The sequence below is a fragment of the Triturus cristatus genome, chromosome 11 (genome assembly GCF_964204655.1).
Source record: "Triturus cristatus chromosome 11, aTriCri1.1, whole genome shotgun sequence".
Taxonomy (NCBI): domain Eukaryota; kingdom Metazoa; phylum Chordata; class Amphibia; order Caudata; family Salamandridae; genus Triturus; species Triturus cristatus.
In genome coordinates, this window is record NC_140594.1 from 638,698,686 (window position 1) to 638,770,774 (window position 72,089).

Here is a 72,089-nt window from a genome sequence, read left to right on the forward strand (position 1 = left end):
GTAAAAATGGCAATTTTGGTCACATTGAAGCTTTAAAAAGTAATTATTCAACATGAGGCACAATCCAAATGACATTTTGAATCAATTTTTCTACAGTCCAAAAAATCAATTTTCTGATGAAAAACGATGACCCGTGACCTGTCGAACTGTCTCCAGATGGTCAGAAATGGTAATTTTTGAATGTTTAATTTTTTGACTGTAAATGACTATTGCTTGTGAATTATCACTTTTGGAATTAAATTAAGTGAGTTTAGAGTCATTTTAATGCCTGAAATTGGTCGAAATAGAAGCTTCTGAGTAGGAGAAAAAGTCTGTAAAAATGGCAATTTTGGTCACATTGAGGCTTTAAAAAGTAGTTATTCAACATGAGGCACAATCCAAATGACATTTTGAATCAATTTTTCTACAGTCCAAAAAATCAATTTTCAGATGAAAAACGATGACCCGTGACCTGTCGAACTGTCTCCAGATGGTCAGAAATGGTAATTTTTGAATGTTTAATTTTTTGACTGTAAATGACTATTGCTTGTGAATTATCACTTTTGGAACTAAATTAAGTGAGTTTAGAGTCATTTTAATGCCTGAAATTGGTCGAAAAAGAAGCTTCTGAGTAGGAGAAAAAGTCTGTAAAAATGACAATTTTGGTCACATTGAGGCTTTAAAAAGTAGTTATTTAACATGAGGCACAATCCAAATGACATTTTGAATCAATTTTTCTACAGTCCAAAAAATCAATTTTCTGATGAAAAACGATGACCCATGACCTGTCGAACTGTCTCCAGATGGTCAGAAATGGTAATTTTTTAATGTTTAATTTTTTGACTGTAAATGACTATTGCTTGTGAATTCTCACTTTTGGAACTAAATTAGGTGAGTTTAGAGTCATTTTAATGCCTGAAATTGGTCGAAAAAGAAGCTTCTGAGTAGGAGAAAAAGTCTGTAAAAATGGCAATTTTGGTCACATTGAGGCTTTAAAAAGTAGTTGTTTAACATGAGGCACAATCCAAATGACATTTTGAATCAATTTTTCTACAGTCCAAAAAATCAATTTTTTGATGAAAAACGATGACCCGTGACCTGTCGAACTGTCTCCAGATGGACAGAAATGGTAATTTTTTAATGCTTAATTTTTTGACTGTAAATGACTATTGCTTGTGATTTTTCACTTTTGGAACTAAATTAAGTGAGTTTAGAGTCATATTAATGCCTGAAATTGGTCGAAATAGAAGCTTCTGAGCAGGAGAAAAAGTCTGTAAAAATGTCAATTTTGGTCACATTGAGGCTTTAAAAAGTAATTATTCAACATGAGGCACAATCCAAATGACATTTTGAATCAATTTTTCTACAGTCCAAAAAATCAATTTTCTGATGAAAAACGATGACCCGTGACCTGTCGAACTGTCTCCAGATGGTCAGAAATGGTAATTTTTTAATGTTTAATTTTTTGACTGTAAATGACTATTGCTTGTGAATTATCACTTTTGGAACTAAATTAAGTGAGTTTAGAGTCATTTTAATGCCTGAAATTGGTCGAAATAGAAGCTTCTGAGTAGGAGAAAAAGTCTGTAAAAATGGCAATTTTGGTCACATTGAGGCTTTAAAAAGTAATTATTCAACATGAGGCATAATCCAAATGACATTTTGAATCAATTTTTCTACAGTCCAAAAAATCAATTTTCTGATGAAAAACGATGACCCGTGACCTGTCGAACTGTCTCCAGATGTTCAGAAATGGTAATTTTTTAATGTTTAATTTTTTGACTGTAAATGACTATTGCTTGTGAATTCTCACTTTTGGAACTAAATTAAGTGAGTTTAGAGTCATTTTAATGCCTGAAATTGGTCGAAAAAGAAGCTTCTGAGTAGGAGAAAAAGTCTGTAAAAATGGCAATTTTGGTCACATTGAGGCTTTAAAAAGTAGTTATTTAACATGAGGCACAATCCAAATGACATTTTAAATCAATTTTTCTACAGTCCAAAAAATCAATTTTTTGATGAAAAACGATGACCCGTGACCTGTCGAACTGTCTCCAGATGGACAGAAATGGTAATTTTTTAATGCTTAATTTTTTGACTGTAAATGACTATTGCTTGTGAATTTTCACTTTTGGAACTAAATTAAGTGAGTTTAGAGTCATATTAATGCCTGAAATTGGTCGAAATAGAAGCTTCTGAGCAGGAGAAAAAGTCTGTAAAAATGTCAATTTTGGTCACATTGAGGCTTTAAAAAGTAATTATTCAACATGAGGCACAATCCAAATGACATTTTGAATCAATTTTTCTACAGTCCAAAAAATCAATTTTCTGATGAAAAACGATGACCCGTGACCTGTCGAACTGTCTCCAGATGGTCAGAAATGGTAATTTTTTAATGTTTAATTTTTTGACTGTAAATGACTATTGCTTGTGAATTATCACTTTTGGAACTAAATTAAGTGAGTTTAGAGTCATTTTAATGCCTGAAATTGGTCGAAATAGAAGCTTCTGAGTAGGAGAAAAAGTCTGTAAAAATGGCAATTTTGGTCACATTGAGGCTTTAAAAAGTAATTATTCAACATAAGGCACAATCCAAATGACATTTTGAATCAATTTTTCTACAGTCCAAAAAATCTATTTTCTGATGAAAAACGATGACCTGTGACCTGTCGAACTGTCTCCAGATGGTCAGAAATGGTAATTTTTTAATGTTTAAAATTTTTTGACTGTAAATGACTATTGCTTGTAAATTTTCACTTTTGGAACTAAATTAAGTGAGTTTAGAGTCATTTTAATGCCTGAAATTGGTCGAAATTGAAGCTTCTGAGCAGGAGAAAAAGTCTGTAAAAATGGCAATTTTGGTCACATTGAAGCTTTAAAAAGTAATTATTCAACATGAGGCACAATCCAAATGACATTTTGAATCAATTTTTCTACAGTCCAAAAAATCAATTTTCTGATGAAAAACGATGACCCGTGACCTGTCGAACTGTCTCCAGATGGTCAGAAATGGTAATTTTTTAATGTTTAACTTTTTTGACTTTAAATGACTATTGCTTGTGAATTTTCACTTTTGGAACTAAATTAAGTTAGTTTAGAGTCATTTTAATGCCTGAAATTAGTCGCAATTTTGGTCACATTGAAGCTTTAAAAAGTAATTATTCAACATGAGGCACAATCCAAATGACATTTTGAATCAATTTTTCTACAGTCCAAAAAATCAATTTTCTGATGAAAAACGATGACCCGTGACCTGTCGAACTGTCTCCAGATGGTCAGAAATGGTAATTTTTTAATGTTTAATTTTTTGACTGTAAATGACTATTGCTTGTGAATTATCACTTTTGGAATTAAATTAAGTGAGTTTAGAGTCATTTTAATGCCTGAAATTGGTCAAAATAGAAGCTTCTGAGCAGGAGAAAAAGTCTGTAAAAATGGCAATTTTGGTCACATTGAGGCTTTAAAAAGTAGTTATTTAACATGAGGCACAATCCAAATGACATTTTGAATCAATTTTTCTACAGTCCAAAAAATCAATTTTTTGATGAAAAACGATGACCCGTGACCTGTCGAACTGTCTCCAGATGGACAGAAATGGTAATTTTTTAATGTTTAAGTTTTTTGACTGTAAATGACTATTGCTTGTGAATTATCATTTTTGGAATTAAATTAAGTGAGTTTAGAGTCATTTTAATGCCTGAAATTGGTCGAAATAGAAGCTTCTGAGTAGGAGAAAAAGTCTGTAAAAATGGCAATTTTGGTCACATTGAGGCTTTAAAAAGTAGTTATTTAACATGAGGCACAATCCAAATGACATTTTGAATCAATTTTTCTACAGTCCAAAAAATCAATTTTTTGATGAAAAACGATGACCCGTGACCTGTCGAACTGTCTCCAGATGGACAGAAATGGTAATTTTTTAATGCTTAATTTTTTGACTGTAAATGACTATTGCTTGTGAATTTTCACTTTTGGAACTAAATTAAGTGAGTTTAGAGTCATATTAATGCCTGAAATTGGTCGAAATAGAAGCTTCTGAGCAGGAGAAAAAGTCTGTAAAAATGTCAATTTTGGTCACATTGAGGCTTTAAAAAGTAATTATTCAACATGAGGCACAATCCAAATGACATTTTGAATCAATTTTTCTACAGTCCAAAAAATCAATTTTCTGATGAAAAACGATGACCCGTGACCTGTCGAACTGTCTCCAGATGGTCAGAAATGGTAATTTTTTAATGTTTAATTTTTTGACTGTAAATGACTATTGCTTGTGAATTATCACTTTTGGAACTAAATTAAGTGAGTTTAGAGTCATTTTAATGCCTGAAATTGGTCGAAATAGAAGCTTCTGAGTAGGAGAAAAAGTCTGTAAAAATGGCAATTTTGGTCACATTGAGGCTTTAAAAAGTAATTATTCAACATGAGGCACAATCCAAATGACATTTTGAATCAATTTTTCTACAGTCCAAAAAATCTATTTTCTGATGAAAAACGATGACCTGTGACCTGTCGAACTGTCTCCAGATGGTCAGAAATGGTAATTTTTTAATGTTTAAAATTTTTTGACTGTAAATGACTATTGCTTGTAAATTTTCACTTTTGGAACTAAATTAAGTGAGTTTAGAGTCATTTTAATGCCTGAAATTGGTCGAAATTGAAGCTTCTGAGCAGGAGAAAAAGTCTGTAAAAATGGCAATTTTGGTCACATTGAAGCTTTAAAAAGTAATTATTCAACATGAGGCACAATCCAAATGACATTTTGAATCAATTTTTCTACAGTCCAAAAAATCAATTTTCTGATGAAAAACGATGACCCGTGACCTGTCGAACTGTCTCCAGATGGTCAGAAATGGTAATTTTTTAATGTTTAACTTTTTTGACTTTAAATGACTATTGCTTGTGAATTTTCACTTTTGGAACTAAATTAAGTTAGTTTAGAGTCATTTTAATGCCTGAAATTAGTCGCAATTTTGGTCACATTGAAGCTTTAAAAAGTAATTATTCAACATGAGGCACAATCCAAATGACATTTTGAATCAATTTTTCTACAGTCCAAAAAATCAATTTTCTGATGAAAAACGATGACCCGTGACCTGTCGAACTGTCTCCAGATGGTCAGAAATGGTAATTTTTTAATGTTTAATTTTTTGACTGTAAATAACTATTGCTTGTGAATTATCACTTTTGGAATTAAATTAAGTGAGTTTAGAGTCATTTTAATGCCTGAAATTGGTCAAAATAGAAGCTTCTGAGCAGGAGAAAAAGTCTGTAAAAATGGCAATTTTGGTCACATTGAGGCTTTAAAAAGTAGTTATTTAACATGAGGCACAATCCAAATGACATTTTGAATCAATTTTTCTACAGTCCAAAAAATCAATTTTTTGATGAAAAACGATGACCCGTGACCTGTCGAACTGTCTCCAGATGGACAGAAATGGTAATTTTTTAATGTTTAATTTTTTGACTGTAAATGACTATTGCTTGTGAATTATCATTTTTGGAATTAAATTAAGTGAGTTTAGAGTCATTTTAATGCCTGAAATTGGTCGAAATAGAAGCTTCTGAGTAGGAGAAAAAGTCTGTAAAAATGGCAATTTTGGTCACATTGAGGCTTTAAAAAGTAGTTATTCAACATGAGGCACAATCCAAATGACATTTTGAATCAATTTTTCTACAGTCCAAAAAATCAATTTTCTGATGAAAAACGATGACCCGTGACCTGTCGAGCTGTCTCCAGATGGTCAGAAATGGTAATTTTTTAATGTTTAATTTTTTGACTGTAAATGACTATTGATTGTGAATTATCACTTTTGGAACTAAATTAAGTGAGTTTAGAGTCATTTTAATGCCTGAAATTGGTCGAAAAAGAAGCTTCTGAGTAGGAGAAAAAGTCTGTAAAAATGACAATTTTGGTCACATTGAGGCTTTAAAAAGTAGTTATTTAACATGAGGCACAATCCAAATGACATTTTGAATCAATTTTTCTACAGTCCAAAAAATCAATATTCTGATGAAAAACGATGACCTGTGACCTGTCGAACTGTCTCCAGATGGTCAGAAATGGTAATTTTTTAATGTTTAATTTTTTGACTGTAAATGACTATTGCTTGTGAATTATCACTTTTGGAACTAAATTAAGTGAGTTTAGAGTCATTTTAATGCCTGAAATTGGTCGAAAAAGAAGCTTCTGAGTAGGAGAAAAAGCCTGTAAAAATGGCAATTTTGGTCACATTCTGGCTTTAAAAAGTAGTTATTCAACATGAGGCACAATCCAAATGACATTTTGAATCAATTTTTCCACAGTCCAAAAAATCAATTTTCTGATGAAAAACGATGACCCGTGACCTGTCGAACTGTCTCCAGATGGTCAGAAATGGTAATTTTTTAATGTTTAATTTTTTGACTGTAAATGACTATTGCTTGTGAATTCTCACTTTTGGAACTAAATTAAGTGAGTTTAGAGTCATTTTAATGCCTGAAATTGGTCGAAAAAGAAGCTTCTGAGTAGGAGAAAAAGTCTGTAAAAATGGCAATTTTGGTCACATTGAGGCTTTAAAAAGTAGTTATTTAACATGAGGCACAATCCAAATGACATTTTGAATCAATTTTTCTACAGTCCAAAAAATCAATTTTTTGATGAAAAACGATGACCCGTGACCTGTCGAACTGTCTCCAGATGGACAGAAATGGTAATTTTTTAATGCTTAATTTTTTGACTGTAAATGACTATTGCTTGTGAATTTTCACTTTTGGAACTAAATTAAGTGAGTTTAGAGTCATATTAATGCCTGAAATTGGTCGAAATAGAAGCTTCTGAGCAGGAGAAAAAGTCTGTAAAAATGTCAATTTTGGTCACATTGAGGCTTTAAAAAGTAATTATTCAACATGAGGCACAATCCAAATGACATTTTGAATCAATTTTTCTACAGTCCAAAAAATCAATTTTCTGATGAAAAACGATGACCCGTGACCTGTCGAACTGTCTCCAGATGGTCAGAAATGGTAATTTTTTAATGTTTAATTTTTTGACTGTAAATGACTATTGCTTGTGAATTATCACTTTTGGAACTAAATTAAGTGAGTTTAGAGTCATTTTAATGCCTGAAATTGGTCGAAATAGAAGCTTCTGAGCAGGAGAAAAAGTCTGTAAAAATGTCAATTTTGGTCACATTGAGGCTTTAAAAAGTAATTATTCAACATGAGGCACAATCCAAATGACATTTTGAATCAATTTTTCTACAGTCCAAAAAATCAATTTTCTGATGAAAAATGATGACCCGTGACCTGTCGAACTGTCTCCAGATGGTCAGAAATGGTAATTTTTTAATGTTTATCTTTTTTGACTGTAAATGACTATTGCTTGTGAATTATCACTTTTGGAATTAAATTAAGTGAGTTTAGAGTCATTTTAATGCCTGAAATTGGTCGAAATAGAAGCTTTTGAGTAGGAGAAAAAGTCTGTAAAAATTGCAATTTTGGTCACATTGAGGCTTTAAAAAGTAGTTATTCAACATGAGGCACAATCCAAATGACATTTTTAATCAATTTTTCTACAGTCCAAAAAATCAATTTTCTGATGAAAAACAATGACCCGTGACCTGTCGAACTGTCTCCAGATGGTCAGAAATCGTAATTTTTGAATGTTTAATTTTTTGACTGTAAATGACTATTGCTTGTGAATTATCACTTTTGGAACTAAATTAAGTGAGTTTAGAGTCATTTTAATGCCTGAAATTGGTCGAAAAAGAAGCTTCTGAGTAGGAGAAAAAGTCTGTAAAAATGGCAATTTTGGTCACATTGAGGCTTTAAAAAGTAGTTATTCAACATGAGGCACAATCCAAATGACATTTTGAATCAATTTTTCTACAGTCCAAAAAATCAATTTTCTGATGAAAAACGATGACCCGTGACCTGTCGAACTGTCTCCAGATGGTCAGAAATCGTAATTTTTTAATGTTTAATTTTTTGACTGTAAATGACTATTGCTTGTGAATTATCACTTTTGGAACTAAATTAAGTGAGTTTAGAGTCATTTTAATGCCTGAAATTGGTCGAAATAGAAGCTTCTGAGTAGGAGAAAAAGTCTGTAAAAATGGCAATTTTGGTCACATTGTGGCTTTAAAAAGTAGTTATTCAACATGAGGCACAATCCAAATGACATTTTGAATCAATTTTTCTACAGTCCAAAAAATCAATTTTCTGATGAAAAACGATGACCCGTGACCTGTCGAACTGTCTCCAGATGGTCAGAAATGGTAATTTTTTAATGTTTAACTTTTTTGACTTTAAATGACTATTGCTTGTGAATTTTCACTTTTGGAACTAAATTAAGTGAGTTTAGAGTCATTTTAATGCCTGAAATTAGTCGAATTAGAAGCTTCTGAGTAGGGGAAAAAGTCTGTAATAATGGCAATTTTGGTCACATTGAGGCTTTAAAAAGTAGTTATTCAACATGAGGCACAATCCAAATGACATTTCGAATCAATTTTTCTACAGTCCAAAAATTCAATTTTCTGATGAAAAACGATGACCCGTGACCTGTCGAACTGTCTCCAGATGGTCAGAAATGGTAATTTTTTAATGCTTAATTTTTTGACTGTAAATGACTATTGCTTGTGAATTTTCACTTTTGGAACTAAATTAAGTGAGTTTAGAGTCATATTAATGCCTGAAATTGGTCGAAATAGAAGCTTCTGAGCAGGAGAAAAAGTCTGTAAAAATGTCAATTTTGGTCACATTGAGGCTTTAAAAAGTAATTATTCAACATGAGGCACAATCCAAATGACATTTTGAATCAATTTTTCTACAGTCCAAAAAATCAATTTTCTGATGAAAAACGATGACCCGTGACCTGTCGAACTGTCTCCAGATGGTCAGAAATGGTAATTTTTTAATGTTTAATTTTTTGACTGTAAATGACTATTGCTTGTGAATTATCACTTTTGGAACTAAATTAAGTGAGTTTAGAGTCATTTTAATGCCTGAAATTGGTCGAAATAGAAGCTTCTGAGTAGGAGAAAAAGTCTGTAAAAATGGCAATTTTGGTCACATTGAGGCTTTAAAAAGTAATTATTCAACATGAGGCACAATCCAAATGACATTTTGAATCAATTTTTCTACAGTCCAAAAAATCTATTTTCTGATGAAAAACGATGACCTGTGACCTGTCGAACTGTCTCCAGATGGTCAGAAATGGTAATTTTTTAATGTTTAAAATTTTTTGACTGTAAATGACTATTGCTTGTAAATTTTCACTTTTGGAACTAAATTAAGTGAGTTTAGAGTCATTTTAATGCCTGAAATTGGTCGAAATTGAAGCTTCTGAGCAGGAGAAAAAGTCTGTTAAAATGGCAATTTTGGTCACATTGAAGCTTTAAAAAGTAATTATTCAACATGAGGCACAATCCAAATGACATTTTGAATCAATTTTTCTAGAGTCCAAAAAATCAATTTTCTGATGAAAAACGATGACCCGTGACCTGTCGAACTGTCTCCAGATGGTCAGAAATGGTAATTTTTTAATGTTTAACTTTTTTGACTTTAAATGACTATTGCTTGTGAATTTTCACTTTTGGAACTAAATTAAGTTAGTTTAGAGTCATTTTAATGCCTGAAATTAGTCGCAATTTTGGTCACATTGAAGCTTTAAAAAGTAATTATTCAACATGAGGCACAATCCAAATGACATTTTGAATCAATTTTTCTACAGTCCAAAAAATCAATTTTCTGATGAAAAACGATGACCCGTGACCTGTCGAACTGTCTCCAGATGGTCAGAAATGGTAATTTTTTAATGTTTAATTTTTTGACTGTAAATGACTATTGCTTGTGAATTATCACTTTTGGAATTAAATTAAGTGAGTTTAGAGTCATTTTAATGCCTGAAATTGGTCAAAATAGAAGATTCTGAGTAGGAGAAAAAGTCTGTAAAAATGGCAATTTTGGTCACATTGAGGCTTTAAAAAGTAGTTATTCAACATGAGGCACAATCCAAATGACATTTTGAATCAATTTTTCTACAGTCCAAAAAATCAATTTTCTGATGAAAAACGATGACCCGTGACCTGTCGAACTGTCTCCAGATGGTCAGAAATCGTAATTTTTAAATGTTTAATTTTTTTACTGTAAATGACTATTGATTGTGAATTATCACTTTTGGAACTAAATTAAGTGAGTTTAGAGTCATTTTAATGCCTGAAATTGGTCGAAATAGAAGCTTCTGAGTAGGAGAAAAAGTCTGTAAAAATGGCAATTTTGGTCACATTGTGGCTTTAAAAAGTAGTTATTCAACATGAGGCACAATCCAAATGACATTTTGAATCAATTTTTCTACAGTCCAAAAAAGTCAATTTTCTGATGAAAAACGATGACCCGTGACCTGTCGAGCTGTCTCCAGATGGTCAGAAATGGTAATTTTTGAATGTTTAATTTTTTGACTGTAAATGACTATTGCTTGTGAATTATCACTTTTGGAACTAAATTAAGTGAGTTTAGAGTCATTTTAATGCCTGAAATTGGTCGAAAAAGAAGCTTCTGAGTAGGAGAAAAAGTCTGTAAAAATGACAATTTTGGTCACATTGAGGCTTTAAAAAGTAGTTATTTAACATGAGGCACAATCCAAATGACATTTTGAAACAATTTTTCTACAGTCCAAAAAATCAATATTCTGATGAAAAACGATGACCCGTGACCTGTCGAACTGTCTCCAGATGGTCAGAAATGGTAATTTTTTAATGTTTAATTTTTTGACTGTAAATGACTATTGCTTGTGAATTATCACTTTTGGAACTAAATTAAGTGAGTTTAGAGTCATTTTAATGCCTGAAATTGGTCGAAAAAGAAGCTTCTGAGTAGGAGAAAAAGCCTGTAAAAATGGCAATTTTGGTCACATTCTGGCTTTAAAAAGTAGTTATTCAACATGAGGCACAATCCAAATGACATTTTGAATCAATTTTTCCACAGTCCAAAAAATCAATTTTCTGATGAAAAACGATGACCCGTGACCTGTCGAACTGTCTCCAGATGGTCAGAAATGGTAATTTTTTAATGTTAAATTTTTTGACTGTAAATGACTATTGCTTGTGAATTTTCACTTTTGGAACTAAATTAAGTGAGTTTAGAGTCATTTTAATGCCTGAAATTGGTCGAAATTGAAGCTTCTGAGCAGGAGAAAAAGTCTGTAAAAATGGCAATTTTGGTCACATTGAAGCTTTAAAAAGTAATTATTCAACATGAGGCACAATCCAAATGACATTTTGAATCAATTTTTCTACAGTCCAAAAAATCAATTTTCTGATGAAAAACGATGACCCGTGACCTGTCGAACTGTCTCCAGATGGTCAGAAATGGTAATTTTTTAATGTTTAACTTTTTTGACTTTAAATGACTATTGCTTGTGAATTTTCACTTTTGGAACTAAATTAAGTTAGTTTAGAGTCATTTTAATGCCTGAAATTAGTCGCAATTTTGGTCACATTGAAGCTTTAAAAAGTAATTATTCAACATGAGGCACAATCCAAATGACATTTTGAATCAATTTTTCTACAGTCCAAAAAATCAATTTTCTGATGAAAAACGATGACCCGTGACCTGTCGAACTGTCTCCAGATGGTCAGAAATGGTAATTTTTTAATGTTTAACTTTTTTGACTTTAAATGACTATTGCTTGTGAATTTTCACTTTTGGAACTAAATTAAGTGAGTTTAGAGTCATTTTAATGCCTGAAATTAGTCGAATTAGAAGCTTCTGAGTAGGGGAAAAAGTCTGTAATAATGGCAATTTTGGTCACATTGAGGCTTTAAAAAGTAGTTATTCAACATGAGGCACAATCCAAATGACATTTTGAATAAATTTTTCTACAATCCAAAAAATCAATTTTCTGATGAAAAACGATGACCCGTGACCTGTCGAACTGTCTCCAGATGGTCAGAAATGGTAATTTTTGAATGTTTAATTTTTTGACTGTAAATGACTATTGCTTGTGAATTATCACTTTTGGAACTAAATGAAGTGAGTTTAGAGTCATTTTAATGCCTGAAATTGGTCGAAAAAGAAGCTTCTGAGTAGGAGAAAAAGTCTGTAAAAATGACAATTTTGGTCACATTGAGGCTTTAAAAAGTAGTTATTTAACATGAGGCACAATCCAAATGACATTTTGAATCAATTTTTCTACAGTCCAAAAAATCAATTTTCTGATGAAAAACGATGACCCATGACCTGTCGAACTGTCTCCAGATGGTCAGAAATGGTAATTTTTTAATGTTTAATTTTTTGACTGTAATTGACTATTGCTTGTGAATTCTCACTTTTGGAACTAAATTAAGTGAGTTTAGAGTCATTTTAATGCCTGAAATTGGTCGAAAAAGAAGCTTCTGAGTAGGAGAAAAAGTCTGTAAAAATGGCAATTTTGGTCACATTGAGGCTTTAAAAAGTAGTTGTTTAACATGAGGCACAATCCAAATGACATTTTGAATCAATTTTTCTACAGTCCAAAAAATCAATTTTTTGATGAAAAACGATGACCCATGACCTGTCGAACTGTCTCCAGATGGACAGAAATGGTAATTTTTTAATGCTTAATTTTTTGACTGTAAATGACTATTGCTTGTGATTTTTCACTTTTGGAACTAAATTAAGTGAGTTTAGAGTCATATTAATGCCTGAAATTGGTCGAAATAGAAGCTTCTGAGCAGGAGAAAAAGTCTGTAAAAATGTCAATTTTGGTCACATTGAGGCTTTAAAAAGTAATTATTCAACATGAGGCACAATCCAAATGACATTTTGAATCAATTTTTCTACAGTCCAAAAAATCAATTTTCTGATGAAAAACGATGACCCGTGACCTGTCGAACTGTCTCCAGATGGTCAGAAATGGTAATTTTTTAATGTTTAATTTTTTGACTGTAAATGACTATTGCTTGTGAATTATCACTTTTGGAACTAAATTAAGTGAGTTTAGAGTCATTTTAATGCCTGAAATTGGTCGAAATAGAAGCTTCTGAGTAGGAGAAAAAGTCTGTAAAAATGGCAATTTTGGTCACATTGAGGCTTTAAAAAGTAATTATTCAACATGAGGCATAATCCAAATGACATTTTGAATCAATTTTTCTACAGTCCAAAAAATCAATTTTCTGATGAAAAACGATGACCCGTGACCTGTCGAACTGTCTCCAGATGTTCAGAAATGGTAATTTTTTAATGTTTAATTTTTTGACTGTAAATGACTATTGCTTGTGAATTCTCACTTTTGGAACTAAATTAAGTGAGTTTAGAGTCATTTTAATGCCTGAAATTGGTCGAAAAAGAAGCTTCTGAGTAGGAGAAAGAGTCTGTAAAAATGGCAATTTTGGTCACATTGAGGCTTTAAAAAGTAATTATTCAACATGAGGCACAATCCAAATGACATTTTGAATCAATTTTTCTACAGTCCAAAAAATCAATTTTCTGATGAAAAACGATGACCCGTGACCTGTCGAACTGTCTCCAGATGGTCAGAAATGGTAATTTTTTAATGTTTAACTTTTTTGACTTTAAATGACTATTGCTTGTGAATTTTCACTTTTGGAACTAAATTAAGTTAGTTTAGAGTCATTTTAATGCCTGAAATTAGTCGCAATTTTGGTCACATTGAAGCTTTAAAAAGTAATTATTCAACATGAGGCACAATCCAAATGACATTTTGAATCAATTTTTCTACAGTCCAAAAAATCAATTTTCTGATGAAAAACGATGACCCGTGACCTGTCGAACTGTCTCCAGATGGTCAGAAATGGTAATTTTTTAATGTTTAACTTTTTTGACTTTAAATGACTATTGCTTGTGAATTTTCACTTTTGGAACTAAATTAAGTGAGTTTAGAGTCATTTTAATGCCTGAAATTAGTCGAATTAGAAGCTTCTGAGTAGGGGAAAAAGTCTGTAATAATGGCAATTTTGGTCACATTGAGGCTTTAAAAAGTAGTTATTCAACATGAGGCACAATCCAAATGACATTTTGAATAAATTTTTCTACAATCCAAAAAATCAATTTTCTGATGAAAAACGATGACCCGTGACCTGTCGAACTGTCTCCAGATGGTCAGAAATGGTAATTTTTGAATGTTTAATTTTTTGACTGTAAATGACTATTGCTTGTGAATTATCACTTTTGGAACTAAATGAAGTGAGTTTAGAGTCATTTTAATGCCTGAAATTGGTCGAAAAAGAAGCTTCTGAGTAGGAGAAAAAGTCTGTAAAAATGACAATTTTGGTCACATTGAGGCTTTAAAAAGTAGTTATTTAACATGAGGCACAATCCAAATGACATTTTGAATCAATTTTTCTACAGTCCAAAAAATCAATTTTCTGATGAAAAACGATGACCCATGACCTGTCGAACTGTCTCCAGATGGTCAGAAATGGTAATTTTTTAATGTTTAATTTTTTGACTGTAAATGACTATTGCTTGTGAATTCTCACTTTTGGAACTAAATTAAGTGAGTTTAGAGTCATTTTAATGCCTGAAATTGGTCGAAAAAGAAGCTTCTGAGTAGGAGAAAAAGTCTGTAAAAATGGCAATTTTGGTCACATTGAGGCTTTAAAAAGTAGTTGTTTAACATGAGGCACAATCCAAATGACATTTTGAATCAATTTTTCTACAGTCCAAAAAATCAATTTTTTGATGAAAAACGATGACCCATGACCTGTCGAACTGTCTCCAGATGGACAGAAATGGTAATTTTTTAATGCTTAATTTTTTGACTGTAAATGACTATTGCTTGTGATTTTTCACTTTTGGAACTAAATTAAGTGAGTTTAGAGTCATATTAATGCCTGAAATTGGTCGAAATAGAAGCTTCTGAGCAGGAGAAAAAGTCTGTAAAAATGTCAATTTTGGTCACATTGAGGCTTTAAAAAGTAATTATTCAACATGAGGCACAATCCAAATGACATTTTGAATCAATTTTTCTACAGTCCAAAAAATCAATTTTCTGATGAAAAACGATGACCCGTGACCCGTCGAACTGTCTCCAGATGGTCAGAAATGGTAATTTTTTAATGTTTAATTTTTTGACTGTAAATGACTATTGCTTGTGAATTATCACTTTTGGAACTAAATTAAGTGAGTTTAGAGTCATTTTAATGCCTGAAATTGGTCGAAATAGAAGCTTCTGAGTAGGAGAAAAAGTCTGTAAAAATGGCAATTTTGGTCACATTGAGGCTTTAAAAAGTAATTATTCAACATGAGGCATAATCCAAATGACATTTTGAATCAATTTTTCTACAGTCCAAAAAATCAATTTTCTGATGAAAAACGATGACCCGTGACCTGTCGAACTGTCTCCAGATGTTCAGAAATGGTAATTTTTTAATGTTTAATTTTTTGACTGTAAATGACTATTGCTTGTGAATTCTCACTTTTGGAACTAAATTAAGTGAGTTTAGAGTCATTTTAATGCCTGAAATTGGTCGAAAAAGAAGCTTCTGAGTAGGAGAAAAAGTCTGTAAAAATGGCAATTTTGGTCACATTGAGGCTTTAAAAAGTAGTTATTTAACATGAGGCACAATCCAAATGACATTTTAAATCAATTTTTCTACAGTCCAAAAAATCAATTTTTTGATGAAAAACGATGACCCGTGACCTGTCGAACTGTCTCCAGATGGACAGAAATGGTAATTTTTTAATGCTTAATTTTTTGACTGTAAATGACTATTGCTTGTGAATTTTCACTTTTGGAACTAAATTAAGTGAGTTTAGAGTCATATTAATGCCTGAAATTGGTCGAAATAGAAGCTTCTGAGCAGGAGAAAAAGTCTGTAAAAATGTCAATTTTGGTCACATTGAGGCTTTAAAAAGTAATTATTCAACATGAGGCACAATCCAAATGACATTTTGAATCAATTTTTCTACAGTCCAAAAAATCAATTTTCTGATGAAAAACGATGACCCGTGACCTGTCGAACTGTCTCCAGATGGTCAGAAATGGTAATTTTTTAATGTTTAAGTTTTTTGACTGTAAATGACTATTGCTTGTGAATTATCACTTTTGGAACTAAATTAAGTGAGTTTAGAGTCATTTTAATGCCTGAAATTGGTCGAAATAGAAGCTTCTGAGTAGGAGAAAAAGTCTGTAAAAATGGCAATTTTGGTCACATTGAGGCTTTAAAAAGTAATTATTCAACATGAGGCACAATCCAAATGACATTTTGAATCAATTTTTCTACAGTCCAAAAAATCTATTTTCTGATGAAAAACGATGACCTGTGACCTGTCGAACTGTCTCCAGATGGTCAGAAATGGTAATTTTTTAATGTTTAACTTTTTTGACTTTAAATGACTATTGCTTGTGAATTTTCACTTTTGGAACTAAATTAAGTGAGTTTAGAGTCATTTTAATGCCTGAAATTAGTCGAATTAGAAGCTTCTGAGTAGGGGAAAAAGTCTGTAATAATGGCAATTTTGGTCACATTGAGGCTTTAAAAAGTAGTTATTCAACATGAGGCACAATCCAAATGACATTTTGAATAAATTTTTCTACAATCCAAAAAATCAATTTTCTGATGAAAAACGATGACCCGTGACCTGTCGAACTGTCTCCAGATGGTCAGAAATGGTAATTTTTTAATGTTTAATTTTTTGACTGTAAATGACTATTGCTTGTGAATTATCACTTTTGGAATTAAATTAAGTGAGTTTAGAGTCATTTTAATGCCTGAAATTGGTCGAAATAGAAGCTTCTGAGTAGGAGAAAAAGTCTGTAAAAATGGCAATTTTGGTCACATTGAGGCTTTAAAAAGTAGTTATTCAACATGAGGCACAATCCAAATGACATTTTGAATCAATTTTTCTACAGTCCAAAAAATCAATTTTCTGATGAAAAACGATGACCCGTGACCTGTCGAACTGTCTCCAGATGGTCAGAAATGGTAATTTTTGAATGTTTAATTTTTTGACTGTAAATGACTATTGCTTGTGAATTATCACTTTTGGAACTAAATTAAGTGAGTTTAGACTCATTTTAATGCCTGAAATTGGTCGAAAAAGAAGCTTCTGAGTAGGAGAAAAAGTCTGTAAAAATGACAATTTTGGTCACATTGAGGCTTTAAAAAGTAGTTATTTAACATGAGGCACAATCCAAATGACATTTTGAATCAATTTTTCTACAGTCCAAAAAATCAATTTTCTGATGAAAAACGATGACCCATGACCTGTCGAACTGTCTCCAGATGGTCAGAAATGGTAATTTTTTAATGTTTAATTTTTTGACTGTAAATGACTATTGCTTGTGAATTCTCACTTTTGGAACTAAATTAAGTGAGTTTAGAGTCATTTTAATGCCTGAAATTGGTCGAAAAAGAAGCTTCTGAGTAGGAGAAAAAGTCTGTAAAAATGGCAATTTTGGTCACATTGAGGCTTTAAAAAGTAGTTGTTTAACATGAGGCACAATCCAAATGACATTTTGAATCAATTTTTCTACAGTCCAAAAAATCAATTTTTTGATGAAAAACGATGACCCGTGACCTGTCGAACTGTCTCCAGATGGACAGAAATGGTAATTTTTTAATGCTTAATTTTTTGACTGTAAATGACTATTGCTTGTGATTTTTCACTTTTGGAACTAAATTAAGTGAGTTTAGAGTCATATTAATGCCTGAAATTGGTCGAAATAGAAGCTTCTGAGCAGGAGAAAAAGTCTGTAAAAATGTCAATTTTGGTCACATTGAGGCTTTAAAAAGTAATTATTCAACATGAGGCACAATCCAAATGACATTTTGAATCAATTTTTCTACAGTCCAAAAAATCAATTTTCTGATGAAAAACGATGACCCGTGACCTGTCGAACTGTCTCCAGATGGTCAGAAATGGTAATTTTTTAATGTTTAATTTTTTGACTGTAAATGACTATTGCTTGTGAATTTTCACTTTTGGAACTAAATTAAGTGAGTTTAGAGTCATTTTAATGCCTGAAATTGGTCGAAAAAGAAGCTTCTGAGTAGGAGAAAAAGTCTGTAAAAATGGCAATTTTGGTCACATTGAGGCTTTAAAAAGTAGTTATTTAACATGAGGCACAATCCAAATGACATTTTGAATCAATTTTTCTACAGTCCAAAAAATCAATTTTTTGATGAAAAACGATGACCCGTGACCTGTCGAACTGTCTCCAGATGGACAGAAATGGTAATTTTTTAATGCTTAATTTTTTGACTGTAAATGACTATTGCTTGTGAATTATCACTTTTGGAACTAAATTAAGTGAGTTTAGAGTCATTTTAATGCCTGAAATTGGTTGAAATAGAAGCTTCTGAGTAGGAGAAAAAGTCTGTAAAAATGGCAATTTTGGTCACATTGAGGCTTTAAAAAGTAATTATTCAACATGAGGCACAATCCAAATGACATTTTGAATCAATTTTTCTACAGTCCAAAAAATCTATTTTCTGATGAAAAACGATGACCTGTGACCTGTCGAACTGTCTCCAGATGGTCAGAAATGGTAATTTTTTAATGTTTAATTTTTTGACTGTAAATGACTATTGCTTGTGAATTTTCACTTTTGGAACTACATTAAGTGAGTTTAGAGTCATTTTAATGCCTGAAATTGGTCGAAATTGAAGCTTCTGAGCAGGAGAAAAAGTCTGTAAAAATGGCAATTTTAGTCACATTGAAGCTTTAAAAAGTAATTATTCAACATGAGGCACAATCCAAATGACATTTTGAATCAATTTTTCTACAGTCCAAAAAATCAATTTTCTGATGAAAAACGATGACCCGTGACCCGTCGAACTGTCTCCAGATGGTCAGAAATGGTAATTTTTTAATGTTTAATTTTTTGACTGTAAATGACTATTGCTTGTGAATTATCACTTTTGGAACTAAATTAAGTGAGTTTAGAGTCATTTTAATGCCTGAAATTGGTCGAAATAGAAGCTTCTGAGTAGGAGAAAAAGTCTGTAAAAATGGCAATTTTGGTCACATTGAGGCTTTAAAAAGTAATTATTCAACATGAGGCATAATCCAAATGACATTTTGAATCAATTTTTCTACAGTCCAAAAAATCAATTTTCTGATGAAAAACGATGACCCGTGACCTGTCGAACTGTCTCCAGATGTTCAGAAATGGTAATTTTTTAATGTTTAATTTTTTGACTGTAAATGACTATTGCTTGTGAATTCTCACTTTTGGAACTAAATTAAGTGAGTTTAGAGTCATTTTAATGCCTGAAATTGGTCGAAAAAGAAGCTTCTGAGTAGGAGAAAAAGTCTGTAAAAATGGCAATTTTGGTCACATTGAGGCTTTAAAAAGTAGTTATTTAACATGAGGCACAATCCAAATGACATTTTAAATCAATTTTTCTACAGTCCAAAAAATCAATTTTTTGATGAAAAACGATGACCCGTGACCTGTCGAACTGTCTCCAGATGGACAGAAATGGTAATTTTTTAATGCTTAATTTTTTGACTGTAAATGACTATTGCTTGTGAATTTTCACTTTTGGAACTAAATTAAGTGAGTTTAGAGTCATATTAATGCCTGAAATTGGTCGAAATAGAAGCTTCTGAGCAGGAGAAAAAGTCTGTAAAAATGTCAATTTTGGTCACATTGAGGCTTTAAAAAGTAATTATTCAACATGAGGCACAATCCAAATGACATTTTGAATCAATTTTTCTACAGTCCAAAAAATCAATTTTCTGATGAAAAACGATGACCCGTGACCTGTCGAACTGTCTCCAGATGGTCAGAAATGGTAATTTTTTAATGTTTAAGTTTTTTGACTGTAAATGACTATTGCTTGTGAATTATCACTTTTGGAACTAAATTAAGTGAGTTTAGAGTCATTTTAATGCCTGAAATTGGTCGAAATAGAAGCTTCTGAGTAGGAGAAAAAGTCTGTAAAAATGGCAATTTTGGTCACATTGAGGCTTTAAAAAGTAATTATTCAACATGAGGCACAATCCAAATGACATTTTGAATCAATTTTTCTACAGTCCAAAAAATCTATTTTCTGATGAAAAACGATGACCTGTGACCTGTCGAACTGTCTCCAGATGGTCAGAAATGGTAATTTTTTAATGTTTAACTTTTTTGACTTTAAATGACTATTGCTTGTGAATTTTCACTTTTGGAACTAAATTAAGTGAGTTTAGAGTCATTTTAATGCCTGAAATTAGTCGAATTAGAAGCTTCTGAGTAGGGGAAAAAGTCTGTAATAATGGCAATTTTGGTCACATTGAGGCTTTAAAAAGTAGTTATTCAACATGAGGCACAATCCAAATGACATTTTGAATAAATTTTTCTACAATCCAAAAAATCAATTTTCTGATGAAAAACGATGACCCGTGACCTGTCGAACTGTCTCCAGATGGTCAGAAATGGTAATTTTTTAATGTTTAATTTTTTGACTGTAAATGACTATTGCTTGTGAATTATCACTTTTGGAATTAAATTAAGTGAGTTTAGAGTCATTTTAATGCCTGAAATTGGTCGAAATAGAAGCTTCTGAGTAGGAGAAAAAGTCTGTAAAAATGGCAATTTTGGTCACATTGAGGCTTTAAAAAGTAGTTATTCAACATGAGGCACAATCCAAATGACATTTTGAATCAATTTTTCTACAGTCCAAAAAATCAATTTTCTGATGAAAAACGATGACCCGTGACCTGTCGAACTGTCTCCAGATGGTCAGAAATGGTAATTTTTGAATGTTTAATTTTTTGACTGTAAATGACTATTGCTTGTGAATTATCACTTTTGGAACTAAATTAAGTGAGTTTAGACTCATTTTAATGCCTGAAATTGGTCGAAAAAGAAGCTTCTGAGTAGGAGAAAAAGTCTGTAAAAATGACAATTTTGGTCACATTGAGGCTTTAAAAAGTAGTTATTTAACATGAGGCACAATCCAAATGACATTTTGAATCAATTTTTCTACAGTCCAAAAAATCAATTTTCTGATGAAAAACGATGACCCATGACCTGTCGAACTGTCTCCAGATGGTCAGAAATGGTAATTTTTTAATGTTTAATTTTTTGACTGTAAATGACTATTGCTTGTGAATTCTCACTTTTGGAACTAAATTAAGTGAGTTTAGAGTCATTTTAATGCCTGAAATTGGTCGAAAAAGAAGCTTCTGAGTAGGAGAAAAAGTCTGTAAAAATGGCAATTTTGGTCACATTGAGGCTTTAAAAAGTAGTTGTTTAACATGAGGCACAATCCAAATGACATTTTGAATCAATTTTTCTACAGTCCAAAAAATCAATTTTTTGATGAAAAACGATGACCCGTGACCTGTCGAACTGTCTCCAGATGGACAGAAATGGTAATTTTTTAATGCTTAATTTTTTGACTGTAAATGACTATTGCTTGTGATTTTTCACTTTTGGAACTAAATTAAGTGAGTTTAGAGTCATATTAATGCCTGAAATTGGTCGAAATAGAAGCTTCTGAGCAGGAGAAAAAGTCTGTAAAAATGTCAATTTTGGTCACATTGAGGCTTTAAAAAGTAATTATTCAACATGAGGCACAATCCAAATGACATTTTGAATCAATTTTTCTACAGTCCAAAAAATCAATTTTCTGATGAAAAACGATGACCCGTGACCTGTCGAACTGTCTCCAGATGGTCAGAAATGGTAATTTTTTAATGTTTAATTTTTTGACTGTAAATGACTATTGCTTGTGAATTTTCACTTTTGGAACTAAATTAAGTGAGTTTAGAGTCATTTTAATGCCTGAAATTGGTCGAAAAAGAAGCTTCTGAGTAGGAGAAAAAGTCTGTAAAAATGGCAATTTTGGTCACATTGAGGCTTTAAAAAGTAGTTATTTAACATGAGGCACAATCCAAATGACATTTTGAATCAATTTTTCTACAGTCCAAAAAATCAATTTTTTGATGAAAAACGATGACCCGTGACCTGTCGAACTGTCTCCAGATGGACAGAAATGGTAATTTTTTAATGCTTAATTTTTTGACTGTAAATGACTATTGCTTGTGAATTATCACTTTTGGAACTAAATTAAGTGAGTTTAGAGTCATTTTAATGCCTGAAATTGGTTGAAATAGAAGCTTCTGAGTAGGAGAAAAAGTCTGTAAAAATGGCAATTTTGGTCACATTGAGGCTTTAAAAAGTAATTATTCAACATGAGGCACAATCCAAATGACATTTTGAATCAATTTTTCTACAGTCCAAAAAATCTATTTTCTGATGAAAAACGATGACCTGTGACCTGTCGAACTGTCTCCAGATGGTCAGAAATGGTAATTTTTTAATGTTTAATTTTTTGACTGTAAATGACTATTGCTTGTGAATTTTCACTTTTGGAACTACATTAAGTGAGTTTAGAGTCATTTTAATGCCTGAAATTGGTCGAAATTGAAGCTTCTGAGCAGGAGAAAAAGTCTGTAAAAATGGCAATTTTAGTCACATTGAAGCTTTAAAAAGTAATTATTCAACATGAGGCACAATCCAAATGACATTTTGAATCAATTTTTCTACAGTCCAAAAAATCAATTTTCTGATGAAAAACGATGACCCGTGACCTGTCGAACTGTCTCCAGATGGTCAGAAATGGTAATTTTTTAATGTTTAAATTTTTTGACTGTAAATGACTATTGCTTGTGAATTCTCACTTTTGGAACTAAATTAAGTGAGTTTAGAGTCATTTTAATGCCTGAAATTGGTCGAAAAAGAAGCTTCTGAGTAGGAGAAAAAGTCTGTAAAAATGGCAATTTTGGTCACATTGTGGCTTTAAAAAGTAGTTATTCAACATGAGGCACAATCCAAATGACATTTTGAATCAATTTTTCTACAGTCCAAAAAATCAATTTTCTGATGAAAAACGATGACCCGTGACCTGTCGAACTGTCTCCAGATGGTCAGAAATGGTAATTTTTGAATGTTTAATTTTTTGACTGTAAATGACTATTGCTTGTGAATTTTCACTTTTGGAACTAAATTAAGTGAGTTTAGAGTCATTTTAATGCCTGAAATTGGTCGAAATAGAAGCTTCTGAGCAGGAGAAAAAGTCTGTAAAAATGTCAATTTTGGTCACATTGAGGCTTTAAAAAGAAATTATTCAACATGAGGCACAATCCAAATGACATTTTGAATCAATTTTTCTACAGTCCAAAAAATCAATTTTCTGATGAAAAACGATGACCCGTGACCTGTCGAACTGTCTCCAGATGGTCAGAAATGGTAATTTTTTAATGTTTAACTTTTTTGACTTTAAATGACTATTGCTTGTGAATTTTCACTTTTGGAACTAAATTAAGTTAGTTTAGAGTCATTTTAATGCCTGAAATTAGTCGCAATTTTGGTCACATTGAAGCTTTAAAAAGTAATTATTCAACATGAGGCACAATCCAAATGACATTTTAAATCAATTTTTCTGCAGTCCAAAAAATCAATTTTCTGATGAAAAACGATGACCCGTGACCTGTCGAACTGTCTCCAGATGGTCAGAAATGGTAATTTTTTAATGTTTAACTTTTTTGACTTTAAATGACTATTGCTTGTGAATTTTCACTTTTGGAACTAAATTAAGTGAGTTTAGAGTCATTTTAATGCCTGAAATTAGTCGAATTAGAAGCTTCTGAGTAGGGGAAAAAGTCTGTAATAATGGCAATTTTGGTCACATTGAGGCTTTAAAAAGTAGTTATTCAACATGAGGCACAATCCAAATGACATTTTGAATCAATTTTTCTACAATCCAAAAAATCAATTTTCTGATGAAAAACGATGACCCGTGACCTGTCGAACTGTCTCCAGATGGTCAGAAATGGTAATTTTTTAATGTTTATCTTTTTTGACTGTAAATGACTATTGCTTGTGAATTATCACTTTTGGAATTAAATTAAGTGAGTTTAGAGTCATTTTAATGCCTGAAATTGGTCGAAATAGAAGCTTCTGAGTAGGAGAAAAAGTCTGTAAAAATGGCAATTTTGGTCACACTGAGGCTTTAAAAAGTAGTTATTCAACATGAGGCACAATCCAAATGACATTTTGAATCAATTTTTCTACAGTCCAAAAAATCAATTTTCTGATGAAAAACGATGACCCGTGACCTGTCGAACTGTCTCCAGATGGTCAGAAATGGTAATTTTTGAATGTTTAATTTTTTGACTGTAAATGACTATTGCTTGTGAATTATCACTTTTGGAACTAAATTAAGTGAGTTTAGAGTCATTTTAATGCCTGAAATTGGTCGAAAAAGAAGCTTCTGAGTAGGAGAAAAAGTCTGTAAAAATGGCAATTTTGGTCACATTGAGGCTTTAAAAAGTAGTTATTTAACATGAGGCACAATCCAAATGACATTTTGAATCAATTTTTCTACAGTCCACAAAATCAATATTCTGATGAAAAACGATGACCCGTGACCTGTCGAACTGTCTCCAGATGGTCAGAAATGGTAATTTTTTAATGGTAAATTTTTTGACTGTAAATGACTATTGCTTGTGAATTATCAGTTTTGGAATTATATTAAGTGAGTTTAGAGTCATTTTAATGCCTGAAATTAGTCGAAATAGAAGCTTCTGAGTAGGAGAAAAAGTCTGTAATAATGGCAATTTTGGTCACATTGAGGCTTTAAAAAGTAGTTATTCAACATGAGGCACAATCCAAATGACATTTTGAATCAATTTTTCTACAATCCAAAAAATCTATTTTCTGATGAAAAATGATGACCCGTGACCTGTCGAACTGTCTCCAGATGGTCAGAAATGGTAATTTTTTAATGTTTATCTTTTTTGACTGTAAATGACTATTGCTTGTGAATTATCACTTTTGGAATTAAATTAAGTGAGTTTAGAGTCATTTTAATGCCTGAAATTGGTCGAAATAGAAGCTTCTGAGTAGGAGAAAAAGTCTGTAAAAATGGCGATTTTGGTCACATTGTGGCTTTAAAAAGTAGTTATTCAACATGAGGCACAATCCAAATGACATTTTGAATCAATTTTTCTACAGTCCAAAAAATCAATTTTCTGATGAAAAACGATGACCCGTGACCTGTCGAACTGTCTCCAGATGGACAGAAATGGTAATTTTTTAATGCTTAATTTTTTGACTGTAAATGACTATTGCTTGTGAATTTTCACTTTTGGAACTAAATTAAGTGAGTTTAGAGTCATTTTAATGCCTGAAATTGGTCGAAATAGAAGCTTCTGAGCAGGAGAAAAAGTCTGTAAAAATGTCAATTTTGGTCACATTGAGGCTTCAAAAAGAAATTATTCAACATGAGGCACAATCCAAATGACATTTTGAATCAATTTTTCTACAGTCCAAAAAATCAATTTTCTGATGAAAAACGATGACCCGTGACCTGTCGAACTGTCTCCAGATGGTCAGAAATGGTAATTTTTTAATGTTTAACTTTTTTGACTTTAAATGACTATTGCTTGTGAATTTTCACTTTTGGAACTAAATTAAGTTAGTTTAGAGTCATTTTAATGCCTGAAATTAGTCGCAATTTTGGTCACATTGAAGCTTTAAAAAGTAATTATTCAACATGAGGCACAATCCAAATGACATTTTAAATCAATTTTTCTACAGTCCAAAAAATCAATTTTCTGATGAAAAACGATGACCCGTGACCTGTCGAACTGTCTCCAGATGGTCAGAAATGGTAATTTTTTAATGTTTAACTTTTTTGACTTTAAATGACTATTGCTTGTGAATTTTCACTTTTGGAACTAAATTAAGTGAGTTTAGAGTCATTTTAATGCCTGAAATTAGTCGAATTAGAAGCTTCTGAGTAGGGGAAAAAGTCTGTAATAATGGCAATTTTGGTCACATTGAGGCTTTAAAAAGTAGTTATTCAACATGAGGCACAATCCAAATGACATTTTGAATCAATTTTTCTACAATCCAAAAAATCAATTTTCAGATGAAAAACGATGACCCGTGACCTGTCGAACTGTCTCCAGATGGTCAGAAATGGTAATTTTTAAATGTTTATCTTTTTTGACTGTAAATGACTATTGCTTGTGAATTATCACTTTTGGAATTAAATTAAGTGAGTTAAGAGTCATTTTAATGCCTGAAATTGGTCGAAATAGAAGCTTCTGAGTAGGAGAAAAAGTCTGTAAAAATGGCAATTTTGGTCACACTGAGGCTTTAAAAAGTAGTTCTTCAACATGAGGCACAATCCAAATGACATTTTGAATCAATTTTTCTACAGTCCAAAAAATCAATTTTCTGATGAAAAACGATGACCCGTGACCTGTCGAACTGTCTCCAGATGGTCAGAAATGGTAATTTTTGAATGTTTAATTTTTTGACTGTAAATGACTATTGCTTGTGAATTATCACTTTTGGAACTAAATTAAGTGAGTTTAGAGTCATTTTAATGCCTGAAATTGGTCGAAAAAGAAGCTTCTGAGTAGGAGAAAAAGTCTGTAAAAATGGCAATTTTGGTCACATTGAGGCTTTAAAAAGTAGTTATTTAACATGAGGCACAATCCAAATGACATTTTGAATCAATTTTTCTACAGTCCACAAAATCAATATTCTGATGAAAAACAATGACCCGTGACCTGTCGAACTGTCTCCAGATGGTCAGAAATCGTAATTTTTGAATGTTTAATTTTTTGACTGTAAATGACTATTGCTTGTGAATTATCACTTTTGGAACTAAATTAAGTGAGTTTAGAGTCATTTTAATGCCTGAAATTGGTCGAAAAAGAAGCTTCTGAGTAGGAGAAAAAGTCTGTAAAAATGGCAATTTTGGTCACATTGAGGCTTTAAAAAGTAGTTATTCAACATGAGGCACAATCCAAATGACATTTTGAATCAATTTTTCTACAGTCCAAAAAATCAATTTTCTGATGAAAAACGATGACCCGTGACCTGTCGAACTGTCTCCAGATGGTCAGAAATCGTAATTTTTTAATGTTTAATTTTTTGACTGTAAATGACTATTGCTTGTGAATTATCACTTTTGGAACTAAATTAAGTGAGTTTAGAGTCATTTTAATGCCTGAAATTGGTCGAAATAGAAGCTTCTGAGTAGGAGAAAAAGTCTGTAAAAATGGCAATTTTGGTCACATTGTGGCTTTAAAAAGTAGTTATTCAACATGAGGCACAATCCAAATGACATTTTGAATCAATTTTTCTACAGTCCAAAAAATCAATTTTCTGATGAAAAACGATGACCCGTGACCTGTCGAACTGTCTCCAGATGGTCAGAAATGGTAATTTTTTAATGTTTAACTTTTTTGACTTTAAATGACTATTGCTTGTGAATTTTCACTTTTGGAACTAAATTAAGTGAGTTTAGAGTCATTTTAATGCCTGAAATTAGTCGAATTAGAAGCTTCTGAGTAGGGGAAAAAGTCTGTAATAATGGCAATTTTGGTCACATTGAGGCTTTAAAAAGTAGTTATTCAACATGAGGCACAATCCAAATGACATTTCGAATCAATTTTTCTACAGTCCAAAAAATCAATTTTCTGATGAAAAACGATGACCCGTGACCTGTCGAACTGTCTCCAGATGGTCAGAAATGGTAATTTTTTAATGTTTAATTTTTTGACTGTAAATGACTATTGCTTGTGAATTATCACTTTTGGAACTAAATTAAGTGAGTTTAGAGTCATTTTAATGCCTGAAATTGGTCGAAAAAGAAGCTTCTGAGTAGGAGAAAAAGTCTGTAAAAATGGCAATTTTGGTCACATTGAGGCTTTAAAAAGTAGTTATTTAACATGAGGCACAATCCAAATGACATTTTGAATCAATTTTTCTACAGTCCACAAAATCAATATTCTGATGAAAAACAATGACCCGTGACCTGTCGAACTGTCTCCAGATGGTCAGAAATCGTAATTTTTGAATGTTTAATTTTTTGACTGTAAATGACTATTGCTTGTGAATTATCACTTTTGGAACTAAATTAAGTGAGTTTAGAGTCATTTTAATGCCTGAAATTGGTCGAAAAAGAAGCTTCTGAGTAGGAGAAAAAGTCTGTAAAAATGGCAATTTTGGTCACATTGAGGCTTTAAAAAGTAGTTATTCAACATGAGGCACAATCCAAATGACATTTTGAATCAATTTTTCTACAGTCCAAAAAATCAATTTTCTGATGAAAAACGATGACCCGTGACCTGTCGAACTGTCTCCAGATGGTCAGAAATCGTAATTTTTTAATGTTTAATTTTTTGACTGTAAATGACTATTGCTTGTGAATTATCACTTTTGGAACTAAATTAAGTGAGTTTAGAGTCATTTTAATGCCTGAAATTGGTCGAAATAGAAGCTTCTGAGTAGGAGAAAAAGTCTGTAAAAATGGCAATTTTGGTCACATTGTGGCTTTAAAAAGTAGTTATTCAACATGAGGCACAATCCAAATGACATTTTGAATCAATTTTTCTACAGTCCAAAAAATCAATTTTCTGATGAAAAACGATGACCCGTGACCTGTCGAACTGTCTCCAGATGGTCAGAAATGGTAATTTTTTAATGTTTAACTTTTTTGACTTTAAATGACTATTGCTTGTGAATTTTCACTTTTGGAACTAAATTAAGTGAGTTTAGAGTCATTTTAATGCCTGAAATTAGTCGAATTAGAAGCTTCTGAGTAGGGGAAAAAGTCTGTAATAATGGCAATTTTGGTCACATTGAGGCTTTAAAAAGTAGTTATTCAACATGAGGCACAATCCAAATGACATTTTGAATCAATTTTTCTACAATCCAAAAAATCAATTTTCAGATGAAAAACGATGACCCGTGACCTGTCGAACTGTCTCCAGATGGTCAGAAATGGTAATTTTTAAATGTTTATCTTTTTTGACTGTAAATGACTATTGCTTGTGAATTATCACTTTTGGAATTAAATTAAGTGAGTTTAGAGTCATTTTAATGCCTGAAATTGGTCGAAATAGAAGCTTCTGAGTAGGAGAAAAAGTCTGTAAAAATGGCAATTTTGGTCACACTGAGGCTTTAAAAAGTAGTTATTCAACATGAGGCACAATCCAAATGACATTTTGAATCAATTTTTCTACAGTCCAAAAAATCAATTTTCTGATGAAAAACGATGACCCGTGACCTGTCGAACTGTCTCCAGATGGTCAGAAATGGTAATTTTTGAATGTTTAATTTTTTGACTGTAAATGACTATTGCTTGTGAATTATCACTTTTGGAACTAAATTAAGTGAGTTTAGAGTCATTTTAATGCCTGAAATTGGTCGAAAAAGAAGCTTCTGAGTAGGAGAAAAAGTCTGTAAAAATGGCAATTTTGGTCACATTGAGGCTTTAAAAAGTAGTTATTTAACATGAGGCACAATCCAAATGACATTTTGAATCAATTTTTCTACAGTCCACAAAATCAATATTCTGATGAAAAACAATGACCCGTGACCTGTCGAACTGTCTCCAGATGGTCAGAAATCGTAATTTTTGAATGTTTAATTTTTTGACTGTAAATGACTATTGCTTGTGAATTATCACTTTTGGAACTAAATTAAGTGAGTTTAGAGTCATTTTAATGCCTGAAATTGGTCGAAAAAGAAGCTTCTGAGTAGGAGAAAAAGTCTGTAAAAATGGCAATTTTGGTCACATTGAGGCTTTAAAAAGTAGTTATTCAACATGAGGCACAATCCAAATGACATTTTGAATCAATTTTTCTACAGTCCAAAAAATTAATTTTCTGATGAAAAACGATGACCCGTGACCTGTCGAACTGTCTCCAGATGGTCAGAAATCGTAATTTTTTAATGTTTAATTTTTTGACTGTAAATGACTATTGCTTGTGAATTATCACTTTTGGAACTAAATTAAGTGAGTTTAGAGTCATTTTAATGCCTGAAATTGGTCGAAATAGAAGCTTCTGAGTAGGAGAAAAAGTCTGTAAAAATGGCAATTTTGGTCACATTGTGGCTTTAAAAAGTAGTTATTCAACATGAGGCACAATCCAAATGACATTTTGAATCAATTTTTCTACAGTCCAAAAAATCAATTTTCTGATGAAAAACGATGACCCGTGACCTGTCGAACTGTCTCCAGATGGTCAGAAATGGTAATTTTTTAATGTTTAACTTTTTTGACTTTAAATGACTATTGCTTGTGAATTTTCACTTTTGGAACTAAATTAAGTGAGTTTAGAGTCATTTTAATGCCTGAAATTAGTCGAATTAGAAGCTTCTGAGTAGGGGAAAAAGTCTGTAATAATGGCAATTTTGGTCACATTGAGGCTTTAAAAAGTAGTTATTCAACATGAGGCACAATCCAAATGACATTTCGAATCAATTTTTCTACAGTCCAAAAAATCAATTTTCTGATGAAAAACGATGACCCGTGACCTGTCGAACTGTCTCCAGAAGGTCAGAAATGGTAATTTTTTAATGTTTAATTTTTTGACTGTAAATGAATATTGCTTGTGAATTATCACTTTTGGAACTAAATTAAGTGAGTGTAGAGTCCTTTTAATGCCTGAAATTGGTCGAAAAAGAAGCTTCTGAGTAGGAGAAAAAGTCTGTAAAAATGGCAATTTTGGTCACATTGAGGCTTTAAAAAGTAGTTATTTAACATGAGGCCCAATCCAAATGACATTTTGAATCAATTTTTCTACAGTCCAATAAAAGAATTTTCTGATGAAAAACGATGACCCGTGACCTGTCGAACTGTCTCCAGATGGTCAGAAATGGTAATTTTTTAATGTTTAATTTTTTGACTGTAAATGACTATTGCTTGTGAATTATCACTTTTGTAACTAAATTAAGTGAGTTTAGAGTCATTGTAATGCCTGAAATTGGTCGAAATAGAAGCTTCTGAGTAGGAGAAAAAGTCTGTAAAAATGGCAATTTTGGTCACATTCTGGCTTTAAAAAGTAGTTATTCAACATGAGGCACAATCCAAATGACATTTTGAATCAATTTTTCCACAGTCCAAAAAATCAATTTTCTGATGAAAAACGATGACCCGTGACCTGTCGAACTGTCTCCAGATGGTCAGAAATGGTAATTTTTGAATGTTTAATTTTTTGACTGTAAATGACTATTGCTTGTGAATTATCACTTTTGGAACTAAATTAAGTGAGTTTAGAGTCATTTTAATGCCTGAAATTGGTCGAAATAGAAGCTTCTGAGCAGGAGAAAAAGTCTGTAAAAATGTCAATTTTGGTCACATTGAGGCTTTAAAAAGTAATTATTCAACATGAGGCACAATCCAAATGACATTTTGAATCAATTTTTCTACAGTCCAAAAAATCAATTTTCTGATGAAAAACGATGACCCGTGACCTGTCGAACTGTCTCCAGATGGTCAGAAATGGTAATTTTTGAATGTTTAATTTTTTGACTGTAAATGACTATTGCTTGTGAATTATCACTTTTGGAACTAAATTAAGTGAGTTTAGAGTCATTTTAATGCCTGAAATTGGTCGAAATAGAAGCTTCTGAGTAGGAGAAAAAGTCTGTAAAAATGGCAATTTTGGTCACATTGAGGCTTTAAAAAGTAATTCTTCAACATGAGGCACAATCCAAATGACATTTTGAATCAATTTTTCTACAGTCCAAAAAATCTATTTTCTGATGAAAAACGATGACCTGTGACCTGTCGAACTGTCTCCAGATGGTCAGAAATGGTAATTTTTTAATGTTTAATTTTTTGACTGTAAATGACTATTGCTTGTGAATTTTCACTTTTGGAACTAAATTAAGTGAGTTTAGAGTCATTTTAATGCCTGAAATTGGTCGAAATTGAAGCTTCTGAGCAGGAGAAAAAGTCTGTAAAAATGGCAATTTTGGTCACATTGAAGCTTTAAAAAGTAATTATTCAACATGAGGCACAATCCAAATGACATTTTGAATCAATTTTTCTACAGTCCAAAAAATCAATTTTCTGATGAAAAACGATGACCCGTGACCTGTCGAACTGTCTCCAGATGGTCAGAAATGGTAATTTTTTAATGTTTAACTTTTTTGACTTTAAATGACTATTGCTTGTGAATTTTCACTTTTGGAACTAAATTAAGTTAGTTTAGAGTCATTTTAATGCCTGAAATTAGTCGCAATTATGGTCACATTGAAGCTTTAAAAAGTAATTATTCAACATGAGGCACAATCCAAATGACATTTTAAATCAATTTTTCTACAATCCAAAAAATCAATTTTCTGATGAAAAACGATGACCCGTGACCTGTCGAACTGTCTCCAGATGGTCAGAAATGGTAATTTTTTAATGTTTAACTTTTTTGACTTTAAATGACTATTGCTTGTGAATTTTCACTTTTGGAACTAAATTAAGTGAGTTTAGAGTCATTTTAATGCCTGAAATTAGTCGAATTAGAAGCTTCTGAGTAGGGGAAAAAGTCTGTAATAATGGCAATTTTGGTCACATTGAGGCTTTAAAAAGTAGTTATTCAACATGAGGCACAATCCAAATGACATTTTGAATCAATTTTTCTACAATCCAAAAAATCAATTTTCTGATGAAAAACGATGACCCGTGACCTGTCGAACTGTCTCCAGATGGTCAGAAATGGTAATTTTTTAATGTTTAATTTTTTGACTGTAAATGACTATTGCTTGTGAATTATCACTTTTGGAATTAAATTAAGTGAGTTTAGAGTCATTTTAATGCCTGAAATTAGTCGAAATAGAAGCTTCTGAGTAGGAGAAAAAGTCTGTAATAATGGCAATTTTGGTCACATTGAGGCTTTAAAAGTAGTTATTCAACATGAGGCACAATCCAAATGACATTTTGAATCAATTTTTCTACAGTCCAAAAAATCAATTTTCTGATGAAAAACGATGACCCGTGACCTGTCGAACTGTCTCCAGATGGTCAGAAATGGTAATTTTTTAATGTTTAATTTTTTGATTGTAAATGACTATTGCTTGTGAATTATCACTTTTGTAACTAAATTAAGTGAGTTTAGAGTCATTTTAATGCCTGAAATTGGTCGAAATAGAAGCTTCTGAGTAGGAGAAAAAGTCTGTAAAAATGGCAATTTTGGTCACATTCTGGCTTTAAAAAGTAGTTATTCAACATGAGGCACAATCCAAATGACATTTTGAATCAATTTTTCCACAGTCCAAAAAATCAATTTTCTGATGAAAAACGATGACCCGTGACCTGTCGAACTGTCTCCAGATGGTCAGAAATGGTAATTTTTTAATGTTTAATTTTTTGACTGTAAATGACTATTGCTTGTGAATTCTCACTTTTGGAACTAAATTAAGTGAGTTTAGAGTAATTTTAATGCCTGAAATTGGTCGAAAAAGAAGCTTCTGAGTAGGAGAAAAAGTCTGTAAAAATGGCAATTTTGGTCACATTCTGGCTTTAAAAAGTAGTTATTCAACATGAGGCACAATCCAAATGACATTTTGAATCAATTTTTCCACAGTCCAAAAAATCAATTTTCTGATGAAAAACGATGACCCGTGACCTGTCGAACTGTCTCCAGATGGTCAGAAATGGTAATTTTTTAATGTTTAATTTTTTGACTGTAAATGACTATTGCTTGTGAATTCTCACTTTTGGAACTAAATTAAGTGAGTTTAGAGTCATTTTAATGCCTGAAATTGGTCGAAAAAGAAGCTTCTGAGTAGGAGAAAAAGTCTGTAAAAATGGCAATTTTGGTCACATTGAGGCTTTAAAAAGTAGTTATTTAACATGAGGCACAATCCAAATGACATTTTGAATCAATTTTTCTACAGTCCAAAAAATCAATTTTTTGATGAAAAACGATGACCCGTGACCTGTCGAACTGTCTCCAGATGGACAGAAATGGTAATTTTTTAATGCTTAATTTTTTGACTGTAAATGACTATTGCTTGTGAATTTTCACTTTTGGAACTAAATTAAGTGAGTTTAGAGTCATATTAATGCCTGAAATTGGTCGAAATAGAAGCTTCTGAGCAGGAGAAAAAGTCTGTAAAAATGTCAATTTTGGTCACATTGAGGCTTTAAAAAGTAATTATTCAACATGAGGCACAATCCAAATGACATTTTGAATCAATTTTTCTACAGTCCAAAAAATCAATTTTCTGATGAAAAACGATGACCCGTGACCTGTCGAACTGTCTCCAGATGGTCAGAAATGGTAATTTTTGAATGTTTAATTTTTTGACTGTAAATGACTATTGCTTGTGAATTTTCACTTTTGGAACTAAATTAAGTGAGTTTAGAGTCATTTTAATGCCTGAAATTGGTCGAAATAGAAGCTTCTGAGCAGGAGAAAAAGTCTGTAAAAATGTCAATTTTGGTCACATTGAGGCTTTAAAAAGAAATTATTCAACATGAGGCACAATCCAAATGACATTTTGAATCAATTTTTCTACAGTCCAAAAAATCAATTTTCTGATGAAAAACGATGACCCGTGACCTGTCGAACTGTCTCCAGATGGTCAGAAATGGTAATTTTTTAATGTTTAACTTTTTTGACTTTAAATGACTATTGCTTGTGAATTTTCACTTTTGGAACTAAATTAAGTTAGTTTAGAGTCATTTTAATGCCTGAAATTAGTCGCAATTTTGGTCACATTGAAGCTTTAAAAAGTAATTATTCAACATGAGGCACAATCCAAATGACATTTTAAATCAATTTTTCTGCAGTCCAAAAAATCTATTTTCTGATGAAAAACGATGACCCGTGACCTGTCGAACTGTCTCCAGATGGTCAGAAATGGTAATTTTTTAATGTTTAACTTTTTTGACTTTAAATGACTATTGCTTGTGAATTTTCACTTTTGGAACTAAATTAAGTGAGTTTAGAGTCATTTTAATGCCTGAAATTAGTCGAATTAGAAGCTTCTGAGTAGGGGAAAAAGTCTGTAATAATGGCAATTTTGGTCACATTGAGGCTTTAAAAAGTAGTTATTCAACATGAGGCACAATCCAAATGACATTTTGAATCAATTTTTCTACAATCCAAAAAATCAATTTTCTGATGAAAAACGATGACCCGTGACCTGTCGAACTGTCTCCAGATGGTCAGAAATGGTAATTTTTTAATGTTTATCTTTTTTGACTGTAAATGACTATTGCTTGTGAATTATCACTTTTGGAATTAAATTAAGTGAGTTTAGAGTCATTTTAATGCCTGAAATTGGTCGAAATAGAAGCTTCTGAGTAGGAGAAAAAGTCTGTGAAAATGGCAATTTTGGTCACACTGAGGCTTTAAAAAGTAGTTATTCAACATGAGGCACAATCCAAATGACATTTTGAATCAATTTTTCTACAGTCCAAAAAATCAATTTTCTGATGAAAAACGATGACCCGTGACCTGTCGAACTGTCTCCAGATGGTCAGAAATGGTAATTTTTGAATGTTTAATTTTTTGACTGTAAATGACTATTGCTTGTGAATTATCACTTTTGGAACTAAATTAAGTGAGTTTAGAGTCATTTTAATGCCTGAAATTGGTCGAAAAAGAAGCTTCTGAGTAGGAGAAAAAGTCTGTAAAAATGGCAATTTTGGTCACATTGAGGCTTTAAAAAGTAGTTATTTAACATGAGGCACAATCCAAATGACATTTTGAATACATTTTTCTACAGTCCACAAAATCAATATTCTGATGAAAAACGATGACCCGTGACCTGTCGAACTGTCTCCAGATGGTCAGAAATGGTAATTTTTTAATGTTAAATTTTTTGACTGTAAATGACTATTGCTTGTGAATTATCAGTTTTGGAATTATATTAAGTGAGTTTAGAGTCATTTTAATGCCTGAAATTAGTCGAAATAGAAGCTTCTGAGTAGGAGAAAAAGTCTGTAATAATGGCAATTTTGGTCACATTGAGGCTTTAAAAAGTAGTTATTTAACATGAGGCACAATCCAAATGACATTTTGAATCAATTTTTCTACAGTCCAAAAAATCAATTTTTTGATGAAAAACGATGACCTGTGACCTGTCGAACTGTCTCCAGATGGTCAGAAATGGTAATTTTTTAATGTTTAATTTTTTGACTGTAAATGACTATTGCTTGTGAATTTTCACTTTTGGAACTACATTAAGTGAGTTTAGAGTCATTTTAATGCCTGAAATTGGTCGAAATTGAAGCTTCTGAGCAGGAGAAAAAGTCTGTAAAAATGGCAATTTTAGTCACATTGAAGCTTTAAAAAGTAATTATTCAACATGAGGCACAATCCAAATGACATTTTGAATCAATTTTTCTACAGTCCAAAAAATCAATTTTCTGATGAAAAACGATGACCCGTGACCTGTCGAACTGTCTCCAGATGGTCAGAAATGGTAATTTTTTAATGTTTAAATTTTTTGACTGTAAATGACTATTGCTTGTGAATTCTCACTTTTGGAACTAAATTAAGTGAGTTTAGAGTCATTTTAATGCCTGAAATTGGTCGAAAAAGAAGCTTCTGAGTAGGAGAAAAAGTATGTAAAAATGGCAATTTTGGTCACATTGTGGCTTTAAAAAGTAGTTATTCAACATGAGGCACAATCCAAATGACATTTTGAATCAATTTTTCTACAGTCCAAAAAATAAATTTTCTGATGAAAAACGATGACCCGTGACCTGTCGAACTGTCTCCAGATGGTCAGAAATGGTAATTTTTGAATGTTTAATTTTTTGACTGTAAATGACTATTGCTTGTGAATTTTCACTTTTGGAACTAAATTAAGTGAGTTTAGAGTCATTTTAATGCCTGAAATTGGTCGAAATAGAAGCTTCTGAGCAGGAGAAAAAGTCTGTAAAAATGTCAATTTTGGTCACATTGAGGCTTTAAAAAGAAATTATTCAACATGAGGCACAATCCAAATGACATTTTGAATCAATTTTTCTACAGTCCAAAAAATCAATTTTCTGATGAAAAACGATGACCCGTGACCTGTCGAACTGTCTCCAGATGGTCAGAAATGGTAATTTTTTAATGTTAAATTTTTTGACTGTAAATGACTATTGCTTGTGAATTATCAGTTTTGGAATTATATTAAGTGAGTTTAGAGTCATTTTAATGCCTGAAATTAGTCGAAATAGAAGCTTCTGAGTAGGAGAAAAAGTCTGTAATAATGGCAATTTTGGTCACATTGAGGCTTTAAAAAGTAGTTATTCAACATGAGGCACAATCCAAATGACATTTTGAATCAATTTTTCTACAATCCAAAAAATCTATTTTCTGATGAAAAATGATGACCCGTGACCTGTCGAACTGTCTCCAGATGGTCAGAAATGGTAATTTTTTAATGTTTATCTTTTTTGACTGTAAATGACTATTGCTTGTGAATTATCACTTTTGGAATTAAATTAAGTGAGTTTAGAGTCATTTTAATGCCTGAAATTGGTCGAAATAGAAGCTTCTGAGTAGGAGAAAAAGTCTGTAAAAATGGCGATTTTGGTCACATTGTGGCTTTAAAATGTAGTTATTCAACATGAGGCACAATCCAAATGACATTTTGAATCAATTTTTCTACAGTCCAAAAAATCAATTTTCTGATGAAAAACGATGACCCGTGACCTGTCGAACTGTCTCCAGATGGTCAGAAATGGTAATTTTTGAATGTTTAATTTTTTGACTGTAAATGACTATTGCTTGTGAATTATCACTTTTGGAACTAAATTAAGTGAGTTTAGAGTCATTTTAATGCCTGAAATTGGTCGAAAAAGAAGCTTCTGAGTAGGAGAAAAAGCCTGTAAAAATGGCAATTTTGGTCACATTGAGGCTTTAAAAAGTAGTTATTTAACATGAGGCACAATCCAAATGACATTTTGAATCAATTTTTCTACAGTCCAAAAAAAGAATTTTCTGATGAAAAACGATGACCCGTGACCTGTCGAACTGTCTCCAGATGGTCAGAAATGGTAATTTTTTAATGTTTAATTTTTTGATTGTAAATGACTATTGCTTGTGAATTATCACTTTTGTAACTAAATTAAGTGAGTTTAGAGTCATTTTAATGCCTGAAATTGGTCGAAATAGAAGCTTCTGAGTAGGAGAAAAAGTCTGTAAAAATGGCAATTTTGGTCACATTCTGGCTTTAAAAAGTAGTTATTCAACATGAGGCACAATCCAAATGACATTTTGAATCAATTTTTCCACAGTCCAAAAAATCAATTTTCTGATGAAAAACGATGACCCGTGACCTGTCGAACTGTCTCCAGATGGTCAGAAAAGGTAATTTTTTAATGTTTAATTTTTTGACTGTAAATGACTATTGCTTGTGAATTTTCACTTTTGGAACTAAATTAAGTGAGTTTAGAGTCATTTTAATGCCTGAAATTGGTCGAAATAGAAGCTTCTGAGCAGGAGAAAAAGTCTGTAAAAATGTCAATTTTGGTCACATTGAGGCTTTAAAAAGAAATTATTCAACATGAGGCACAATCCAAATGACATTTTGAATCAATTTTTCTACAGTCCAAAAAATCAATTTTCTGATGAAAAACGATGACCCGTGACCTGTCGAACTGTCTCCAGATGGTCAGAAATGGTAATTTTTTAATGTTTAATTTTTTGACTGTAAATGACTATTGCTTGTGAATTATCAATTTTGGAACTAAATTAAGTGAGTTTAGAGTCATTTTAATGCCTGAAATTGGTCGAAATAGAAGCTTCTGAGTAGGAGAAAAAGTCTGTAAAAATGGCAATTTTGGTCACATTGAGGCTTTAAAAAGTAATTATTCAACATGAGGCACAATCCAAATGACATTTTGAATCAATGTTTCTACAGTCCAAAAAATCTATTTTCTGATGAAAAACGATGACCTGTGACCTGTCGAACTGTCTCCAGATGGTCAGAAATGGTAATTTTTTAATGTTTAATTTTTTGACTGTAAATGACTATTGCTTGTGAATTTTCACTTTTGGAACTAAATTAAGTGAGTTTAGAGTCATTTTAATGCCTGAAATTGGTCGAAAAAGAAGCTTCTGAGTAGGAGAAAAAGTCTGTAAAAATGGCAATTTTGGTCACATTGAGGCTTTAAAAAGTAGTTATTTAACATGAGGCACAATCCAAATGACATTTTGAATCAATTTTTCTACAGTCCAAAAAATCAATTTTCTGATGAAAAACGATGACCCGTGACCTGTCGAACTGTCTCCAGATGGTCAGAAATGGTAATTTTTTAATGTTTAATTTTTTGACTGTAAATGACTATTGCTTGTGAATTTTCACTTTTGGAACTACATTAAGTGAGTTTAGAGTCATTTTAATGCCTGAAATTGGTCGAAATTGAAGCTTCTGAGCAGGAGAAAAAGTCTGTAAAAATGGCAATTTTAGTCACATTGAAGCTTTAAAAAGTAATTATTCAACATGAGGCACAATCCAAATGACATTTTGAATCAATTTTTCTACAGTCCAAAAAATCAATTTTCTGATGAAAAACGATGACCCGTGACCTGTCGAACTGTCTCCAGATGGTCAGAAATGGTAATTTTTTAATGTTTAACTTTTTTGACTTTAAATGACTATTGCTTGTGAATTTTCACTTTTGGAACTAAATTAAGTTAGTTTAGAGTCATTTTAATGCCTGAAATTAGTCGCAATTTTGGTCACATTGAAGCTTTAAAAAGTAATTATTCAACATGAGGCACAATCCAAATGACATTTTAAATCAATTTTTCTACAGTCCAAAAAATCAATTTTCTGATGAAAAACGATGACCCGAGACCTGTCGAACTGTCTCCAGATGGTCAGAAATGGTAATTTTTAAATGTTTATCTTTTTTGACTGTAAATGACTATTGCTTGTGAATTATCACTTTTGGAATTAAATTAAGTGAGTTTAGAGTCATTTTAATGCCTGAAATTGGTCGAAATAGAAGCTTCTGAGTAGGAGAAAAAGTCTGTAAAAATGGCAATTTTGGTCACACTGAGGCTTTAAAAAGTAGTTATTCAACATGAGGCACAATCCAAATGACATTTTGAATCAATTTTTCTACAGTCCAAAAAATCAATTTTCTGATGAAAAACGATGACCCGTGACCTGTCGAACTGTCTCCAGATGGTCAGAAATGGTAATTTTTTAATGTTAAATTTTTTGACTGTAAATGACTATTGCTTGTGAATTATCAGTTTTGGAATTATATTAAGTGAGTTTAGAGTCATTTTAATGCCTGAAATTAGTCGAAATAGAAGCTTCTGAGTAGGAGAAAAAGTCTGTAATAATGGCAATTTTGGTCACATTGAGGCTTTAAAAAGTAGTTATTCAACATGAGGCACAATCCAAATGACATTTTGAATCAATTTTTCTACAATCCAAAAAATCTATTTTCTGATGAAAAATGATGACCCGTGACCTGTCGAACTGTCTCCAGATGGTCAGAAATGGTAATTTTTTAATGTTTATCTTTTTTGACTGTAAATGACTATTGCTTGTGAATTATCACTTTTGGAATTAAATTAAGTGAGTTTAGAGTCATTTTAATGCCTGAAATTGGTCGAAATAGAAGCTTCTGAGTAGGAGAAAAAGTCTGTAAAAATGGCGATTTTGGTCACATTGTGGCTTTAAAATGTAGTTATTCAACATGAGGCACAATCCAAATGACATTTTGAATCAATTTTTCTACAGTCCAAAAAATCAATTTTCTGATGAAAAACGATGACCCGTGACCTGTCGAACTGTCTCCAGATGGTCAGAAATGGTAATTTTTGAATGTTTAATTTTTTGACTGTAAATGACTATTGCTTGTGAATTATCACTTTTGGAACTAAATTAAGTGAGTTTAGAGTCATTTTAATGCCTGAAATTGGTCGAAAAAGAAGCTTCTGAGTAGGAGAAAAAGCCTGTAAAAATGGCAATTTTGGTCACATTGAGGCTTTAAAAAGTAGTTATTTAACATGAGGCACAATCCAAATGACATTTTGAATCAATTTTTCTACAGTCCAAAAAAAGAATTTTCTGATGAAAAACGATGACCCGTGACCTGTCGAACTGTCTCCAGATGGTCAGAAATGGTAATTTTTTAATGTTTAATTTTTTGATTGTAAATGACTATTGCTTGTGAATTATCACTTTTGTAACTAAATTAAGTGAGTTTAGAGTCATTTTAATGCCTGAAATTGGTCGAAATAGAAGCTTCTGAGTAGGAGAAAAAGTCTGTAAAAATGGCAATTTTGGTCACATTCTGGCTTTAAAAAGTAGTTATTCAACATGAGGCACAATCCAAATGACATTTTGAATCAATTTTTCCACAGTCCAAAAAATCAATTTTCTGATGAAAAACGATGACCCGTGACCTGTCGAACTGTCTCCAGATGGTCAGAAAAGGTAATTTTTTAATGTTTAATTTTTTGACTGTAAATGACTATTGCTTGTGAATTTTCACTTTTGGAACTAAATTAAGTGAGTTTAGAGTCATTTTAATGCCTGAAATTGGTCGAAATAGAAGCTTCTGAGCAGGAGAAAAAGTCTGTAAAAATGTCAATTTTGGTCACATTGAGGCTTTAAAAAGAAATTATTCAACATGAGGCACAATCCAAATGACATTTTGAATCAATTTTTCTACAGTCCAAAAAATCAATTTTCTGATGAAAAACGATGACCCGTGACCTGTCGAACTGTCTCCAGATGGTCAGAAATGGTAATTTTTTAATGTTTAATTTTTTGACTGTAAATGACTATTGCTTGTGAATTATCAATTTTGGAACTAAATTAAGTGAGTTTAGAGTCATTTTAATGCCTGAAATTGGTCGAAATAGAAGCTTCTGAGTAGGAGAAAAAGTCTGTAAAAATGGCAATTTTGGTCACATTGAGGCTTTAAAAAGTAATTATTCAACATGAGGCACAATCCAAATGACATTTTGAATCAATGTTTCTACAGTCCAAAAAATCTATTTTCTGATGAAAAACGATGACCTGTGACCTGTCGAACTGTCTCCAGATGGTCAGAAATGGTAATTTTTTAATGTTTAATTTTTTGACTGTAAATGACTATTGCTTGTGAATTTTCACTTTTGGAACTAAATTAAGTGAGTTTAGAGTCATTTTAATGCCTGAAATTGGTCGAAAAAGAAGCTTCTGAGTAGGAGAAAAAGTCTGTAAAAATGGCAATTTTGGTCACATTGAGGCTTTAAAAAGTAGTTATTTAACATGAGGCACAATCCAAATGACATTTTGAATCAATTTTTCTACAGTCCAAAAAATCAATTTTCTGATGAAAAACGATGACCCGTGACCTGTCGAACTGTCTCCAGATGGTCAGAAATGGTAATTTTTTAATGTTTAATTTTTTGACTGTAAATGACTATTGCTTGTGAATTTTCACTTTTGGAACTACATTAAGTGAGTTTAGAGTCATTTTAATGCCTGAAATTGGTCGAAATTGAAGCTTCTGAGCAGGAGAAAAAGTCTGTAAAAATGGCAATTTTAGTCACATTGAAGCTTTAAAAAGTAATTATTCAACATGAGGCACAATCCAAATGACATTTTGAATCAATTTTTCTACAGTCCAAAAAATCAATTTTCTGATGAAAAACGATGACCCGTGACCTGTCGAACTGTCTCCAGATGGTCAGAAATGGTAATTTTTTAATGTTTAACTTTTTTGACTTTAAATGACTATTGCTTGTGAATTTTCACTTTTGGAACTAAATTAAGTTAGTTTAGAGTCATTTTAATGCCTGAAATTAGTCGCAATTTTGGTCACATTGAAGCTTTAAAAAGTAATTATTCAACATGAGGCACAATCCAAATGACATTTTAAATCAATTTTTCTACAGTCCAAAAAATCAATTTTCTGATGAAAAACGATGACCCGAGACCTGTCGAACTGTCTCCAGATGGTCAGAAATGGTAATTTTTAAATGTTTATCTTTTTTGACTGTAAATGACTATTGCTTGTGAATTATCACTTTTGGAATTAAATTAAGTGAGTTTAGAGTCATTTTAATGCCTGAAATTGGTCGAAATAGAAGCTTCTGAGTAGGAGAAAAAGTCTGTAAAAATGGCAATTTTGGTCACACTGAGGCTTTAAAAAGTAGTTATTCAACATGAGGCACAATCCAAATGACATTTTGAATCAATTTTTCTACAATCCAAAAAATCAATTTTCTGATGAAAAACGATGACCCGTGACCTGTCGAACTGTCTCCAGATGGTCAGAAATGGTAATTTTTAAATGTTTATCTTTTTTGACTGTAAATGACTATTGCTTGTGAATTATCACTTTTGGAATTAAATTAAGTGAGTTTAGAGTCATTTTAATGCCTGAAATTGGTCGAAATAGAAGCTTCTGAGTAGGAGAAAAAGTCTGTAAAAATGGCAATTTTGGTCACACTGAGGCTTTAAAAAGTAGTTATTCAACATGAGGCACAATCCAAATGACATTTTGAATCAATTTTTCTACAGTCCAAAAAATCAATTTTCTGATGAAAAACGATGACCCGTGACCTGTCGAACTGTCTCCAGATGGTCAGAAATGGTAATTTTTGAATGTTTAATTTTTTGACTGTAAATGACTATTGCTTGTGAATTATCACTTTTGGAACTAAATTAAGTGAGTTTAGAGTCATTTTAATGCCTGAAATTGGTCGAAAAAGAAGCTTCTGAGTAGGAGAAAAAGTCTGTAAAAATGGCAATTTTGGTCACATTGAGGCTTTAAAAAGTAGTTATTTAACATGAGGCACAATCCAAATGACATTTTGAATCAATTTTTCTACAGTCCACAAAATCAATATTCTGATGAAAAACGATGACCCGTGACCTGTCGAACTGTCTCCAGATGGTCAGAAATGGTAATTTTTTAATGTTAAATTTTTTGACTGTAAATGACTATTGCTTGTGAATTATCACTTTTGGAATTATATTAAGTGAGTTTAGAGTCATTTTAATGCCTGAAATTAGTCGAAATAGAAGCTTCTGAGTAGGAGAAAAAGTCTGTAATAATGGCAATTTTGGTCACATTGAGGCTTTAAAAAGTAGTTATTCAACATGAGGCACAATCCAAATGACATTTTGAATCAATTTTTCTACAATCCAAAAAATCTATTTTCTGATGAAAAATGATGACCCGTGACCTGTCGAACTGTCTCCAGATGGTCAGAAATGGTAATTTTTTAATGTTTATCTTTTTTGACTGTAAATGACTATTGCTTGTGAATTATCACTTTTGGAATTAAATTAAGTGAGTTTAGAGTCATTTTAATGCCTGAAATTGGTCGAAATAGAAGCTTCTGAGTAGGAGAAAAAGTCTGTAAAAATGGCAATTTTGGTCACATTGAGGCTTTAAAAAGTAGTTATTCAACATGAGGCACAATCCAAATGACATTTTGAATCAATTTTTCTACAGTCCAAAAAATCAATTTTCTGATGAAAAACGATGACCCGTGACCTGTCGAACTGTCTCCAGATGGTCAGAAATCGTAATTTTTTAATGTTTAATTTTTTGACTGTAAATGACTATTGCTTGTGAATTATCACTTTTGGAACTAAATTAAGTGAGTTTAGAGTCATTTTAATGCCTGAAATTGGTCGAAATAGAAGCTTCTGAGTAGGAGAAAAAGTCTGTAAAAATGGCAATTTTGGTCACATTGTGGCTTTAAAAAGTAGTTATTCAACATGAGGCACAATCCAAATTACATTTTGAATCAATTTTTCTACAGTCCAAAAAATCAATTTTCTGATGAAAAACGATGACCCATGACCTGTCGAACTGTCTCCAGATGGTCAGAAATGGTAATTTTTGAATGTTTAATTTTTTGACTGTAAATGACTATTGCTTGTGAATTATAACTTTTGGAACTAAATTAAGTGAGTTTAGAGTCATTTTAATGCCTGAAATTGGTCGAAAAAGAAGCTTCTGAGTAGGAGAAAAAGCCTGTAAAAATGGCAATTTTGGTCACATTGAGGCTTTAAAAAGTAGTTATTTAACATGAGGCACAATCCAAATGACATTTTGAATCAATTTTTCTACAGTCCAAAAAACAGAATTTTCTGATGAAAAACGATGACCCGTGACCTGTCGAACTGTCTCCAGATGGTCAGAAATGGTAATTTTTTAATGTTTAATTTTTTGATTGTAAATGACTATTGCTTGTGAATTATCACTTTTGTAACTAAATTAAGTGAGTTTAGAGTCATTTTAATGCCTGAAATTGGTCGAAATAGAAGCTTCTGAGTAGGAGAAAAAGTCTGTAAAAATGGCAATTTTGGTCACATTCTGGCTTTAAAAAGTAGTTATTCAACATGAGGCACAATCCAAATGACATTTTGAATCAATTTTTCCACAGTCCAAAAAATCAATTTTCTGATGAAAAACGATGACCCGTGACCTGTCGAACTGTCTCCAGATGGTCAGAAATGGTAATTTTTGAATGTTTAATTTTTTGACTGTAAATGACTATTGCTTGTGAATTATCACTTTTGGAACTAAATTAAGTGAGTTTAGAGTCATTTTAATGCCTGAAATTGGTCGAAAAAGAAGCTTCTGAGTAGGAGAAAAAGCCTGTAAAAATGGCAATTTTGGTCACATTGAGGCTTTAAAAAGTAGTTATTTAACATGAGGCACAATCCAAATGACATTTTGAATCAATTTTTCTACAGTCCAAAAAAAGAATTTTCTGATGAAAAACGATGACCCGTGACCTGTCGAACTGTCTCCAGATGGTCAGAAATGGTAATTTTTTAATGTTTAATTTTTTGATTGTAAATGACTATTGCTTGTGAATTATCACTTTTGTAACTAAATTAAGTGAGTTTAGAGTCATTTTAATGCCTGAAATTGGTCGAAATAGAAGCTTCTGAGTAGGAGAAAAAGTCTGTAAAAATGGCAATTTTGGTCACATTCTGGCTTTAAAAAGTAGTTATTCAACATGAGGCACAATCCAAATGACATTTTGAATCAATTTTTCCACAGTCCAAAAAATCAATTTTCTGATGAAAAACGATGACCCGTGACCTGTCGAACTGTCTCCAGATGGTCAGAAAAGGTAATTTTTTAATGTTTAATTTTTTGACTGTAAATGACTATTGCTTGTGAATTTTCACTTTTGGAACTAAATTAAGTGAGTTTAGAGTCATTTTAATGCCTGAAATTGGTCGAAATAGAAGCTTCTGAGCAGGAGAAAAAGTCTGTAAAAATGTCAATTTTGGTCACATTGAGGCTTTAAAAAGAAATTATTCAACATGAGGCACAATCCAAATGACATTTTGAATCAATTTTTCTACAGTCCAAAAAATCAATTTTCTGATGAAAAACGATGACCCGTGACCTGTCGAACTGTCTCCAGATGGTCAGAAATGGTAATTTTTTAATGTTTAATTTTTTGACTGTAAATGACTATTGCTTGTGAATTATCAATTTTGGAACTAAATTAAGTGAGTTTAGAGTCATTTTAATGCCTGAAATTGGTCGAAATAGAAGCTTCTGAGTAGGAGAAAAAGTCTGTAAAAATGGCAATTTTGGTCACATTGAGGCTTTAAAAAGTAATTATTCAACATGAGGCACAATCCAAATGACATTTTGAATCAATGTTTCTACAGTCCAAAAAATCTATTTTCTGATGAAAAACGATGACCTGTGACCTGTCGAACTGTCTCCAGATGGTCAGAAATGGTAATTTTTTAATGTTTAATTTTTTGACTGTAAATGACTATTGCTTGTGAATTTTCACTTTTGGAACTAAATTAAGTGAGTTTAGAGTCATTTTAATGCCTGAAATTGGTCGAAAAAGAAGCTTCTGAGTAGGAGAAAAAGTCTGTAAAAATGGCAATTTTGGTCACATTGAGGCTTTAAAAAGTAGTTATTTAACATGAGGCACAATCCAAATGACATTTTGAATCAATTTTTCTACAGTCCAAAAAATCAATTTTCTGATGAAAAACGATGACCCGTGACCTGTCGAACTGTCTCCAGATGGTCAGAAATGGTAATTTTTTAATGTTTAATTTTTTGACTGTAAATGACTATTGCTTGTGAATTTTCACTTTTGGAACTACATTAAGTGAGTTTAGAGTCATTTTAATGCCTGAAATTGGTCGAAATTGAAGCTTCTGAGCAGGAGAAAAAGTCTGTAAAAATGGCAATTTTAGTCACATTGAAGCTTTAAAAAGTAATTATTCAACATGAGGCACAATCCAAATGACATTTTGAATCAATTTTTCTACAGTCCAAAAAATCAATTTTCTGATGAAAAACGATGACCCGTGACCTGTCGAACTGTCTCCAGATGGTCAGAAATGGTAATTTTTTAATGTTTAAATTTTTTGACTGTAAATGACTATTGCTTGTGAATTCTCACTTTTGGAACTAAATTAAGTGAGTTTAGAGTCATTTTAATGCCTGAAATTGGTCGAAAAAGAAGCTTCTGAGTAGGAGAAAAAGTCTGTAAAAATGGCAATTTTGGTCACATTGAGGCTTTAAAAAGTAGTTATTTAACATGAGGCACAATCCAAATGACATTTTGAATCAATTTTTCTACAGTCCAAAAAATCAATTTTTTGATGAAAAACGATGACCCGTGACCTGTCGAACTGTCTCCAGATGGACAGAAATGGTAATTTTTTAATGCTTAATTTTTTGACTGTAAATGACTATTGCTTGTGAATTTTCACTTTTGGAACTAAATTAAGTGAGTTTAGAGTCATTTTAATGCCTGAAATTGGTCGAAATAGAAGCTTCTGAGCAGGAGAAAAAGTCAGTAAAAATGTCAATTTTGGTCACATTGAGGCTTTAAAAAGAAATTATTCAACATGAGGCACAATCCAAATGACATTTTGAATCAATTTTTCTACAGTCCAAAAAATCAATTTTCTGATGAAAAACGATGACCCGTGACCTGTCGAACTGTCTCCAGATGGTCAGAAATGGTAATTTTTTAATGTTTAACTTTTTTGACTTTAAATGACTATTGCTTGTGAATTTTCACTTTTGGAACTAAATTAAGTTAGTTTAGAGTCATTTTAATGCCTGAAATTAGTCGCAATTTTGGTCACATTGAAGCTTTAAAAAGTAATTATTCAACATGAGGCACAATCCAAATGACATTTTAAATCAATTTTTCTACAGTCCAAAAAATCAATTTTCTGATGAAAAACGATGACCCGAGACCTGTCGAACTGTCTCCAGATGGTCAGAAATGGTAATTTTTTAATGTTTAACTTTTTTGACTTTAAATGACTATTGCTTGTGAATTTTCACTTTTGGAACTAAATTAAGTGAGTTTAGAGTCATTTTAATGCCTGAAATTAGTCGAATTAGAAGCTTCTGAGTAGGGGAAAAAGTCTGTAATAATGGCAATTTTGGTCACATTGAGGCTTTAAAAAGTAGTTATTCAACATGAGGCACAATCCAAATGACATTTTGAATCAATTTTTCTACAATCCAAAAAATCAATTTTCTTATGAAAAACGATGACCCGTGACCTGTCGAACTGTCTCCAGATGGTCAGAAATGGTAATTTTTAAATGTTTATCTTTTTTGACTGTAAATGACTATTGCTTGTGAATTATCACTTTTGGAATTAAATTAAGTGAGTTTAGAGTCATTTTAATGCCTGAAATTGGTCGAAATAGAAGCTTCTGAGTAGGAGAAAAAGTCTGTAAAAATGGCAATTTTGGTCACACTGAGGCTTTAAAAAGTAGTTATTCAACATGAGGCACAATCCAAATGACATTTTGAATCAATTTTTCTACAGTCCAAAAAATCAATTTTCTGATGAAAAACGATGACCCGTGACCTGTCGAACTGTCTCCAGATGGTCAGAAATGGTAATTTTTGAATGTTTAATTTTTTGACTGTAAATGACTATTGCTTGTGAATTATCACTTTTGGAACTAAATTAAGTGAGTTTAGAGTCATTTTAATGCCTGAAATTGGTCGAAAAAGAAGCTTCTGAGTAGGAGAAAAAGTCTGTAAAAATGGCAATTTTGGTCACATTGAGGCTTTAAAAAGTAGTTATTTAACATGAGGCACAATCCAAATGACATTTTGAATCAATTTTTCTACAGTCCACAAAATCAATATTCTGATGAAAAACGATGACCCGTGACCTGTCGAACTGTCTCCAGATGGTCAGAAATGGTAATTTTTTAATGTTAAATTTTTTGACTGTAAATGACTATTGCTTGTGAATTATCACTTTTGGAATTATATTAAGTGAGTTTAGAGACATTTTAATGCCTGAAATTAGTCGAAATAGAAGCTTCTGAGTAGGAGAAAAAGTCTGTAATAATGGCAATTTTGGTCACAGTGAGGCTTTAAAAAGTAGTTATTCAACATGAGGCACAATCCAAATGACATTTTGAATCAATTTTTCTACAATCCAAAAAATCTATTTTCTGATGAAAAATGATGACCCGTGACCTGTCGAACTGTCTCCAGATGGTCAGAAATGGTAATTTTTTAATGTTTATCTTTTTTGACTGTAAATGACTATTGCTTGTGAATTATCACTTTTGGAATTAAATTAAGTGAGTTTAGAGTCATTTTAATGCCTGAAATTGGTCGAAATAGAAGCTTCTGAGTAGGAGAAAAAGTCTGTAAAAATGGCAATTTTGGTCACATTGAGGCTTTAAAAAGTAGTTATTCAACATGAGGCACAATCCAAATGACATTTTGAATCAATTTTTCTACAGTCCAAAAAATCAATTTTCTGATGAAAAACGATGACCCGTGACCTGTCGAACTGTCTCCAGATGGTCAGAAATCGTAATTTTTTAATGTTTAATTTTTTGACTGTAAATGACTATTGCTTGTGAATTATCACTTTTGTAACTAAATTAAGTGAGTTTAGAGTCATTTTAATGCCTGAAATTGGTCGAAATAGAAGCTTCTGAGTAGGAGAAAAAGTCTGTAAAAATGGCAATTTTGGTCACATTGTGGCTTTAAAAAGTAGTTATTCAACATGAGGCACAATCCAAATTACATTTTGAATCAATTTTTCTACAGTCCAAAAAATCAATTTTCTGATGAAAAACGATGACCCATGACCTGTCGAACTGTCTCCAGATGGTCAGAAATGGTAATTTTTGAATGTTTAATTTTTTGACTGTAAATGACTATTGCTTGTGAATTATAACTTTTGGAACTAAATTAAGTGAGTTTAGAGTCATTTTAATGCCTGAAATTGGTCGAAAAAGAAGCTTCTGAGTAGGAGAAAAAGCCTGTAAAAATGGCAATTTTGGTCACATTGAGGCTTTAAAAAGTAGTTATTTAACATGAGGCACAATCCAAATGACATTTTGAATCAATTTTTCTACAGTCCAAAAAACAGAATTTTCTGATGAAAAACGATGACCCGTGACCTGTCGAACTGTCTCCAGATGGTCAGAAATGGTAATTTTTTAATGTTTAATTTTTTGATTGTAAATGACTATTGCTTGTGAATTATCACTTTTGTAACTAAATTAAGTGAGTTTAGAGTCATTTTAATGCCTGAAATTGGTCGAAATAGAAGCTTCTGAGTAGGAGAAAAAGTCTGTAAAAATGGCAATTTTGGTCACATTCTGGCTTTAAAAAGTAGTTATTCAACATGAGGCACAATCCAAATGACATTTTGAATCAATTTTTCCACAGTCCAAAAAATCAATTTTCTGATGAAAAACGATGACCCGTGACCTGTCGAACTGTCTCCAGATGGTCAGAAATGGTAATTTTTGAATGTTTAATTTTTTGACTGTAAATGACTATTGCTTGTGAATTATCACTTTTGGAACTAAATTAAGTGAGTTTAGAGTCATTTTCATGCCTGAAATTGGTCGAAAAAGAAGCTTCTGAGTAGGAGAAAAAGCCTGTAAAAATGGCAATTTTGGTCACATTGAGGCTTTAAAAAGTAGTTATTTAACATGAGGCACAATCCAAATGACATTTTGAATCAATTTTTCTACAGTCCAAAAAAAGAATTTTCTGATGAAAAACGATGACCCGTGACCTGTCGAACTGTCTCCAGATGGTCAGAAATGGTAATTTTTTAATGTTTAATTTTTTGATTGTAAATGACTATTGCTTGTGAATTATCACTTTTGTAACTAAATTAAGTGAGTTTAGAGTCATTTTAATGCCTGAAATTGGTCGAAATAGAAGCTTCTGAGTAGGAGAAAAAGTCTGTAAAAATGGCAATTTTGGTCACATTCTGGCTTTAAAAAGTAGTTATTCAACATGAGGCACAATCCAAATGACATTTTGAATCAATTTTTCTACAGTCCAAAAAATCAATTTTCTGATGAAAAACGATGACCCGTGACCTGTCGAACTGTCTCCAGATGGTCAGAAATCGTAATTTTTTAATGTTTAATTTTTTGACTGTAAATGACTATTGCTTGTGAATTATCACTTTTAGAACTAAATTAAGTGAGTTTAGAGTCATTTTAATGCCTGAAATTGGTCGAAAAAGAAGCTTCTGAGTAGGAGAAAAAGCCTGTAAAAATGGCAATTTTGGTCACATTGAGGCTTTAAAAAGTAGTTATTTAACATGAGGCACAATCCAAATGACATTTTGAATCAATTTTTCTGCAGTCCAAAAAAAGAATTTTCTGATGAAAAACGATGACCCGTGACCTGTCGAACTGTCTCCAGATGGTCAGAAATGGTAATTTTTTAATGTTTAATTTTTTGATTGTAAATGACTATTGCTTGTGAATTATCACTTTTGTAACTAAATTAAGTGAGTTTAGAGTCATTTTAATGCCTGAAATTGGTCGAAAAAGAAGCTTCTGAGTAGGAGAAAAAGTCTGCAAAAATGGCAATTTTGGTCACATTGAGGCTTTAAAAAGTAGTTATTTAACATGAGAAACAATCCAAATGACATTTTGAATCAATTTTTCTACAGTCCAAAAAATCAGTTTTTTGATGAAAAACGATGACCCGTGACCTGTCGAACTGTCTCCAGATGGACAGAAATGGTAATTTTTTAATGCTTAATTTTTTGACTGTAAATGACTATTGCTTGTGAATTTTCACTTTTGGAACTAAATTAAGTGAGTTTAGAGTCATATTAATGCCTGAAATTGGTCGAAATAGAAGCTTCTGAGCAGGAGAAAAAGTCTGTAAAAATGTCAATTTTGGTCACATTGAGGCTTTAAAAAGTAATTATTCAACATGAGGCACAATCCAAATGACATTTTGAATCAATTTTTCCACAGTCCAAAAAATCAATTTTCTGATGAAAAACGATGACCCGTGACCTGTCGAACTGTCTCCAGATGGTCAGAAATGGTAATTTTTTAATGTTTAATTTTTTGACTGTAAATGACTATTGCTTGTGAATTATCACTTTTGGAACTAAATTAAGTGAGTTTAGAGTCATTTTAATGCCTGAAATTGGTCGAAATTGAAGCTCCTGAGCAGGAGAAAAAGTCTGTAAAAATGGCAATTTTAGTCACATTGAAGCTTTAAAAAGTAATTATTCAACATGAGGCACAATCCAAATGACATTTTGAATCAATTTTTCTACAGTCCAAAAAATCAATTTTCTGATGAAAAACGATGACCCGTGACCTGTCGAACTGTCTCCAGATGGTCAGAAATGGTAATTTTTTAATGTTTAACTTTTTTGACTTTAAATGACTATTGCTTGTGAATTTTCACTTTTGGAACTAAATTAAGTTAGTTTAGAGTCATTTTAATGCCTGAAATTAGTCGCAATTTTGGTCACATTGAAGCTTTAAAAAGTAATTATTCAACATGAGGCACAATCCAAATGACATTTTAAATCAATTTTTCTACAGTCCAAAAAATCAATTTTCTGATGAAAAACGATGACCCGTGACCTGTCGAACTGTCTCCAGATGGTCAGAAATGGTAATTTTTTAATGTTTAACTTTTTTGACTTTAAATGACTATTGCTTGTGAATTTTCACTTTTGGAACTAAATTAAGTGAGTTTAGAGTCATTTTAATGCCTGAAATTAGTCGAATTAGAAGCTTCTGAGTAGGGGAAAAAGTCTGTAATAATGGCAATTTTGGTCACATTGAGGCTTTAAAAAGTAGTTATTCAACATGAGGCACAATCCAAATGACATTTTGAATCAATTTTTCTACAATCCAAAAAATCAATTTTCTGATGAAAAACGATGACCCGTGACCTGTCGAACTGTCTCCAGATGGTCAGAAATGGTAATTTTTTAATGTTTATCTTTTTTGACTGTAAATGACTATTGCTTGTGAATTATCACTTTTGGAATTAAATTAAGTGAGTTTAGAGTCATTTTAATGCCTGAAATTGGTCGAAATAGAAGCTTCTGAGTAGGAGAAAAAGTCTGTAAAAATGGCAATTTTGGTCACACTGAGGCTTTAAAAAGTAGTTCTTCAACATGAGGCACAATCCAAATGACATTTTGAATCAATTTTTCTACAGTCCAAAAAATCAATTTTCTGATGAAAAACGATGACCCGTGACCTGTCGAACTGTCTCCAGATGGTCAGAAATGGTAATTTTTGAATGTTTAATTTTTTGACTGTAAATGACTATTGCTTGTGAATTATCACTTTTGGAACTAAATTAAGTGAGTTTAGAGTCATTTCAATGCCTGAAATTGGTCGAAAAAGAAGCTTCTGAGTAGGAGACAAAGTCTGTAAAAATGGCAATTTTGGTCACATTGAGGCTTTAAAAAGTAGTTATTTAACATGAGGCACAATCCAAATGACATTTTGAATCAATTTTTCTACAGTCCACAAAATCAATATTCTGATGAAAAACGATGACCCGTGACCTGTCGAACTGTCTCCAGATGGTCAGAAATGGTAATTTTTTAATGTTAAATTTTTTGACTGTAAATGACTATTGCTTGTGAATTATCACTTTTGGAATTAAATTAAGTGAGTTTAGAGTCATTTTAATGCCTGAAATTAGTCGAAATAGAAGCTTCTGAGTAGGAGAAAAAGTCTGTAATAATGGCAATTTTGGTCACATTGAGGCTTTAAAAAGTAGTTATTCAACATGAGGCACAATCCAAATGACATTTTGAATCAATTTTTCTACAATCCAAAAAATCTATTTTCTGATGAAAAATGATGACCCGTGACCTGTCGAACTGTCTCCAGATGGTCAGAAATTGTAATTTTTTAATGTTTATCTTTTTTGACTGTAAATGACTATTGCTTGTGAATTATCACTTTTGGAATTAAATTAAGTGAGTTTAGAGTCATTTTAATGCCTGAAATTGGTCGAAATAGAAGCTTCTGAGTAGGAGAAAAAGTCTGTAAAAATGGCAATTTTGGTCACATTGAGGCTTTAAAAAGTAGTTATTCAACATGAGGCACAATCCAAATGACATTTTGAATCAATTTTTCTACAGTCCAAAAAATCAATTTTCTGATGAAAAACGATGACCCGTGACCTGTCGAACTGTCTCCAGATGGTCAGAAATCATAATTTTTTAATGTTTAATTTTTTGACTGTAAATGACTATTGCTTGTGAATTATCACTTTTGGAACTAAATTAAGTGAGTTTAGAGTCATTTTAATGCCTGAAATTGGTCGAAATAGAAGCTTCTGAGTAGGAGAAAAAGTCTGTAAATATGGCAATTTTGGTCACATTGTGGCTTTAAAAAGTAGTTATTCAACATGAGGCACAATCCAAATGACATTTTGAATCAATTTTTCTACAGTCCAAAAAATCAATTTTCTGATGAAAAACGATGACCCGTGACCTGTCGAACTGTCTCCAGATGGTCAGAAATGGTAATTTTTGAATGTTTAATTTTTTGACTGTAAATGACTATTGCTTGTGAATTATCACTTTTGGAACTAAATTAAGTGAGTTTAGAGTCATTTTAATGCCTGAAATTGGTCGAAAAAGAAGCTTCTGAGTAGGAGAAAAAGCCTGTAAAAATGGCAATTTTGGTCACATTGAGGCTTTAAAAAGTAGTTATTTAACATGAGGCACAATCCAAATGACATTTTGAATCAATTTTTCTACAGTCCAAAAAAAGAATTTTCTGATGAAAAACGATGACCCGTGACCTGTCGAACTGTCTCCAGATGGTCAGAAATGGTAATTTTTTAATGTTTAATTTTTTGATTGTAAATGACTATTGCTTGTGAATTATCACTTTTGTAACTAAATTAAGTGAGTTTAGAGCCATTTTAATGCCTGAAATTGGTCGAAATAGAAGCTTCTGAGTAGGAGAAAAAGTCTGTAAAAATGGCAATTTTGGTCACATACTGGCTTTAAAAAGTAGTTATTCAACATGAGGCACAATCCAAATGACATTTTGAATCAATTTTTCTACAGTCCAAAAAATCAATTTTCTGATGAAAAACGATGACCCGTGACCTGTCGAACTGTCTCCAGATGGTCAGAAATCGTAATTTTTTAATGTTTAATTTTTTGACTGTAAATGACTTTTGCTTGTGAATTATCACTTTTGGAACTAAATTAAGTGAGTTTAGAGTCATTTTAATGCCTGAAATTGGTCGAAATAGAAGCTTCTGAGTAGGAGAAAAAGTCTGTAAAAATGGCAATTTTGGTCACATTGTGGCTTTAAAAAGTAGTTATTCAACATGAGGCACAATCCAAATGACATTTTGAATCAATTTTTCTACAGTCCAAAAAATCAATTTTCTGATGAAAAACGATGACCCGTGACCTGTCGAACTGTCTCCAGATGGTCAGAAATGGTAATTTTTGAATGTTTAATTTTTTGACTGTAAATGACTATTGCTTGTGAATTATCACTTTTGGAACTAAATTAAGTGAGTTTAGAGTCATTTTAATGCCTGAAATTGGTCGAAAAAGAAGCTTCTGAGTAGGAGAAAAAGCCTGTAAAAATGGCAATTTTGGTCACATTGAGGCTTTAAAAAGTAGTTATTTAACATGAGGCACAATCCAAATGACATTTTGAATCAATTTTTCTACAGTCCAAAAAAAGAATTTTCTGATGAAAAACGATGACCCGTGACCTGTCGAACTGTCTCCAGATGGTCAGAAATGGTAATTTTTTAATGTTTAATTTTTTGATTGTAAATGACTATTGCTTGTGAATTATCACTTTTGTAACTAAATTAAGTGAGTTTAGAGTCATTTTAATGCCTGAAATTGGTCGAAATAGAAGCTTCTGAGTAGGAGAAAAAGTCTGTAAAAATGGCAATTTTGGTCACATTCTGGCTTTAAAAAGTAGTTATTCAACATGAGGCACAATCCAAATGACATTTTGAATCAATTTTTCCACAGTCCAAAAAATCTATTTTCTGATGAAAAACGATGACCTGTGACCTGTCGAACTGTCTCCAGATGGTCAGAAATGGTAATTTTTTAATGTTTAATTTTTTGACTGTAAATGACTATTGCTTGTGAATTTTCACTTTTGGAACTAAATTAAGTGAGTTTAGAGTCATATTAATGCCTGAAATTGGTCGAAATAGAAGCTTCTGAGTAGGAGAAAAAGTCTGTAAAAATGGCAATTTTGGTCACATTGTGGCTTTAAAAAGTAGTTATTCAACATGAGGCACAATCCAAATGACATTTTGAATCAATTTTTCTACAGTCCAAAAAATCTATTTTCTGATGAAAAACGATGACCCGTGACCTGTCGAGCTGTCTCCAGATGGTCAGAAATGGTAATTTTTGAATGTTTAATTTTTTGACTGTAAATGACTATTGCTTGTGAATTATCACTTTTGGAACTAAATTAAGTGAGTTTAGAGTCATTTTAATGCCTGAAATTGGTCGAAAAAGAAGCTTCTGAGTAGGAGAAAAAGTCTGTAAAAATGACAATTTTGGTCACATTGAGGCTTTAAAAAGTAGTTATTTAACATGAGGCACAATCCAAATGACATTTTGAATCAATTTTTCTACAGTCCAAAAAATCAATATTCTGATGAAAAACGATGACCCATGACCTGTCGAACTGTCTCCAGATGGTCAGAAATGGTAATTTTTTAATGTTTAATTTTTTGACTGTAAATGACTATTGCTTGTGAATTATCACTTTTGGAACTAAATTAAGTGAGTTTAGAGTCATTTTAATGCCTGAAATTGGTCGAAAAAGAAGCTTCTGAGTAGGAGAAAAAGCCTGTAAAAATGGCAATTTTGGTCACATTCTGGCTTTAAAAAGTAGTTATTCAACATGAGGCACAATCCAAATGACATTTTGAATCAATTTTTCCACAGTCCAAAAAATCAATTTTCTGATGAAAAACGATGACCCGTGACCTGTCGAACTGTCTCCAGATGGTCAGAAATGGTAATTTTTTAATGTTTAATTTTTTGACTGTAAATGACTATTGCTTGTGAATTCTCACTTTTGGAACTAAATTAAGTGAGTTTAGAGTCATTTTAATGCCTGAAATTGGTCGAAAAAGAAGCTTCTGAGTAGCAGAAAAAGTCTGTAAAAATGGCAATTTTGGTCACATTGAGGCTTTAAAAAGTAGTTATTTAACATGAGGCACAATCCAAATGACATTTTGAATCAATTTTTCTACAGTCCAAAAAATCAATTTTTTGATGAAAAACGATGACCCGTGACCTGTCGAACTGTCTCCAGATGGACAGAAATGGTAATTTTTTAATGCTTAATTTTTTGACTGTAAATGACTATTGCTTGTGAATTTTCACTTTTGGAACTAAATTAAGTGAGTTTAGAGTCATTTTAATGCCTGAAATTGGTCGAAATAGAAGCTTCTGAGCAGGAGAAAAAGTCTGTAAAAATGTCAATTTTGGTCACATTGAGGCTTTAAAAAGTAATTATTCAACATGAGGCACAATCCAAATGGCGTTTTGAATCCATTTTTCTACAGTCCAAAAAATCAATTTTCTGATGAAAAACGATGACCCGTGACCTGTCGAACTGTCTCCAGATGGTCAGAAATGGTAATTTTTTAATGTTTAATTTTTTGACTGTAAATGACTATTGCTTGTGAATTATCACTTTTGGAACTAAATTAAGTGAGTTTAGAGTCATTTTAATGCCTGAAATTGGTCGAAATAGAAGCTTCTGAGTAGGAGAAAAAGTCTGTAAAAATGGCAATTTTGGTCACATTGAGGCTTTAAAAAGTAATTATTCAACATGAGGCACAATCCAAATGACATTTTGAATCAATTTTTCTACAGTCCAAAAAATCTATTTTCTGATGAAAAACGATGACCTGTGACCTGTCGAACTGTCTCCAGATGGTCAGAAATGGTAATTTTTTAATGTTTAATTTTTTGACTGTAAATGACTATTGCTTGTGAATTTTCACTTTTGGAACTAAATTAAGTGAGTTTAGAGTCATTTTAATGCCTGAAATTGGTCGAAATTGAAGCTTCTGAGCAGGAGAAAAAGTCTGTAAAAATGGCAATTTTGGTCACATTGAAGCTTTAAAAAGTAATTATTCAACATGAGGCACAATCCAAATGACATTTTGAATCAATTTTTCTACAGTCCAAAAAATAAATTTTCTGATGAAAAACGATGACCCGTGACCTGTCGAACTGTCTCCAGATGGTCAGAAATGGTAATTTTTTAATGTTTAACTTTTTTGACTTTAAATGACTATTGCTTGTGAATTTTCACTTTTGGAACTAAATTAAGTTAGTTTAGAGTCATTTTAATGCCTGAAATTAGTCGCAATTTTGGTCACATTGAAGCTTTAAAAAGTAATTATTCAACATGAGGCACAATCCAAATGACATTTTGAATCAATTTTTCTACAGTCCAAAAAATCAATTTTCTGATGAAAAACGATGACCCGTGACCTGTCGAACTGTCTCCAGATGGTCAGAAATGGTAATTTTTTAATGTTTAACTTTTTTGACTTTAAATGACTATTGCTTGTGAATTTTCACTTTTGGAACTAAATTAAGTGAGTTTAGAGTCATTTTAATGCCTGAAATTAGTCGAATTAGAAGCTTCTGAGTAGGGGAAAAAGTCTGTAATAATGGCAATTTTGGTCACATTGAGGCTTTAAAAAGTAGTTATTCAACATGAGGCACAATCCAAATGACATTTTGAATCAATTTTTCTACAATCCAAAAAATCTATTTTCTGATGAAAAATGATGACCCGTGACCTGTCGAACTGTCTCCAGATGGTCAGAAATGGTAATTTTTTAATGTTTATCTTTTTTGACTGTAAATGACTATTGCTTGTGAATTATCACTTTTGGAATTAAATTAAGTGAGTTTAGAGTCATTTTAATGCCTGAAATTGGTCGAAATAGAAGCTTCTGAGTAGGAGAAAAAGTCTGTAAAAATTGCAATTTTGGTCACATTGAGGCTTTAAAAAGTAGTTATTCAACATGAGGCACAATCCAAATGACATTTTGAATCAATTTTTCTACAGTCCAAAAAATCAATTTTCTGATGAAAAACAATGACCCGTGACCTGTCGAACTGTCTCCAGATGGTCAGAAATCGTAATTTTTGAATGTTTAATTTTTTGACTGTAAATGACTATTGCTTGTGAATTATCACTTTTGGAACTAAATTAAGTGAGTTTAGAGTCATTTTAATGCCTGAAATTGGTCGAAAAAGAAGCTTCTGAGTAGGAGAAAAAGTCTGTAAAAATGACAATTTTGGTCACATTGAGGCTTTAAAAAGTAGTTATTTAACATGAGGCACAATCCAAATGACATTTTGAATCAATTTTTCTACAGTCCAAAAAATCAATATTCTGATGAAAAACGATGACCCGTGACCTGTCGAACTGTCTCCAGATGGTCAGAAATGTTAATTTTTTAATGTTTATCTTTTTTGACTGTAAATGACTATTGCTTGTGAATTATCACTTTTGGAATTAAATTAAGTGAGTTTAGAGTCATTTTAATGCCTGAAATTGGTCGAAATAGAAGCTTCTGAGTAGGAGAAAAAGTCTGTAAAAATGGCAATTTTGGTCACATTGAGGCTTTAAAAAGTAGTTATTCAACATGAGGCACAATCCAAATGACATTTTGAATCAATTTTTCTACAGTCCAAAAAATCAATTTTCTGATGAAAAACGATGACCCGTGACCTGTCGAACTGTCTCCAGATGGTCAGAAATCGTAATTTTTTAATGTTTAATTTTTTGACTGTAAATGACTATTGCTTGTGAATTATCACTTTTGGAACTAAATTAAGTGAGTTTAGAGTCATTTTAATGCCTGAAATTGGTCGAAATAGAAGCTTCTGAGTAGGAGAAAAAGTCTGTAAAAATGGCAATTTTGGTCACATTGAGGCTTTAAAAAGTAGTTATTCAACATGAGGCACAATCCAAATGACATTTTGAATCAATTTTTCTACAGTCCAAAAAAATCAATTTTCTGATGAAAAACGATGACCCGTGACCTGTCGAACTGTCTCCAGATGTTCAGAAATGGTAATTTTTTAATGTTTAATTTTTTGACTGTAAATGACTATTGCTTGTGAATTCTCACTTTTGGAACTAAATTAAGTGAGTTTAGAGTCATTTTAATGCCTGAAATTGGTCGAAAAAGAAGCTTCTGAGTAGGAGAAAAAGTCTGTAAAAATGGCAATTTTGGTCACATTGAGGCTTTAAAAAGTAATTATTCAACATGAGGCACAATCCAAATGACATTTTGAATCAATGTTTCTACAGTCCAAAAAATCTATTTTCTGATGAAAAACGATGACCTGTGACCTGTCGAACTGTCTCCAGATGGTCAGAAATGGTAATTTTTTAATGTTTAATTTTTTGACTGTAAATGACTATTGCTTGTGAATTATCACTTTTGGAACTAAATTAAGTGAGTTTAGAGTCATTTTAATGCCTGAAATTGGTCGAAAAAGAAGCTTCTGAGTAGGAGAAAAAGTCTGTAAAAATGGCAATTTTGGTCACATTGAGGCTTTAAAAAGTAGTTATTTAACATGAGGCACAATCCAAATGACATTTTGAATCAATTTTTCTACAGTCCAAAAAATCAATTTTTTGATGAAAAACGATGACCCGTGACCTGTCGAACTGTCTCCAGATGGACAGAAATGGTAATTTTTTAATGCTTAATTTTTTGACTGTAAATGACTATTGCTTGTGAATTATCACTTTTGGAACTAAATTAAGTGAGTTTAGAGTCATTTTAATGCCTGAAATTGGTTGAAATAGAAGCTTCTGAGTAGGAGAAAAAGTCTGTAAAAATGGCAATTTTGGTCACATTGAGGCTTTAAAAAGTAATTATTCAACATGAGGCACAATCCAAATGACATTTTGAATCAATTTTTCTACAGTCCAAAAAATTAATTTTCTGATGAAAAACGATGACCTGTGACCTGTCGAACTGTCTCCAGATGGTCAGAAATGGTAATTTTTTAATGTTTAATTTTTTGACTGTAAATGACTATTGCTTGTGAATTTTCACTTTTGGAACTACATTAAGTGAGTTTAGAGTCATTTTAATGCCTGAAATTGGTCGAAATTGAAGCTTCTGAGCAGGAGAAAAAGTCTGTAAAAATGGCAATTTTAGTCACATTGAAGCTTTAAAAAGTAATTATTCAACATGAGGCACAATCCAAATGACATTTTGAATCAATTTTTCTACAGTCCAAAAAATCAATTTTCTGATGAAAAACGATGACCCGTGACCTGTCGAACTGTCTCCAGATGGTCAGAAATGGTAATTTTTTAATGTTTAAATTTTTTGACTGTAAATGACTATTGCTTGTGAATTCTCACTTTTGGAACTAAATTAAGTGAGTTTAGAGTCATTTTAATGCCTGAAATTGGTCGAAAAAGAAGCTTCTGAGTAGGAGAAAAAGTCTGTAAAAATGGCAATTTTGGTCACATTGTGGCTTTAAAAAGTAGTTATTCAACATGAGGCACAATCCAAATGACATTTTGAATCAATTTTTCTACAGTCCAAAAAATCAATTTTCTGATGAAAAACGATGACCCGTGACCTGTCGAACTGTCTCCAGATGGTCAGAAATGGTAATTTTTGAATGTTTAATTTTTTGACTGTAAATGACTATTGCTTGTGAATTTTCACTTTTGGAACTAAATTAAGTGAGTTTAGAGTCATTTTAATGCCTGAAATTGGTCGAAATAGAAGCTTCTGAGCAGGAGAAAAAGTCTGTAAAAATGTCAATTTTGGTCACATTGAGGCTTTAAAAAGAAATTATTCAACATGAGGCACAATCCAAATGACATTTTGAATCAATTTTTCTACAGTCCAAAAAATCAATTTTCTGATGAAAAACGATGACCCGTGACCTGTCGAACTGTCTCCAGATGGTCAGAAATGGTAATTTTTTAATGTTTAACTTTTTTGACTTTAAATGACTATTGCTTGTGAATTTTCACTTTTGGAACTAAATTAAGTTAGTTTAGAGTCATTTTAATGCCTGAAATTAGTCGCAATTTTGGTCACATTGAAGCTTTAAAAAGTAATTATTCAACATGAGGCACAATCCAAATGACATTTTAAATCAATTTTTCTGCAGTCCAAAAAATCAATTTTCTGATGAAAAACGATGACCCGTGACCTGTCGAACTGTCTCCAGATGGTCAGAAATGGTAATTTTTTAATGTTTAACTTTTTTGACTTTAAATGACTATTGCTTGTGAATTTTCACTTTTGGAACTAAATTAAGTGAGTTTAGAGTCATTTTAATGCCTGAAATTAGTCGAATTAGAAGCTTCTGAGTAGGGGAAAAAGTCTGTAATAATGGCAATTTTGGTCACATTGAGGCTTTAAAAAGTAGTTATTCAACATGAGGCACAATCCAAATGACATTTTGAATCAATTTTTCTACAATCCAAAAAAATCAATTTTCTGATGAAAAACGATGACCCGTGACCTGTCGAACTGTCTCCAGATGGTCAGAAATGGTAATTTTTTAATGTTTATCTTTTTTGACTGTAAATGACTATTGCTTGTGAATTATCACTTTTGGAATTAAATTAAGTGAGTTTAGAGTCATTTTAATGCCTGAAATTGGTCGAAATAGAAGCTTCTGAGTAGGAGAAAAAGTCTGTAAAAATGGCAATTTTGGTCACACTGAGGCTTTAAAAAGTAGTTATTCAACATGAGGCACAATCCAAATGACATTTTGAATCAATTTTTCTACAGTCCAAAAAATCAATTTTCTGATGAAAAACGATGACCCGTGACCTGTCGAACTGTCTCCAGATGGTCAGAAATGGTAATTTTTGAATGTTTTATTTTTTGACTGTAAATGACTATTGCTTGTGAATTATCACTTTTGGAACTAAATTAAGTGAGTTTAGAGTCATTTTAATGCCTGAAATTGGTCGAAAAAGAAGCTTCTGAGTAGGAGAAAAAGTCTGTAAAAATGGCAATTTTGGTCACATTGAGGCTTTAAAAAGTAGTTATTTAACATGAGGCACAATCCAAATGACATTTTGAATCAATTTTTCTACAGTCCACAAAATCAATATTCTGATGAAAAACGATGACCCGTGACCTGTCGAACTGTCTCCAGATGGTCAGAAATGGTAATTTTTTAATGGTAAATTTTTTGACTGTAAATGACTATTGCTTGTGAATTATCAGTTTTGGAATTATATTAAGTGAGTTTAGAGTCATTTTAATGCCTGAAATTAGTCGAAATAGAAGCTTCTGAGTAGGAGAAAAAGTCTGTAATAATGGCAATTTTGGTCACATTGAGGCTTTAAAAAGTAGTTATTCAACATGAGGCACAATCCAAATGACATTTTGAATCAATTTTTCTACAATCCAAAAAATCTATTTTCTGATGAAAAATGATGACCCGTGACCTGTCGAACTGTCTCCAGATGGTCAGAAATGGTAATTTTTTAATGTTTATCTTTTTTGACTGTAAATGACTATTGCTTGTGAATTATCACTTTTGGAATTAAATTAAGTGAGTTTAGAGTCATTTTAATGCCTGAAATTGGTCGAAATAGAAGCTTCTGAGTAGGAGAAAAAGTCTGTAAAAATGGCGATTTTGGTCACATTGTGGCTTTAAAAAGTAGTTATTCAACATGAGGCACAATCCAAATGACATTTTGAATCAATTTTTCTACAGTCCAAAAAATCAATTTTCTGATGAAAAACGATGACCCGTGACCTGTCGAACTGTCTCCAGATGGACAGAAATGGTAATTTTTTAATGCTTAATTTTTTGACTGTAAATGACTATTGCTTGTGAATTTTCACTTTTGGAACTAAATTAAGTGAGTTTAGAGTCATTTTAATGCCTGAAATTGGTCGAAATAGAAGCTTCTGAGCAGGAGAAAAAGTCTGTAAAAATGTCAATTTTGGTCACATTGAGGCTTTAAAAAGAAATTATTCAACATGAGGCACAATCCAAATGACATTTTGAATCAATTTTTCTACAGTCCAAAAAATCAATTTTCTGATGAAAAACGATGACCCGTGACCTGTCGAACTGTCTCCAGATGGTCAGAAATGGTAATTTTTTAATGTTTAACTTTTTTGACTTTAAATGACTATTGCTTGTGAATTTTCACTTTTGGAACTAAATTAAGTTAGTTTAGAGTCATTTTAATGCCTGAAATTAGTCGCAATTTTGGTCACATTGAAGCTTTAAAAAGTAATTATTCAACATGAGGCACAATCCAAATGACATTTTAAATCAATTTTTCTGCAGTCCAAAAAATCAATTTTCTGATGAAAAACGATGACCCGTGACCTGTCGAACTGTCTCCAGATGGTCAGAAATGGTAATTTTTTAATGTTTAACTTTTTTGACTTTAAATGACTATTGCTTGTGAATTTTCACTTTTGGAACTAAATTAAGTGAGTTTAGAGTCATTTTAATGCCTGAAATTAGTCGAATTAGAAGCTTCTGAGTAGGGGAAAAAGTCTGTAATAATGGCAATTTTGGTCACATTGAGGCTTTAAAAAGTAGTTATTCAACATGAGGCACAATCCAAATGACATTTTGAATCAATTTTTCTACAATCCAAAAAATCAATTTTCTGATGAAAAACGATGACCCGTGACCTGTCGAACTGTCTCCAGATGGTCAGAAATGGTAATTTTTTAATGTTTATCTTTTTTGACTGTAAATGACTATTGCTTGTGAATTATCACTTTTGGAATTAAATTAAGTGAGTTTAGAGTCATTTTAATGCCTGAAATTGGTCGAAATAGAAGCTTCTGAGTAGGAGAAAAAGTCTGTAAAAATGGCAATTTTGGTCACACTGAGGCTTTAAAAAGTAGTTATTCAACATGAGGCACAATCCAAATGACATTTTGAATCAATTTTTCTACAGTCCAAAAAATCAATTTTCTGATGAAAAACGATGACCCGTGACCTGTCGAACTGTCTCCAGATGGTCAGAAATGGTAATTTTTGAATGTTTTATTTTTTGACTGTAAATGACTATTGCTTGTGAATTATCACTTTTGGAACTAAATTAAGTGAGTTTAGAGTCATTTTAATGCCTGAAATTGGTCGAAAAAGAAGCTTCTGAGTAGGAGAAAAAGTCTGTAAAAATGGCAATTTTGGTCACATTGAGGCTTTAAAAAGTAGTTATTTAACATGAGGCACAATCCAAATGACATTTTGAATCAATTTTTCTACAGTCCACAAAATCAATATTCTGATGAAAAACGATGACCCGTGACCTGTCGAACTGTCTCCAGATGGTCAGAAATGGTAATTTTTTAATGGTAAATTTTTTGACTGTAAATGACTATTGCTTGTGAATTATCAGTTTTGGAATTATATTAAGTGAGTTTAGAGTCATTTTAATGCCTGAAATTAGTCGAAATAGAAGCTTCTGAGTAGGAGAAAAAGTCTGTAATAATGGCAATTTTGGTCACATTGAGGCTTTAAAAAGTAGTTATTCAACATGAGGCACAATCCAAATGACATTTTGAATCAATTTTTCTACAATCCAAAAAATCTATTTTCTGATGAAAAATGATGACCCGTGACCTGTCGAACTGTCTCCAGATGGTCAGAAATGGTAATTTTTTAATGTTTATCTTTTTTGACTGTAAATGACTATTGCTTGTGAATTATCACTTTTGGAATTAAATTAAGTGAGTTTAGAGTCATTTTAATGCCTGAAATTGGTCGAAATAGAAGCTTCTGAGTAGGAGAAAAAGTCTGTAAAAATGGCGATTTTGGTCACATTGTGGCTTTAAAAAGTAGTTATTCAACATGAGGCACAATCCAAATGACATTTTGAATCAATTTTTCTACAGTCCAAAAAATCAATTTTCTGATGAAAAACGATGACCCGTGACCTGTCGAACTGTCTCCAGATGGACAGAAATGGTAATTTTTTAATGCTTAATTTTTTGACTGTAAATGACTATTGCTTGTGAATTTTCACTTTTGGAACTAAATTAAGTGAGTTTAGAGTCATTTTAATGCCTGAAATTGGTCGAAATAGAAGCTTCTGAGCAGGAGAAAAAGTCTGTAAAAATGTCAATTTTGGTCACATTGAGGCTTTAAAAAGAAATTATTCAACATGAGGCACAATCCAAATGACATTTTGAATCAATTTTTCTACAGTCCAAAAAATCAATTTTCTGATGAAAAACGATGACCCGTGACCTGTCGAACTGTCTCCAGATGGTCAGAAATGGTAATTTTTTAATGTTTAACTTTTTTGACTTTAAATGACTATTGCTTGTGAATTTTCACTTTTGGAACTAAATTAAGTTAGTTTAGAGTCATTTTAATGCCTGAAATTAGTCGCAATTTTGGTCACATTGAAGCTTTAAAAAGTAATTATTCAACATGAGGCACAATCCAAATGACATTTTAAATCAATTTTTCTGCAGTCCAAAAAATCTATTTTCTGATGAAAAACGATGACCCGTGACCTGTCGAACTGTCTCCAGATGGTCAGAAATCGTAATTTTTGAATGTTTAATTTTTTGACTGTAAATGACTATTGCTTGTGAATTATCACTTTTGGAACTAAATTAAGTGAGTTTAGAGTCATTTTAATGCCTGAAATTGGTCGAAAAAGAAGCTTCTGAGTAGGAGAAAAAGTCTGTAAAAATGGCAATTTTGGTCACATTGAGGCTTTAAAAAGTAGTTATTCAACATGAGGCACAATCCAAATGACATTTTGAATCAATTTTTCTACAGTCCAAAAAATCAATTTTCTGATGAAAAACGATGACCCGTGACCTGTCGAACTGTCTCCAGATGGTCAGAAATCGTAATTTTTTAATGTTTAATTTTTTGACTGTAAATGACTATTGCTTGTGAATTATCACTTTTGGAACTAAATTAAGTGAGTTTAGAGTCATTTTAATGCCTGAAATTGGTCGAAATAGAAGCTTCTGAGTAGGAGAAAAAGTCTGTAAAAATGGCAATTTTGGTCACATTGTGGCTTTAAAAAGTAGTTATTCAACATGAGGCACAATCCAAATGACATTTTGAATCAATTTTTCTACAGTCCAAAAAATCAATTTTCTGATGAAAAACGATGACCCGTGACCTGTCGAACTGTCTCCAGATGGTCAGAAATGGTAATTTTTTAATGTTTAACTTTTTTGACTTTAAATGACTATTGCTTGTGAATTTTCACTTTTGGAACTAAATTAAGTGAGTTTAGAGTCATTTTAATGCCTGAAATTAGTCGAATTAGAAGCTTCTGAGTAGGGGAAAAAGTCTGTAATAATGGCAATTTTGGTCACATTGAGGCTTTAAAAAGTAGTTATTCAACATGAGGCACAATCCAAATGACATTTCGAATCAATTTTTCTACAGTCCAAAAAATCAATTTTCTGATGAAAAACGATGACCCGTGACCTGTCGAACTGTCTCCAGATGGTCAGAAATGGTAATTTTTTAATGTTTAATTTTTTGACTGTAAATGACTATTGCTTGTGAATTATCACTTTTGGAACTAAATTAAGTGAGTTTAGAGTCATTTTAATGCCTGAAATTGGTCGAAAAAGAAGCTTCTGAGTAGGAGAAAAAGTCTGTAAAAATGGCAATTTTGGTCACATTGAGGCTTTAAAAAGTAGTTATTTAACATGAGGCACAATCCAAATGACATTTTGAATCAATTTTTCTACAGTCCACAAAATCAATATTCTGATGAAAAACAATGACCCGTGACCTGTCGAACTGTCTCCAGATGGTCAGAAATCGTAATTTTTGAATGTTTAATTTTTTGACTGTAAATGACTATTGCTTGTGAATTATCACTTTTGGAACTAAATTAAGTGAGTTTAGAGTCATTTTAATGCCTGAAATTGGTCGAAAAAGAAGCTTCTGAGTAGGAGAAAAAGTCTGTAAAAATGGCAATTTTGGTCACATTGAGGCTTTAAAAAGTAGTTATTCAACATGAGGCACAATCCAAATGACATTTTGAATCAATTTTTCTACAGTCCAAAAAATCAATTTTCTGATGAAAAACGATGACCCGTGACCTGTCGAACTGTCTCCAGATGGTCAGAAATCATAATTTTTTAATGTGTAATTTTTTGACTGTAAATGACTATTGCTTGTGAATTATCACTTTTGGAACTAAATTAAGTGAGTTTAGAGTCATTTTAATGCCTGAAATTGGTCGAAATAGAAGCTTCTGAGTAGGAGAAAAAGTCTGTAAAAATGGCAATTTTGGTCACATTGTGGCTTTAAAAAGTAGTTATTCAACATGAGGCACAATCCAAATGACATTTTGAATCAATTTTTCTACAGTCCAAAAAATCAATTTTCTGATGAAAAACGATGACCCGTGACCTGTCGAACTGTCTCCAGATGGTCAGAAATGGTAATTTTTTAATGTTTAACTTTTTTGACTTTAAATGACTATTGCTTGTGAATTTTCACTTTTGGAACTAAATTAAGTGAGTTTAGAGTCATTTTAATGCCTGAAATTAGTCGAATTAGAAGCTTCTGAGTAGGGGAAAAAGTCTGTAATAATGGCAATTTTGGTCACATCGAGGCTTTAAAAAGTAGTTATTCAACATGAGGCACAATCCAAATGACATTTTGAATCAATTTTTCTACAATCCAAAAAATCAATTTTCAGATGAAAAACGATGACCCGTGACCTGTCGAACTGTCTCCAGATGGTCAGAAATGGTAATTTTTAAATGTTTATCTTTTTTGACTGTAAATGACTATTGCTTGTGAATTATCACTTTTGGAATTAAATTAAGTGAGTTTAGAGTCATTTTAATGCCTGAAATTGGTCGAAATAGAAGCTTCTGAGTAGGAGAAAAAGTCTGTAAAAATGGCAATTTTGGTCACACTGAGGCTTTAAAAAGTAGTTATTCAACATGAGGCACAATCCAAATGACATTTTGAATCAATTTTTCTACAGTCCAAAAAATCAATTTTCTGATGAAAAACGATGACCCGTGACCTGTCGAACTGTCTCCAGATGGTCAGAAATGGTAATTTTTGAATGTTTAATTTTTTGACTGTAAATGACTATTGCTTGTGAATTATCACTTTTGGAACTAAATTAAGTGAGTTTAGAGTCATTTTAATGCCTGAAATTGGTCGAAAAAGAAGCTTCTGAGTAGGAGAAAAAGTCTGTAAAAATGGCAATTTTGGTCACATTGAGGCTTTAAAAAGTAGTTATTTAACATGAGGCACAATCCAAATGACATTTTGAATCAATTTTTCTACAGTCCACAAAATCAATATTCTGATGAAAAACAATGACCCGTGACCTGTCGAACTGTCTCCAGATGGTCAGAAATCGTAATTTTTGAATGTTTAATTTTTTGACTGTAAATGACTATTGCTTGTGAATTATCACTTTTGGAACTAAATTAAGTGAGTTTAGAGTCATTTTAATGCCTGAAATTGGTCGAAAAAGAAGCTTCTGAGTAGGAGAAAAAGTCTGTAAAAATGGCAATTTTGGTCACATTGAGGCTTTAAAAAGTAGTTATTCAACATGAGGCACAATCCAAATGACATTTTGAATCAATTTTTCTACAGTCCAAAAAATCAATTTTCTGATGAAAAACGATGACCCGTGACCTGTCGAACTGTCTCCAGATGGTCAGAAATCGTAATTTTTTAATGTTTAATTTTTTGACTGTAAATGACTATTGCTTGTGAATTATCACTTTTGGAACTAAATTAAGTGAGTTTAGAGTCATTTTAATGCCTGAAATTGGTCGAAATAGAAGCTTCTGAGTAGGAGAAAAAGTCTGTAAAAATGGCAATTTTGGTCACATTGTGGCTTTAAAAAGTAGTTATTCAACATAAGGCACAATCCAAATGACATTTTGAATCAATTTTTCTACAGTCCAAAAAATCAATTTTCTGATGAAAAACGATGACCCGTGACCTGTCGAACTGTCTCCAGATGGTCAGAAATGGTAATTTTTTAATGTTTAACTTTTTTGACTTTAAATGACTATTGCTTGTGAATTTTCACTTTTGGAACTAAATTAAGTGAGTTTAGAGTCATTTTAATGCCTGAAATTAGTCGAATTAGAAGCTTCTGAGTAGGGGAAAAAGTCTGTAATAATGGCAATTTTGGTCACATTGAGGCTTTAAAAAGTAGTTATTCAACATGAGGCACAATCCAAATGACATTTCGAATCAATTTTTCTACAGTCCAAAAAATCAATTTTCTGATGAAAAACGATGACCCGTGACCTGTCGAACTTTCTCCAGATGGTCAGAAATGGTAATTTTTTAATGTTTAATTTTTTGACTGTAAATGAATATTGCTTGTGAATTATCACTTTTGGAACTAAATTAAGTGAGTGTAGAGTCCTTTTAATGCCTGAAATTGGTCGAAAAAGAAGCTTCTGAGTAGGAGAAAAAGTCTGTAAAAATGGCAATTTTGGTCACATTGAGGCTTTAAAAAGTAGTTATTTAACATGAGGCCCAATCCAAATGACATTTTGAATCAATTTTTCTACAGTCCAATAAAAGAATTTTCTGATGAAAAACGATGACCCGTGACCTGTCGAACTGTCTCCAGATGGTCAGAAATGGTAATTTTTTAATGTTTAATTTTTTGACTGTAAATGACTATTGCTTGTGAATTATCACTTTTGTAACTAAATTAAGTGAGTTTAGAGTCATTGTAATGCCTGAAATTGGTCGAAATAGAAGCTTCTGAGTAGGAGAAAAAGTCTGTAAAAATGGCAATTTTGGTCACATTCTGGCTTTAAAAAGTAGTTATTCAACATGAGGCACAATCCAAATGACATTTTGAATCAATTTTTCCACAGTCCAAAAAATCAATTTTCTGATGAAAAACGATGACCCGTGACCTGTCGAACTGTCTCCAGATGGTCAGAAATGGTAATTTTTGAATGTTTAATTTTTTGACTGTAAATGACTATTGCTTGTGAATTATCACTTTTGGAACTAAATTAAGTGAGTTTAGAGTCATTTTAATGCCTGAAATTGGTCGAAATAGAAGCTTCTGAGCAGGAGAAAAAGTCTGTAAAAATGTCAATTTTGGTCACATTGAGGCTTTAAAAAGTAATTATTCAACATGAGGCACAATCCAAATGACATTTTGAATCAATTTTTCTACAGTCCAAAAAATCAATTTTCTGATGAAAAACGATGACCCGTGACCTGTCGAACTGTCTCCAGATGGTCAGAAATGGTAATTTTTGAATGTTTAATTTTTTGACTGTAAATGACTATTGCTTGTGAATTATCACTTTTGGAACTAAATTAAGTGAGTTTAGAGTCATTTTAATGCCTGAAATTGGTCGAAATAGAAGCTTCTGAGTAGGAGAAAAAGTCTGTAAAAATGGCAATTTTGGTCACATTGAGGCTTTAAAAAGTAATTCTTCAACATGAGGCACAATCCAAATGACATTTTGAATCAATTTTTCTACAGTCCAAAAAATCTATTTTCTGATGAAAAACGATGACCTGTGACCTGTCGAACTGTCTCCAGATGGTCAGAAATGGTAATTTTTTAATGTTTAATTTTTTGACTGTAAATGACTATTGCTTGTGAATTTTCACTTTTGGAACTAAATTAAGTGAGTTTAGAGTCATTTTAATGCCTGAAATTGGTCGAAATTGAAGCTTCTGAGCAGGAGAAAAAGTCTGTAAAAATGGCAATTTTGGTCACATTGAAGCTTTAAAAAGTAATTATTCAACATGAGGCACAATCCAAATGACATTTTGAATCAATTTTTCTACAGTCCAAAAAATCAATTTTCTGATGAAAAACGATGACCCGTGACCTGTCGAACTGTCTCCAGATGGTCAGAAATGGTAATTTTTTAATGTTTAACTTTTTTGACTTTAAATGACTATTGCTTGTGAATTTTCACTTTTGGAACTAAATTAAGTTAGTTTAGAGTCATTTTAATGCCTGAAATTAGTCGCAATTATGGTCACATTGAAGCTTTAAAAAGTAATTATTCAACATGAGGCACAATCCAAATGACATTTTAAATCAATTTTTCTACAATCCAAAAAATCAATTTTCTGATGAAAAACGATGACCCGTGACCTGTCGAACTGTC